General features: G+C 46.1%; 3 protein-coding genes across 3 annotated transcripts in view; 1 reads left to right on the top strand and 2 right to left on the bottom strand.

Annotated features, from left to right (window-relative positions):
* The window catches only part of LOC127308923 (uncharacterized), a 10,655-nt gene extending 5,061 nt beyond the window's left edge, over positions 1–5,594 (bottom strand). Inside the window, exons 1-3 of the mRNA XM_051339853.2 lie at positions 5,091–5,594; positions 4,823–4,990; positions 1–4,738 (exon numbers count right to left, since the gene is read on the bottom strand). The exon at positions 1–4,738 is cut by the window's left edge and continues 1,325 nt beyond it. Coding sequence (XP_051195813.2) covers positions 1–4,738; positions 4,823–4,990; positions 5,091–5,195 — 5,011 coding nt within the window. The 5' untranslated portion in view covers positions 5,196–5,594. The remainder of the gene's footprint in view (positions 4,739–4,822; positions 4,991–5,090) is intronic.
* Positions 5,595–7,155: 1,561 nt separating this feature from the next.
* Positions 7,156–8,526, top strand: LOC127308925 (uncharacterized). Its single transcript, XM_051339856.2, has 2 exons — positions 7,156–7,599; positions 7,695–8,526. Exons 1-2 carry the CDS (start codon positions 7,156–7,158, stop codon positions 8,328–8,330), a joined length of 1,080 nt encoding a protein of 359 aa, XP_051195816.2. The 3' UTR covers positions 8,331–8,526.
* Positions 8,527–44,470: 35,944 nt separating this feature from the next.
* On the bottom strand, positions 44,471–46,231 carry LOC139832091 (uncharacterized). Its single transcript, XM_071821576.1, has 3 exons — positions 45,757–46,231; positions 45,491–45,658; positions 44,471–45,409 (listed from the first exon to the last, which is right to left on the bottom strand). Exons 1-3 carry the CDS (start codon positions 45,862–45,864, stop codon positions 45,305–45,307), a joined length of 381 nt encoding a protein of 126 aa, XP_071677677.1. The 5' UTR covers positions 45,865–46,231; the 3' UTR covers positions 44,471–45,304.
* Positions 46,232–72,089: the final 25,858 nt, after the last annotated feature.

Raw genomic sequence — 72,089 nt, 5'->3', positions numbered from 1 at the left:
TGGCTTCCTCTAAATGAATTTCCTTCTCAGCAAAATTGCCTAGAGTTGACTCTGACAATAGTGTCTCATAGTGGTCTAGAACTTTTCTCAACAGTTCACCCAAGCACAGTACAGCACTACTGTCACCAGATGGAATTTCAGTATTACTGCCGTCCTGCAGCACGTTCCGAACCATATCCAGTAGTTTGAGTATCTCTGTTTCCAAATCATGAAAACGCTTGCACTCATTTGCTTTTTCAGCTAACTTCTCCTGCAGTTCAGCTAGATCTTTCCGCAAATTATCTCTGACAAACTCGTCTTGAACTGCTTTCTCAGAGAGTCCAAGGAACTCAAATCTCAGTTTCTCCAGGCTCTGTGAGAAGAATTCCTTTTCAGCCTTTACAGCAACAACCTCTGCACTGAGTTCAGAAATTCTTTTGTGTGATTCTTCTAGATCAGTGATTAGCATCTCGGAGGAATCCTCAAGGTGCTCAATCTTCAAATGTAACGCGTCTCTTTCCTGCTCGACCTCCAATAGTCTGTTTCCCAGCCAAGCTATCCTATCTTCTGGTTCCAACATTCTGAACTGTGGGGGAATGCTAACCTGACCCAGGACTTCTTCCCATTTCTGGACAATACTGTTCCGCTCCACTAGAGATTGTTCCAACATGTTGTTGTGCTCAGCCAGTTCATAGAATCTCCTATGCAACTCGTCATATTTGTTCTTCAATTCATCTGACCCTGGATTTGAATTTGTGATTTGCTCATCGCTTATGCTATCCATGGCCGCACCAGACTCAGAATGCCCATCCACAGAGGATCTCTTATCACCATCAGGCATGGTAAAAGAAGCACCAACAGCCATCTTCGACAACAGTTCTATTTTCTCAACTATGTCTCTAGAATGAAAACGATCTGGCAAATCTAGGTCTTCTAAGACTTCTTCAATTCTCTGAAGAACAGAGTCTTTTAGAATAAATGAGTCCCTTAAAGCAGTAGCTGAGTTCCGTATGTATGAGAGTTCTGACTCCAAAGCTTCAATTCGATCCGCTTCTGTGTAGGATTTGAGCTTGGCTTCCAACTCTTTCACTAATGCATCTTTCAATTGCAGCTCTTGTGAGAGCTTCTCAAGCTCACCAGATTTCTCTGAAAGAGACTGCTTAAGGCCGTCGCGTTGCACTATCAAACCCTTGCCTTTTGCAACAGCAATACCAAGTTTTTCCTTGACAGAAGAAAGTTTCTGCTCTGATTGTTCAAGTTCAGAAGACCTTTTCTGAAGTTCAGCACGTGAAATTTCAAGAGCTTCATCAAGCTTTTTCAAGCCATCCCTGAGGACTGGAGCTTCAGTTTCTAACTGAATGTTCAATGCACTCAGCTGGTCAATTTTGGCCTGCAAGTCACAAACCTTGGGCAAAATTTCTTCTTCGATCAACACAGGCAAGGGCAAAGACCACATATCAACTGAAATTTGGTAAAAAATATGGGCATTTTGCAAGCATATCTTTGATAAGTGTGTTTCTTCAACTGCATTTTCAAGCTTCTCATTGTATGAAGCCACACCCTCCTCAATACATGGCAGTAGTGTGTTAAGAATATGATGCTCCTTGCTCATCGTTTGAGCTTCACTACTAGATATCGAAAGAAGTACTGAGGTAGGACTTGCAGAGTGGTGAACCATTTTTTCAGCTATAGAGAGGCATCTACCATGCAGTTCATCCAGCGCCGCACTTTTACTTGAAGAAACTAACTTAAGCTCCTCATTCTGCAAGCAGATGTCATTCATATTTTCCATTAAAGAACTGCATCTCAAGCTGAGCTCTTCTAGTTCTTCACATTTGCTCAACAATCTTGACTCGAGGTTAACATTGTCTGATTGCAAAGAATGATGATCATGCAATAGATTCTTCAAATGCTCAATAGTTCCTCCGAGATGACTAAGTAAAGCTTCAATTGGCTCCTCAGTATTATACCCTGCGCCTGCTTCGTCCGAATATCCCAGTGAGCCACGTAGAAATTCCTGCAAGGAACCATACATGGTCTTAACCATTCTACAGGCATGTTCATTTCTCTCTTGAACATCAGAATGTGCTTTCATGATCTCCGACAGAGAAGTGTTGAGCTTAGCATTATCCGTTTGACCAGCCTCTAATCTGTCCTGAAGACTTTGGATTGATTTAGCAGCAAGATCCACAGAGTTCAATATACAAAAGCTGAGATCTTCACTTTCACCCAAATCATTAGGTGAAGTACCTCTCAAACAGCTGAGCTTATTGGTAACTTCACTGAGCAAATCTGATAGAGATGCCTTTTCCTTCTCAAGAATGGAAATCCTTTCTGTCATGTCGTTATGCAAAAGTTCTGCCTGATCAGTGAGCTTTCCAGAACGATTATCTGCATCTTGTTGTACGTTAGCAAGCTGAATGTCCAGTTGATCAATTGTTTTCTTGTAGTTGCTTAGCTTCTCAGCAAGCCCATCCATTTTTAGTTCAAAAGCTGCAGTACGTTGCCTTTCTGCTTCTTGCTCCACCTCAGACTTACTGGAAAGCTCTATTCTGTCACACAGTTCGGCAACATACTTTTCAGTCTTTGTAAGATCTGAAGTCATCAACTTGAACTTTTCCACAAGGCAGCTTATCATCTCCTGAGTTAACTTTTTTAAATCATCATGCTCCCCCTCGGACATTCCAGGTTCTTCCTGATTTCCTTTTACCTCAAAGGATTGGATGAGTTTTGATACGAGAACACGTCCATCGGACCTAGATGAAATCCTCTCAACTAATTTTTGAAGTTCATACAATTCACCTTTAGCAACCTCTAGATGGCCCTTCAGTGACCGCAAAGAAGCTGATTTACACGAGTCTTTCTCATTGAATAGAGGGTGTGAATGCTGATCGTTGCTATCACTAACAAACACTGGACTTGTAACTGCTCTTTCAACATTTTCAACTGTGATTTCTGACGAGTTCGGATGGTGTTCAATTTTTTGGCACACGGCTGTCTGGGCTTGGCCTAGGACCACACTGCACTTAGCATCCAGCTCTTTAATTACGGATTGGTATATATCGAAACTGTTTGTTGCATGCATGCTTTCCTCAATTAGTTGCTCTTTAAGCTGCTCCATGTGTGTCTCCGTATCTCTGACATGCGACTCAAGCTGCTTATGTTTGGCATATGAAACGTGCAGCCTGTCATTTAGTTCAGACAGATCTGACGAAAGCTTTTCCTTCTCGTTATGTAGACACGCATTATACTCCTTGAGTTTCTTGTTTTCTTCTGTTTCGATGGAAAATTTTGCAGATAACTCGAAATAATCTTTTTGAGACGTTTCCAATAAAGCCCTGCAGTTTGCTAACTCGGTCAATGTGTGTTCCATGTTCTCCTTGGAGGAACACAGCTCAACCTCCAAACTCTCACATCTGCTACTGCCAGCATTCATTACCTCTTTCACAGAAGCTAAGCTAAGTTCAAGGTCAGACAGCTTTGACAGAAGCTTCTTGTTTTCACCAGTCAGATGTTCTCCCTGCTCCTCAACCTCCTTTCTGGCCTCTTTCTCAAGAGCAAGGTTTGTGGTTAGTTCCATGTTCTCCTTTTGTAGAGCCTCCAACAGTGATTGGCAATCAGCTAATTCACCAAGGATTTGTTGCGCGTTCTCCTTGGAGGTCTGCAGCTCGATCTCCAGCTGTTCACATTTGCTGTTGCCGGTGCTGATTTCCTCTTTCTGATAAGCCACAATTAGTTCAAGTTCACCCTTCACCGTATTCATGTCAGAGAGCTCATGTCTACATTGCTGAATCTCATCACAAACTGCTACTTTACTTTCTTCAGATTCTTTCAGTAGTCCCTGGAGCTTGAGAATTTCATCAGAATCCAGGCGTGCAACCTCATCTAGCTGCAACCGAAGAAAATCCCTTGATATAGTTGCCGTGTACACATAACTCTGAATATACTCATGGTGATATGGCATGAAGCCTTGAGATAGAGCATCAGCAAATAATACTGGATCAACCTTTTCAACGGATAAATCCAACTCTGCAGTGACAGCTTCCTCTACTGCATTTGTTTTGCTTGTGCCTACATCTTCTTGAACAGGATCTTTGCCCATTCCATCAGCCTCCCCGTCAGTGTCTCCTCTTCCAGGAATCTCACACGAAGCCACGATGGCCAGCGCTTCTTCATGCCCAGCCTCCACGCCTATTTCAGCAGAAACAGTGGGTCCGGCATCTTCTTGTATACTGCCATCTGATGGCCTCCCAGAAACACCCACCTCCATTTCTCGAGCCCCTTCATCAATATCAGTATTACCAGCTCCTGAGTCTTGAGAAGGAATTTGCACCTCTCCAATTTCTCTGAAATCAGAACTACTTGCCGTCTCAACAGGATCCACCTGCACCTCCTGGTGCTCCCCTATTTCGTTGCTAGCATCCTCGGCTACGTCACCTTGAGAAGAAACCTGTGGTTCAGTGCTTTCCTTCGAAACGGAATCTGGAAGTTCCTCACCGTCCACCTCCCCCGGCTGAGCTCCTACAGGATCAGCACCGGAATCCGAACTGGTGGCCTGAACTGTTGAATCTTCGCCATCTCCTGGTCCAGGGCCTCCATGCTCCGCGTTCCCCTGCTCACTAACACTGCTGGTGTTCTCCACACTACCGCTACCAGCATCCTCCAGCACAGGCACGGCATCGGCATTCTCCGCAGCACTTGGCTCCACGGCAGCAGGCCCCTGGCCATTGCATTGCTCCTCCTGCGCCCTTGCTGCTTCCTGCATTGGCGAATGCGTGTTACATACACGGAGCAATATAGGTTAGTCAGACAAACGCACCATGCTCGGAAACAGAAGCCGCACCTCGAATGGCGCCTCCCCGGCTAGGAACTTCAGCCCGACCGGAGACTTGGGCTCCGGCGCGGGTTCCTCGCCGTTGGCGCCCGCTACCGACGACGCCCCCTCGTCTGCGTCAGGTTCTGCCTTCTTCCCGGGACCCTTCTTCTCCTTCTTCTTCCTGAACTGCTGCAGCTGCGTGCCAGGGACGCGAAACACGCGGTCAGAAATCCGGGAGCAAAATCGCAGGAACACGAAAAAAAAAATGGAAACCTCAAATTGTGGGAGTCGGTACCGTCTTGCGCCCGGCAGCGAGGAGATCGGTGCGGCTATTGTCCCCGCCCCCGCGGCCTCCCGCTCCGCCGCCGCCCCGGCCGCGGCCGCGGCCCTTCTGATCCATGCGGAGATCTCCACGGGAGCGGTCACGCGAGGCGGGGGCGCATCAATCCCGCCAAACCCTAGACCTCGCCGGCTCGCACCCGCGCGCGCGCACGGGAACGAACCCCAGGCACCGGCCTTCTTGGTCTCGAGCTTCGGGAATCTCCGTGCCAAGCAGCGCCAAGTGGGTTGCGGGGTGCTCGAGGGAGACGAGGGAGATCTGGGGAAGGGCTTGAAGGAACCCGGGGATTCCTCCAGGCCTGGTAATGGCGATGGAATCGTGGAGTTTGGATTTGGGGATGATTCGGGGAAGAGGAGGAGGAAGAAGAAGGAGGAATTGGTGACAAATCGTTTCGGGGATTTTGTCGTGTTTGTTACGTTAAACGTGATCTGGGCCCTGTGTAGGTAGGTGTGGAGGTGTCGGTTTTCGTTCGAGGGAAAGAGTACGAGAAAGAAGACAACCTTTTTCATTTTTGTTTTCATCTTATAGAAAAACATTTTCTTCTGTTTCTGAAAACTTCTCAGCATTTTCTTCCTTTTTGGAAGTACACCATTTCTTTTCTAGCATTGGGAATAGTGGAAAAAATACTCTACTAAATTTGAGATAAATAAGCATTTTATTATTGTACACTTCAAATAAAGGTAGACTATAACACGACGGAGAAAGAAATTTTGGCGATGCTTTTAGACATTTCCCAAAAATTATTACCAAAGCTGAAAACAAAAAAAATCTTTTGCTACCATGGCTAGCTTTAAAAGTCTAAGAGACCTTACAAGGCCTGGCAGGCCCAACACGTGTCTTACATCTAGATGCATCCGAACACATGCTAACAAACAGAAAACCCTCACCATTCTAAAAGACTATTGTTTATTAATAAGATGACAACTCTTTTTTATAAGTTGATCCATTTATAATTCGGTTCGACCAAAATCACTGGCAACATGCATCTTATATAGTAACCTAAAATCAATTGTGGTTGGCTAGGCAATAAAATTATGAACCACGTAATACGAAGTTGAATCACACCTTTGTATCTACCAAATGGTACCAAATTACAATGGGTATAAAAATTGAAAACTCATACACTAATTTATTATCTATATTGTACACTCAGAATTACCGTAGCCTACGACACGACAGGGGCTTTCAGACATTGCCCAAAAATTATTGCCAAAAACAATTTACGGGCATTCCATGTAAGCCACAACTCTTTTATCACCATGGTAAGCCTCCAAAGCCTAGAAGACCTTAGAGCAGGTCTAACAGACCCCGTAAAAGGGGCAAACCCGTATAATAACCGCCGATTTGAGGGTTTCGGCTCTACCCGGCCGTCTAGCACGCCCCGTAAAAACGGCCCCCGAATCGGTTTTTGCTGTTTTCGAGTACGGGGCGGGTCGTCGCCCCCTACTTGTGCGGGATGGGAGCGGGGATAGTGGGCGAAACCACTATCGCCCACTCCACTGCGCGGGAAGCATTTCGCTGAAGCCAACTGCCGCCGCCGCCGCCCGATCTCCTCCCCCGCGCCCTTCCCGGCCGGATCCGGCCGCCATGGACCGTCCGCAAGAGCGCCATCACGGGCGGTACACCTCCGTCGGGCGCGGTGGTTGATGTCCCCGTCGGAGGTCCGCCGGCCGCCGGCGTCGTGTCGGCCATGATCGCCTCCACCATCCCGTCGAAGAGGAAGAGGATCCCGAAGCAATTCTTCGAAGCACCTGCGGCGGCCGCCGATTCACCGGGCGAAGCGCCGCCGGCTGCCAAGAAGATGGGCCGGGTGAAGACCAAGGCGGCCGGGCCGAGGGGCGCGGCGCCGGCCAAGGTGCGGACAAAGGCAATCAGCCGCATCGGCCTCGCGCCTCCGCCGCCCTCCAAGGTCACGACCCCTCCTCCGTCCGTTCCGGCCGTTGCGCCGCCCGCGCCGCCGCCAACCACCATCGACGTAGACAAGGTGTTCGATGTTGAGTCCACAACATCCTACTTGGACATGCTCAACGATTCCGCGGTGAATTTGGACGCCGGTATCGGTGCATTCGATGGGGAGTGCAATGTTGAAGACTTTGATGACGAGGAGGAGGATGAGGGTGACGAAGAGGTGGTTGAGGTTGATCCGGCTGCCGCCGGTTCTTCGTCGACGTCGAAGCCACGCACGGCGAACTACAGCGAGATCGAGGACGCCATCTTGGTCCGTGCTTGGAGCAAGGTGGGGATGGATGCGTGCACCGGAGTGGACCAAGGCGGCAAGCGCTATTGGCAGCGCATTGAGGATCAGTACCACCAGCTGAAGCCTCGCACGAAGAGCATGGCGGACAGATCCTACCGCTCCCTTGAAGGCCGATGGAACATCATCAAGCCGGCTTGTTCTCGTTGGAGTGCTGCCATGGATCAAGTGGCCGACAACCCTCCTAGTGGATGCGTGCCGGAGGACTATGTAAGTTTTCCTTGTGTTGATGATGTGCAAACATCACAAGCTATCCATATTGTGTTGATGATGTGGAAACATCTCCTCATACTATTGTTGTGCAGCCCAAGTATGCTCAACAACGGTACAAGGACATGGCCGGCTCAAAGAACAAGGAATTTCAATTTCAACATTGCTTTTCCATCCTTCAACATCTTCCTAAATGGAAGTTGCGGGACAACGAGCCAAAGTGCAAGAAGGAGGCACTTCTCACCATGGATGATGAAGCGGAGGACATGAGTGGGAGAAACACCGGCAAGCCCGAGGGCAACAAGAAGGCCAAGGAGAGGGACAAGGTAGAACTTGAAGCAGCTAGCTTCCGGGAGAAGTTGGATCAACTCATGAAGTCCAAGGAGGCATTGACGATGAAGACGTTGGAGACCAAGCTCCTCATCACCGACAAGAAGAGTGAGGTGAAGCTTGCCAAGGTGCAAGCAAGGAGGGAAGATGCCAAATTGAAGGCCGAGCTTGACATGAAGATGATCAAAGCCAAAGAAGCCAAGGCCATGAAGGAGCTCTTGGCCGAGGAGAGGGAAATCATGATGATGCGCACCGACGGCATGGACGAGGATCAGCTGGCGTGGTGGAACGAGACCAAGGCGGACATCATTGCGAGGAAGAAGGCTGCGCGTCAAGCTCGTGCTCAAGGTGAGTCTCCGGCGAGCGGTGGCGCCGGTGGAGATGGATCCCTTGATGGTTGATCACATTTGGGAACTTCCGTGGCTTGAACATTGCCTATGATCGCGTTGTGATGTTAAAACTATGAATTATGCATCATATATTTTGGATGTGCTATGTTTGATGTGAAATTGTTGTGCAAATTGCTGTCTAAAACCCTGTTTTGAGGGGCCGAAAACTCGGACGAGCTAGCAGAACCCGTATCCCCACCCCGTAAAACAGAATATTCTGCTAGCTCGTCCGAGTTTTCGGCCGGTGAAATCCGGATACAGGGCCCTCTACTCGGGTTTTATGGGGCGAAAAAATACGGGGCCTATTAGACATGCTCTTACACGATATGCGAGTCTCAGGCCTAGCTCCAAGCGCGTCTAGAGGCAACCTTAGAAGTGGAAATCTCTCTATCTTAAAGGTCTTGCCTATTAAGAAGATGGTTGCCCTTCTCTATAAGTTGGTTGTAGCCTCCACCATAACTGGCAGGACTAAAGTAGCCTAACATCAATTGAGGTTGGTTAGACAATAAAACCATGAACATGCACATAAAACGAAGTTGAATCACACCTTTGCACCTACCAAATGGTACCAAATCCCAATGAGTATAAAAATTGAACACTCAAGATGACACTATGAAAATGTAAGCATGCCCATCTTTATCTATCGCTGAAACTTCAAGCATAGAGAAGTGGCGCTAGCTTGGTTTCCTAGGATTATGATGTGTGTTAGGTATAGGAAGCATTGGGAACATAACTCTGAGTCGAGAACAAATACTTGGTACGGAGAGTTCCTGGAAAACTTTTTTCTGATACATGCACGGTGATTATATTTCCTTGCAATCCTCATATGTGCCATCATATCACTGCCCATTTCCACGTGTACAGGTGATTGAGCAATGCAGGATTTATGTGTGCTCTCACCAATACGTACACACAGGTCAATCAATGCACATCCACCCATGATACGTCAAGACTCAATAAAGTTGATTGTGGTAGTGGTGATCAATACACATCCACCCATGAAACAATACCTAAGCACCAAGTGTTTCTTCCTCTGAGGAGGATTAAGTTGTAGTCAAATAGTTACATGTCGGCTGTAGCAAAGGATATCAGATCACTCACTTGCAAGATCGTGCTTCTTTTGGGGCACCTTCTTGTAAAAATTCAATGCAATATGGCAAAGCATTTATTTTAGAAAACAAAATTGCATTGCTTGTTTATTTCTTCGGGCCAGTGAATCCCTTCCATGAGAACATACCCATCATTTCACAACAAGATACAATTATTTTCTCCGCCTATATATGTTAGACATAAATCAACAATGCTTAATATTCATAACTTGTCATTTGCGCAAATAAATCCAAATTTCTATGTTGCATGTCCTATATTTCATCATTTAAGAGAAGCAAACTCGAAGCATGTCTTATATTTCACTCCAGTAAGTGAAATATCAGCTGGAGTGAGCAACAGTGGTATTATGTCCATTCGTCTTTTCTCTAACCTTCAACATTTTTTTATGTTTTTCATCTTTAAAAAAAAATCTTATGTTTCTGAAAGCTTCTCCGCATTTTCTTCTTTTTTGGAAGTACACCATTTCTTTTCTAGCGGCGGTCCTTCGGGCGGCGCCACCGCGCAAAGTTGGTGTTGCAAAGTTGGTAATGGAATTTTTCTCAGCTCGAGTGCAGCAAGAAAATCAGGGGAAGGAGATACAAACAAGAGAGAGGAAGGGCCGGTGTCAAAGGGGTCAACAAACTTGGAAAAGGTGGGATGAAAAAGCGACATGCGATTCGGTGCGATCCAACAGGTTAATCATACGGTTGTCCACCCGGAGGCTCGATGCGCGGGATTCTCCGGAGGATTATCAGTGTTGTCCATTTTATTAGCTAGTAACCGTTGGAATTACCTTAGCCTATGAAATCCAAATTTAACGATTCTTTTAGACATTACCCAAAAAATATTACCAAAGCCGGAGATAAATCAATTTCCAAGCATTTAAGCCACAATTTTTTGTCACCATGGCAAGCCTCTGAACCATGGGAGGACTTATAAGGCATGCAAGTCCCCTCATATGTCTTAAGTTTAGACGCATCCCAACACTAGCTTACACACGAAAAGCTCTCTCCACTATAAAAGAGTTGTGTATTAAGAAAATGAATGCTCTATTTATAAGTTGGTCCACCTATAATATGGGTGGGACTAAAGTCACGGGCAATGTCCACCTTATATAGTAGCGTGACATCAAATGTGGCTGGCTAGGCAATAAAATCATGAACACCTACATAATATGAAGTTGAATCACACCTTTGCACCTACCAAATGGTACCAAATCCCAAAGGGTATAAAAACTGAACGCTCTAAATGACACTATGAAAATGTAAGGTTGTCCATCTTTTTCTATCGCTGGAACTTCGAGCATACATAAGTGGCGCTAGCTTGGCCTCCTAGGGTTATGATGTGTGTTAGGCATAGGAAGCAATGGGAACATGATTCTGAGTCGAGAACACTTGATCAAGCTGATCCAACAAGCAGTTGTTACGATGCATTCCCGTGGGACTTTTTCTGCTACATGCACGGCGACTGTATTTCTGTGCATTCCTCCTTAGTGCTTGCATATCACTGCTTATTTTCACGTGTACAAGTGATTGAGCAATGCAGGGCTCTCACCAATACATACACACAGGTCAATCAATAGACATCCACCCATGACATGGCAAGACTCAATAAGGTTGACTGTGATAGTGGTGATCAATACACATCCACCCATGAAACAATATCGTAAGCACCATGTGTTTCTTCCTCTTGAGGAGGATTAAGCTGAGTGTCGGTTGGAGCAGAGGACATCAGATCACTCACTTGCAAGATATTGCTTCTTTTGGGGGCACCTTCTTGTAAAAATTTAATACAGTATGTATAAGCATTTGTTTCAGAAAACTGAATTGCATTGCTTATTTTTTTCTTCAGACCGGCGAATTCCTTAACGTTTAATCCATGAGAATATTACCCTCATTTCACAATCAGGTACAACGATTTTTTGCGCCTATATGTTTAGACGTAAACCGCATTGCTAATATTCATAACTTGTTATTTGCGCAAATAAACCTAAATTGCAATTTTTCATGTCCTATATTTCATCATCTAACAGAAGGAAACTCGAAGCTTGTTTTATATTTCACTCCAGTAGGTGAAAGATCAGCCGGAGTGAGCAACTGTGCTATTATGTTTAGTATATATGAAACATTTCTAAGTTTTAATAATGGAAATCACCCAAATATCTCGTAACCGAACCACAAGTATGCTTGTGCATTGTGACAACTGATGCTCTGGTAGCAAGGCACTATGAACGAATACATAGGAGGTTCCACAAACCCTAGAGTTGTTGTGCATGTAACCGACTCCTGGACATTGCCCGCTCGTCCGTATTATGATGAAACTCGTATTAGCACAACACCCTGAAGCAAATGTATCCACATATATAAGACATGGAGGTCTCTTTGCATTCTCTGGCATTGCAAGAAAAAAGATGATTATGTATTATTCCAAATGGAATTATCAGCCAAGCATTTGAAGCTTTTCAGTAAAAACTAGCAAAGGGTGTACAACAATGAACAATCACACAATCAATTAACTAGCTGACAAAAGAACTCTGAGCAGAAAGAGAAGCTATTACTTAACATGGTAAAACAATCAACGATCTGCAAGTATAGTAAGAATCTAATACATTATACATGATGCTCTACCTAGTATTTACTTTTTTCGTGAATGTTCCAAGTAATCGGTTAGACTACCCATGGTGTGGGCGTAACATGGGTGGTAATATCTCTGTTAACTAGGCAAAAAAGATGATGCCGCAGATAATTATGAGGAGAGACACAACTAGAGTACTCCTATGAAAAGTAAGTCTATAATATAATAAATAACTTCATCTATGTTACAACACATATGACATTACCATTATGAAGGTGTTAAAATAGATGAGTAATACATGCAAGGTGACAAATATTTTATCTCTAAATAACAATCCCCACTACATGATTTTCGTGCCTTGTGGTGATGCCACGTCGTCCTTTTTTCTCTCCACCTTCGGTCATGCACAGCGTCGCACGTGTTCTTCCGCATTGATTCGCCTCGCTTCGGTCCAACATGGGCTGGAAGAAATAGGTCCTTTCATTGGCTCGATGGCCCAATAGTTCGCTGGACTCGATCCATTGCCCGACTCGAGTTCGTACTAAAAAAAAGGGAAACAACTGCTGACCGCTGATACTCTCTTCCTCTTCCTCTGCCGCTGCCAACATTCGTCCTCCTCCCACGAAGACTTAATAATGCTCATCAAAATAGCTAATAAATCTGACAATTGAACCAGTGGAAACTGCTCGAAGCTCATACGCCACCACCATTACATCAAGCTTAAAAATCAGTCCCTGCTGCAATCCCCATCCACAACAAGCACGTACAAGAGCATGTTTGCGCCGCCACCGTGCCCACCAGCTTAGGGCATCTCCAGCGGTGCGACGCATTTCGGACGCCCAAAAGTGGTTGCGAGCGTCCGTTTGCGTCGCTCCGCGGACATATTTTGTCCGCTCGTCCGTTTGCGTCTGGGTGTGCTTCCACCGGGGCGGCTCATTTTTTGAATTGCAACATATAGTACAAACATTGAAAGTAGTACATAAAAATGGAGCGCTGGGTTGCTCTCGTAATCACTGATCGACTTGTGTGGCCAGGGTGAATGCAGGAGCAATTAATGAGCCTGTATTTCTATTGTTGGAAATGGAGTAAAGACTGCATTACCGGTATCTGTCTACGAATTCTATACTAATTTAGTAAATATGGCTGGCTGGTAGTACGTGTTTGAGGCAGTCCGACCTGTACCGGTTACTTGAATATTATATTTGGCACATCATGGTCCGCGGTTTAGAGTGAGGGGCATGTGATTAGATTTAGGAGATTTATTTGATTTAAGAGGCAGCCCATCATGTGCCATGGTGTACAGTGCTTCGTCCAACAACGGTAAGTGGTAGCAGGAAAAAAAATGTAAATCTTTGTACTCTTGTGCCTTTAAATTCAAGAAAAAAGATTGTCTAGCAGTGAGCAGAATACATACCATGATACCAACTCGCTGATAAAACTTATCAAGTGCTCTAAATAAATTGAAGTTTGCATATACCACTACTGGATTTAGAGAAAAAATACATTGTTAAGGGACCTAGACAGCGATTGCATAATTGGCCTAATCATGCATGGGAAGTTCATCGATGTATGTGATCTCCGGCCAAACTGTATGTGTTCCCTTGCAGCAGCATTACTTGGTGTTGTATCATCTGATATGTTGCAACTAATTAGTTTGGTGGTCCACAGCAAAACGATTAGGATACTTTTTTTTTGGAAAACAAGGGCAAATTTTATTTTGTCTCATTAAAAAATTTGCCCATGTTTCCAAGAATTTTTTTTTTTAAAAAAAAGCATAACACAACTGGCATACTCTGCCAGCATGATTTCAATCAAGTTTTTAGCGCCCGACATTATCCAAAACTGTTTTTAGCTCTATTAAAGGCCACAATTAGGCCATCCATGTTTCACCAAGCGGTCGGCCGTCCAAACTATATCGAATTGCAAGCCAAGCAAATAATTTAATTTCGTTTGCCAATTTTTTTTGAAACTATCTTTCTCATTGTGGTGGATGTGGCGCCCAAGGTTTTTAAATCCTTGGTGATAGTTTTTTACTGGGGGACACCGAAAAATACGGTTACCACGAAAACTTGAAAATCTCAGGAACTTTTCGTTCGAGATTACTCAAACAAAATTTAAAATTCAAAATATTCTAGCATGTTATTAAATTATCTGTACAGCCTATGCAACGCAACCGTAAGATTCTTCCGTCGAAGACCAGCCGGCCGCGACCTCAAATCATAGTCCTAGCACCTTTCTCATTTTTTGATGCAAACCACAAAAAAAAGACAAAACCTTGTGACCTTTCGGAAACTCCTCCGCACCAAGTCACCACGCCGCACCAAGTTTTCTGTAAAATACATCACAGATTATCTATTTGTCCAAAAACTAGAGTTTAATGCAAATATAGCCAAAAATTGATTGGTATTGATAATTCTCGCGGGGTAACAAAAACCGAGGAGGATCCAAGGAGGAAGGCGGGCTTCCTCGACGACCGGGACTTCTCGTTTGAGCGGCCCCTAGGGCATGTTGCGCGCCCGCCTCCTCATTTAACACGGCAGCCGGCGGCTTCTCTTTCGCCCCTCCACCACCGGTGTTCAACCCGTGGGATGCTCCACCTCCACCACCGGCGGCACCGGCGTATGTTCCGCCGGTTGCCAACTAGTCGTGACAGATGCAGGAATTCGTCGTGCTCGACGACGACAACGATGAGGAGTAGGCTAGGGTAGCAAGCGGTACATGCGCCTTTTAGTATTATATTTTTTATTTTCCTTTATTTATTGTGTAAATTATGTTTATGTTGAAAGAATGCAAAACTAAAAAAATGTCGATTTTAACCATTTCAGTCGACGCAAACGCATTGAAGGTGACCTTCTTATGATAGGAAAACGGTTTAACCTGTTGAATTTACCAACTGGCGAGTGTGAGAAGATATGTCAGGAGGCTCGTACATCATCGAGCAACCAAACCGTGTCCACCTCATCTTGTTACAGCGTCGCACTGTAGCCTTTTGGGTTTGCTTGGGCTACGATGCAAATGACTGAGGTGGTTGGCTTCTCCATACTCTGTATTGGCCCATTGAATTACATGAACTTATACAATGGAGGATATGACGTCAGTTAGAGCGACGGATGGTTCGATGTGCAATGGATAAAAGGAGCGCACTAGCTCGGGCGTACTTCAGAGTTTTCGATAAAAATGCATAAAAACTATACAAAGTAGATCTATAGGCCTAGACTACTTGCTTCCTGACGGGCCGGCACCGTCGTTGCGTCGCTCCGTCGCCTGCTTCTCCGTCGCCTCCCGCGCGGCCGCTATGGCTCGGTGCGCCGCCGCATCCTCTTGCAGGCACTGCTCCAGCCTCGCGTTGGCGGCCTCGTCCTTGAGCGTCTCGAAAGACTCGACGAGGGCCCGCTGCTCCGCCGCCCTCTCCTCCGGCGTCGGCGCATCAGGGTCATCGGATGACCAAGATATCTCCGAGTCGGAGTCCTCGGCTGCAGCGGCAACCGCGAGCCTGCGCTGTTCCAGCTCGGCGTCGAACGCCGCGTGGCCCGCCAGCTCCTCCTATGCTTCCTGCGCCGCGAGTGCCAGGGCCGCGGCGTCCCTGACCGGGTCGAGGAGGTCGCCCGTGCTGTCGTCAGAGTCGAACTCCTCGGAGGAGCTCGACGCCGGAGGAGGTGGAGTGGGAGGTGAAGGTGGAGGTGGAGGCGCGGCAGCCTGGCCGCGTCTGGCGCTGCTCATGGTGGATCTGCTTGATAGGAAGCGGCGCTACGGCAGCGGCGGCTAGGATTTGTGGGGAGGAGGTGCTCATGGTGACCCCTGTATATATAGCGCGGAGGCAGGGTGACAAGGGATTAACTTGTCAATGCCTACGGGTTGTAGACTAGGGTTTTAGTTAGAAGTAAAGGGCAAGTAGATCTCGAAGGTTTCAGCCGAAAATTACTCGACGATATGAAAACTAGGGTTTGTGAAACAATGAATCGATGCTTTCTTTGTCCCTCGACTCCCCCTTATATAGGAGGTGGAGCCGAGGGATTCGTGATGTACAAGTTACAGAGTCCGGGAAGGTTTCTAACTCCTCCCGTAATATTACAAGTGTTCTCTCCTAATACAACTCTAGCTTTCCTTAACTAGCAAGTTGGGCTTCTGAATTCTTCTTATCCTTCGGGTCGTGGGCCTTCAGTAAACCCCGGGTACCATCTTTGGCAGGCCCATTGGGGATGCCTATGTCAGTAGCCCCCGAGATTTTGCTTGAATCGTAGAGTCAGGGAAAATCTCCACCTTTATATTTATTCGATAATTCTGAAATTTATCATATATTTTTATATACAAATGTCTATATTGTACAGGGATAATGGTAGTTAGGGCTAGTTCATCTGACGGATCAGGTACTAGTTAACTGCTCTAGTGGCAATCCGCAAAAACCTACTTCAAGATCACGTCCCTGGACATGATCTCGGGATACTGGTGTAAACTTCGACAGGTGCCGCTTAAGGTCTTACCATTCTGTCGAGTCCCAGTCATATTTATCGGGTACCTAACGCGTTCGTTAGGATTTTTCTTCGTATCTGTTGATACGGAAAAAAAAAAAGTAGCAAACCGACGTCAGAGACGGCGCCACGCCACACAGAACGGATCTGGGGTCTTACCTTCGCAAAGTTTTGCGGCATTCAGAAATTGTTCGCAACTTTGGCGTTCTGAGAATATATTGTCGAGTGCTTATTCGGCTGTTGGAATAGCACATTTTATCGAGTCAACGGATGACTTATATTGCTCTCCCGATGGGAGTATATGTAGAGTTATTTATATAACTCGAAATATACTCTTTTGTTCTTCTTTCTTTTTTATAATTTCATCGGGCACGCGAACAGTGTTCCCGATGGGAGTAGCCCCCGAGGCTACAGCCAAGGACATGTGCTTGGGTGTAGGCTCCACGCCTTATGTTATATTTTTCTTCTCTCTCGAAGTTTTCAAATCTCTCGGGTGCGCGAACAGCGCTCCCGATGGGAGTAACCCCCGAGGCTATGGACAAATACTTGTATTTGATCATAGGCTCTCGCCATTTCTATTTTGTCTTTCTCGAATTTTTCATTTTTCCAAAGTAGCCCCCAAGCATTTGATCAAAAACTTGTATTTGATCAAAGGCTCTATAATCCTCTGCTCTCGCCGTTTTTTATGCAACTGCTGAGTCGAAATTTTCTCTTGCTAAGGTGACATCACTGCTGACGATAGCCACGACCGCTGTTCCTGGAAAATGCGAGAAGTTCTCTCTCGCTGCCTTGCGGGCCCAAATTACTCACCGTATTGACACGTCGCGCAAGTGGGGGACACACGTCCTCCGCTTTTTCTGGCGCACGTACTGTAGCTCCTGTGCTTTCTCGTCTGTATGAAATTACTTTTTACCCCTTGTCCACATGTACACCATCTGTTCCGCAATCTCTCAATCCAACGGTGCGTCGGTTCACCGCACCTCTATATAAAGGTATCATCTTCCTCCTCTAGTCTTTTCGCACGCGCCGCATCTCTGCTTCTCCTCTGCCAAATCCTCCATTGCTCCCGTTGCTTCAAGCGCGCAACCACACTCACACTCTTCGCCGCCAAGTTCATTGATGTCGCCTCGCGTCCGTTTGACAAGGCACAACACTCCGGAGTCAAGAATGGCGACGACGGATCTGGGAAGCGCGGAGTGGGAAAGATCCAAGATCTCTGCCCAAGACATCAACCTGCTGAAGAAGATGGGGTTCAGCAAGAAGGAGAACTCGCTCCGCTTCCCCAAGGAGGAGAGCTATCCCAAGCCTCCAATCGAGTACCGGGTCAGTTTTGTTGACCACCTCATCTGAGGTCTTTCTCCCCCAATCCACGAGTTTCTTAGGGGTCTTCTGTTTGTTTATGGGCTTCAACTGCATCAGTTGACGCCCAATTCTATCCTCCACGTGTCGATCTTTATCACATTGTGTGAGTGTTTCCTCAGGGTCCAACCTAATTGGGCTCTGTGGAAGCGTATCTTCTGCCTCCGCCGTAATGGCTCCCACAATGTCGCCTACAACATTAGCAGCGTTGTTATCTGTGTTCGTTCTGACGTCGAATATTTCGACGTCAAATTCCCCGACTCTGTCCAAGGTTGGCGAAAGAAGTGGCTTTATATCCACGAAGAAAGCTCCAATCCAGTGGAGGACAACATCGCCCCTTTTGACGGAGAAGCCAAAATCCTTCGCCGCCGTTCCTGGGATGCTGAAGCTACCGAAGCTAAAAAGTTGGCGACAGAAGCGCTGATGACTCGCATCCACGAGCTACAAAACACCCGCGGCAAGGAACTTTTGGGCATTGAGATTACTGCATATTTCCTTAGGATTAGAGTGCAGCCTCTCCAGGCTCGCAAAAATCCCCTCTGGAAGTATGCTGGTGAAGAAGATGTCGACAGGCTCTCAAAAGACCTTCCTTTGAAGGATTTTGAAAAGCTTATCCGCAAAATCTCATCGCTCAACAAGAAGGATCCAATTCCATCCTCTTGCCGCATTACGCCATATAGTGGCGCCAATCCCCTTCCCGAGGTAACTTTTCCTCTTAGTTGCTATATTGTCTCCGCGAGTTGTACTATTTTATCGACTATTGTCTTGCTAGCTTTTTTTGTTGCACAACTTCTTTTTTATCGACACTCTTTCTTTTTCTCAGAACCACCCTGTTCTCGCTTCTCTTCCTCCTCTTCCTGAGGGTGGAGAAGTTGAAGACCGTACCGTTATCGACGATGACAACCAAGGTACCTCGCGCCCTGAAAGTGAAGTCGCGGGTTCTCACAAATCCGCGGCTTCTTCTGAAAAAGATGCTGAATCTGAGGCCACCGCCTCGACACACTCCCTTCCTCCTGCTGTTTCTCCAAGGAACAAGAGGAAGAGGGATGAAGTCAAAGATTCCGGCACCTCCAAAGCCGAAGAAGCTGGTCCTTTAGATAAGAAGGCAGCTTTCAATCCATATGATGATGCCCGCGTCAGCTCGTAAGTCCTCCATTGCTTCTTACTGTTTTGCTTTCGATGTTTTTGTCTATCTTGCTTCTTATGTTGTCGCTATTTTACTGCAGTGGTGACGAGGAAGAAGCGCAAGCTATTGATGCGACTGCTCGAACGAGTACGTCGCGTACTTTAGTTGTTTCTGAAGTGCAAGTTGAAGGAGAAGAATCTTCGCCTCCTCAACAAAACACCGAACAGCCTACTCCTCCTGCAAGCCCCCGTGTCCCTTCGCCAAAAAGGGCAAGGGTTGAATCAGTCACGGAGCCTGCCTTACAATTGGGTGGCTCCACGACTCCTCTTTTGGATGATGTAAGTCCCCTCTCTTTTTTTTGTGCCAAGTATTTTCCAATGCTATCGACTTTTTTCATTGTTTGCTTCTTTTTTGCTTTATGATGTCAAGCTTTTTTATGTTGACGCTTTCCTCTCTATCTTTCTTCGTCAACCTTTAATTAAGGAATTCATCCGCTTTGGTGCCCAATTCGTCGGGTACCGTGATCATGCTAACGGAGCTGAAGGTAATTTTCTGCTGCTTCTCCTGGCCCATGACTGCTTACTCCTTTGTTGTCGTTATTTTGACTGATTTTGACTATTTTGGCAGAAAATCTTGCGGAAGCCAACAAGCGTGCTGATGCACTTGCTCAAGAAATGGAGCAAAGTGAGAAGGCTCGTAAGAAGGCTGAATCAGATGCTAAGAAGGCCAACGCAGATGCTGAAAAGGCCAAGGAAGATGCTGCTGGTGTTGAAGATCTTCGGAAGAGGCTTCACGACGCAGAAACTGCTTTGAGCGACAAAATAACTGAGCAAGCTGCTCGAGAAGAAAGTATCCTCAGTCGCTTGCAAGCGCAGAGTCGACGTTTTGTTAGTAAGTGCTTGCATCCTTGTGCCTTTCTTCGTGTTACGTTTCGTTTTTTCGAGCATTTTTATTGACGAGCTTCCCGTTGCTTGTTTTCAGGGAGAACGCATCAAGAATACGAAGTGGATGGTCCTGAAGGCGACGAGCTTCTCGACGCGCTGACCCTTCTTGAAATCCATGGGGATGAAGCACGAGAAGGCCTTGCTGATGCTGAGGCAGGACTGTCGAAGCTTTTCCCCTACTTCTTCCCGAAGAAAGAGGAGCCCAACACTTTTGTTGCTCTTGCCAAAAGCTTCAACGTGCCAGAAGATCTTGGGCTCAAACTTCGCCAAGAGGGCCTGAAGATTGGTGTTGAAGGCACCATAGCGTTGATTGCTGATAGCCAACAAAGCGTCGACTGGACCAAGGTTGGCGACATAGGGGAGATGGAGACGAAGAAATGGCAATCTCTAATTAGAGCTACCAAGCCTCCCTCAAAACCAATCCTTTCCTTCCTTGGTGTTAAACCAACTCCTGCTCCAAGCGCATCCAAGCCGGAGGTCAAGTAGACCACCCTTTCTTTCTTATTTCTTTTCTCTTTTGATGCTGCCGCCAAAGTAGCTTTGGCGACACTTACCCCACTAGTTTGTTAGGGCAATCTCTATTGTAATATCTTGTAAATATTCTGAAAATCAATGGAATTCTATTTTGCTTGATGATTGATGTCGAAATTTTTCTTTCAGTTGACGTTCGATAACTATACTCCAACTCCTGCTCCTTCCGATGTTTTTCCCACTTCCTCTTGCTCGAAGAAAACGCCTATCGATAAAGAATTTGGTGGAGATTCCTTGAGTAAAGGTTTAGCACAGGACTTGGAAGAACTTCGCCAACAGCTTCAGTATACGAAGAAGCAAACACTTGTGATGATGGAGCAATCTCGAAAGGCAGCCGAGAAAGAGAAGGTTGCACTACAACAAGCTCAAGAAGCCATAGCTGCCAAAGAAGCCGCGGTGTCTGAAGCTGAAGAAGCGACCACTCGAGAGAATTTAATGCTCGAGTTGATGAATGCAGCCAGTGTAGATATGACAGGTATGCTTTTGCAAACCAAAGCTTCTTCTTTTTCCCTGCTGTTTCCTTTTTTGAAATTCTTGTACTGTTACCAAATAGGTTCTTTCCGTGACGCTGCTGCTGAAGACGAAAGGGTAGATACAAGGACAAATCTCTTGGTCAACCTCTCCCTTGATCATGGTTCTTTGTTCTGGGCCACTCCAGAACGCACCCGACAGATTGTCAGGTTTCAAGACCGCGTCTGTCAGGTTCGTGAATTCCTTGATTTCTGCACAAGAACCTTGTCCCTGGTTTACAATACAATGTTTCCTCGGAACGAAACACCCGACACTCTTCTTGGTCTGATGGAAAAATTTCGGGATGCTCCTCGTATCCATAAATTTGTGCAAGCTCAGTTGTCTGCTGGAGCAAGATTCGCCATGATTATGATACAGATCTGCTATCGAAAATTAGACCTGACGACTGTTGTCTCAAAGTGCCTGGCCAAACAGTCGAAGCAAAAAAGTAATATTGACAAGATCAATGACATTGTGACTCCTGTCGCCGAAGAAATGATGGACAAACTTCTTCGGATGGACTCTGAATTCTTTGTCAAAGGGAGCTATGCTGATCATACGACGACTGCTGTAAATAACAAAGGTCTATCCATAGATAGTATATTAGGCATTGAATGAGTTGTACTATATTGCGAGAAATCATGTCTATATTTTTTGTTGAATTCATTGTGTTAATGAAGTTGTCTATATTTTGAAGTGTAATCTATATTGCGAAGCCCCCGAGCGTTTGGCCGGAGCTTATACTATTTTTTCGTCTCGATGAATTTACTATTTTGCGAGAGTATATATTTTTTGCTGTCGTGGGTTATGAGCCCCCGAGCCTGTCAACAAAAAAGATGTATATCACCAATATCTTTTAGTATATTGCAGAACCGCGAGCCCGCCTCATTAAAAACCTTTCCAGCCCCACTCGGTGCCCTGAAAAGGAAAAGAGTGCGTCTAAAAACTCGCGGGCGTTTCAGTACATTGTATTTTTACAAAGGAGGACTATATTTTGACTCTAAGCGTAGAACCGCCTGAGTTGCGCCACATTCTAGGGATTTTTCTCGGGAACCCCTGTCTTCTTGTCCTTGATCCTGTATGCTCCTCCTTCAATTACTTCTGTGACGATGTAAGGGCCAAGCCATGGCGACTCGAGTTTTTCAGTACTCTGTTGATTGAGCCGTAGGACTAAATCCCCGACCTGAAAAGACCTTGGCCGTAGTCATCTACTGTGGTAGTTTTTCAAGTCTTGCTGGTACTTGGTGACCCGTGATAATACTTCGTCTCGGGCTTCATCGAGTGCATCTACATCATCCTCTAATGCTCTTCTGGGAGTTTCTTCATCATATTCTGTGACTCTTGGGGAGTCATGCTCTATTTCGATCGGTAACACTGCCTCAGCTCCATGGACCAGAAAGAACGGAGTTTCCTGTGTCGCCGTATTTGGCGTTGTTCGAATACTCCATAAAACACTTGGCAACTCTTCTGGCCAAGTATGTCGAGCCTTTTCAAGCGGTCCTAGCAGGTGCTTCTTGATGCCGTTGCAGATGATACCATTGGCTTTCTCGACTTGACCGTTGGTTTGCGGGTGCCCAACTGACGCAAAGTGCAATTTGATGCCTACTTCTGCGCAGTATGCCTTGAATTCCTTGGATGTGAAGTTACTGCCATTATCCGTGACGATGCTATGAGGTACTCCAAATCGAAAAACAATGCTCTTCACGAATTTTATTGCTGACGCTGCGTCTGGTGAATTTATCGGCTTTGCTTCTATCCACTTGGTGAATTTATCGACAGCGACAAGCATATACTCGTATCCTCCTGGCGAGGCCTTGTGTAATTTTCCCACCATATCGAGACCCCATTGGGCAAAGGGCCAAGACAATGGTTGTAACATCCCCAGGTTTCAACAACAATAAACAAGAGAGAGTTTCTCCAAACCCAAAATTTGCAATTAACAAAAACTTTTTCTATGCATATAGTACCACATATAGTTATATGCATTTGAGTGATATTCTTTTGTGCAATTGCCATGATGAGTGTTAGTATGATTAAATATTGTTATATGAACACTAACCAAGATCACCAAACCCTAAATTGAGGAGAATTAGAGAAAATGGGAAAAACCCATTTCTCACTCAAATACACTTTATGTAAATTAACAAATCCTCAACCAAGGCCAAGATTGCTTGCCCCATTGCTTCTAAAATGCTTCAATGTGATAAACTAACACTTTTGCATCCTTGGATCAAGAATCAAATAGCAAGAAATCAAGATTTCATCTTACATATGATAATGGTCACTTAACCCAAAATTATTTTCTTCACCACTTTACCCCTCTGTATTTCTCAAATCTTAAACTAAGCAAGGTCAACTAAAGCCAGGTCATCCAAGAACATGTCAAAGTGAGTAACTTTGATGTTGACCACCCTCCCTAAAGTTGACTAGGTTGACCAGAATAAGAGGGCAAAGAGGGAACCCGAGAAAGAGAAGAAGATCACCTCAAATTTGAAATGTTGCAAATCACTTCCAAATTGAGTGCCACCACCACCAATACATCACAATAATTATATAAATGAGATTCACCAAAGAGATTTTCAAAATTCAAAAGAAAGTTTCATGCGGGCATTATGTCGAACAGGTGGCAGGCAGCATCTGGAATTTGTGTTTCATGCTATTGTCCAGCAGATTTGAGCCTAAACCACTTTTGCAATGTGATCATCAGCCTCCCCTACACCCCCTGCCTCTAGCCCAGTACTTGCATGGTTGATTAAAGTCGAGGAGAAACCCTAAAACATGCCAAACAATGCCATGTCGGCCACCTTTGGCACCCATCTCCCTGGCCTCTCCCTCGTCGTTTCTTCATGTCCTCGAGCATCCCTGCAACACAAGGACGCCAACGGTACGCAGCCCCAGCTCACCAAGGCTTGGCATTGGCCAGCAGCAGCGCGTCCAAAACGTGCCAGCCGGCGTGGTGATCACGCCCTGGACGCGCCAGGACGCCATGCACTCGACCGCTACCGTCCTCGCCCTGCATCCCTACGCCTGGAACGAGAACCGCCTCTACGCCCTCTACACGCTAGACGTGCTCAAGCATTGCACAGAGGCCTTGTCACCGTCGTCCTCGCCGGCGACGTACCGCGGGTACCGCCATGATCACTGCAAGAAATCGAGCGTTTCCGTAGCCCTATCACTGCGCCCTCTACACCCAGAGCATCTCCAGGGCAACGCCTACACGCTGCCATCCTTCGCTTGCCCTTTCGCTCGCCGGAAACGCCACGCCATGGCCACGCCCTTGCAGCACCCCGCGGCACCCCTCGACACTATAAATAGAGGCCCTCCCAGCAAGCTCTCCTCACACCAATCGACTCCCCTCTCACCACTGATCTTCCCCACCACCATAGCTCGTTCGATTGCTGCCGGAGAAGAAGCAATTTCAAGATCGGAGCCGCCGGGGGACGCAGCTCACCGTCGACGATTGGCGCCACCCCGAGCGCCGCCGCTGCTCCCAAGCTCTTCCCCATCTACTACACCTTCACCGCGCATCTTGCTCGAGACCTGCATCGGCCTGGTAGGCTCTCCGACCCCCTACTGCCGCCGTGACCTCGTCGGAATCCCGTCGGTGACGACGACGCTCACCCGCCGTCGATCCTCTTTCTAATCCTACGGTCGAGATAGAAAATACCGCTTCGGCGTTTAAAGAGGCGCCGACAGGTGGCCCCCACCCTGTCAGCGCGGCCCGAGCGCGCCAGACGCGTGTTGGGCTGCGAAGTGCTGTCTAAATTCGTTTCGGCCCAATAACTCTTCCCGCCTAAGCCCACAAATTCAAATCCAGTTTATTCTTTATTCAACTTGCTCTGCTGAATGTTTAGTAAAATTTGAATAATTTGAATTCTACCAAACCAAATCTAGCAAACTTTATACCGTTGGAAAGCCCAGGAATTTATCTATCCAATGCCACTGGCCCCACCTCTATTTTCTTTGTAGATTTAATTTGACAAAAAAGACAAGACAGGGACTTTTGAACATTCAAACTTTATTTAAAATTCAACCAGAATAGATTTTTAAGTAATTCCAATTCTAATAAATCACAAATGATGTCCTCTAATTGATTATGCAATAACATAGCCCTGTTGTTTGTATGATCATGGACTAGATCAAATAAAATGGCTATGTAGTCATTTCTAGAGCATTTTAAAGTGGAATTCAAACTCAACCCTAATATGAGAATTACCTCTCATTTAAATTTTGATCCTAAGTACTAATAACCAGGGGGAATGACTTAGGCTAATAAACCCTTGAGAATTATTACTTAGGGATTTTAATTCATTTAAATGTTAAGTTTTAAAACTATGTGAAGTATAGCACTTCAATTAAATTGAACTCACATATAATAGATATGAAATGTTGACTTTGGGTCAACCTATATTTCATACCTTATTATTATATGAAGAGATTAAATCTTAATAAGAGGTAGTGAAAAGAAATGATTTCTTTTAAAGATCTACCTACCAAATTTTAACTTTAGGAATAATGAGAGGAAATTATTTTCTTTCTAATAAAGACAAATCCAATAATCCACCATGCCATGTTTGATTGATACTAGGACTAGTGTGTGAACCCCTTTTTTTGTGTTTCTAGTATAATATGTGAGCTTGGTTTAGTATTTATACCTTGTATTCGTATATAGACGCTAGTAACGAGGAATACCAAGAGGAGGAGGGCTACTCCCAGGAAGAAGAAGAGAACTTCGATAACTACCCAGCTCAAGGCAAGCTAACCCTTGCTGAAAACAAGTGCTTAGCTCTACAAGAGCAAAGGCATCTTCACACTTTACCTTTATGTATTACCCATCCCATGTTTTTACTTACTTTTGCTTTTGCTTATTTATCTCAAGGTACTTTTTGATTTATGATTCACTTGTCTAGAATAGAACAAGAGCATCAAAGTTAGCCTAAGCAAATAAAGCTAGATAGCACCCCCTCATGACTAGTTGCTATTGCTAATAACTAAAATTGACTACTCTAGATGGGAACATTTGTGAATTGAACTGAGGTGAAAGTTTTTGAAGGTGAATATGACCTTGAGGAGATGGTGATTTTTTGATAAAATAGATGATTGAGTTTGAATGCGATACCCTTCCAATTATACAAGTACCCCCACAATACCTGATTATGGGTAGGGCTTAACTAGAAACTTGTGTATTTTAGTATGGGTTCCCTCTGAACAAACATCATAGGGGTTACGCCGCGGCTGCCTCCGTTACTTGTGGATTGATGTTGAAATGAGGTGAATGTACGGCCCAAGCCCTGTGCAGTTCCCGGGTTGACTGCGGTTTTCACCGGGAGGCCAAGCTCATGGGGAGAGGTGCTCATACTAGCATATATAAGTGAAAGGTTTCGGTTGATGATCCGCGTACTGTGTTACGATGATTCGAGGTTACCCTCGACGGATGTAATCAAAAGTTGTGGCACAAGAGTACAACCTCTGCAGAGTGTTAAACCTATTCGAATAGCCGTGTCCACGGTTACGGACGATTGGAAAGGCCATACTATCTCCGTTATCATTAAAATGTTTTGATTCTAGAAATGAATGGTGGTTTGAAAGGTGACATTATGGTGATCCATAATGAGTTGTGGGAATGACACTAATGTTCCCACTTGAGTTAGTCTAGCACATGATAAGGCTTTACCAAAGATTTATGAAACTAAAACTTGGCTTTATGCAAATAAACCTAGAGCTTAGCACCCCCCTACACTTATTGAGTATTTATCTTAGAGTTAGTTTGCGAGTACTTTAAAAGTACTCATGGCTTTGCCCTGGCTATTCAAATGCCAGACTTTGAAGGAGAGCAACAGTATCAGGATGACGGACAACAGGACGTCTACGATAACTAGGATCGTCTTCTAACGTCAAGCGTTGCCTGTGAAATAGATAGTCCACTACTACTTCGCTTCCGCTACTATTTGTGATGTTGAACAATATATTCGTGTAATATTGGATCATGTGATCTATGGTTGTAAGACAATATGTGTTGTAATAAATGATGACTCTATGCTACTTACTATTATGTCTCGCAAAAACATTATTCCTGGGATTGCGATGTATGGCATAATAGGCATCTGGACTTAAAAATCCGGGTGTTGACAAGTTGGTATCAGAGCCATTGTTTGACCTTAGGAGACCCTAGTTAGAATGGACGCTCAAAAACTTAGTTTCAAATTCCATGAATTGACTAGTTATGAAAATCTTATTCACCTCCTTACCTTGAAGAGTCTTTTACAAACTTTAAATTCATGCCCTTCTTCTAAGAGAATTAAAACTTGGAACACTTGCACTTATCTAACTTAATCATCTCATCTCTCTACAGATGGATCACGTCGTGGACGCGCAGCCCTTTCTCCAGACTGAGTTCTATCAGTTGGGGAACGGTGGAGAGATCATCTTCGAGAGGGACCTCTTCTCCCTCTCCGAGTTCCTCGGGCGCCCACCACCGGAAGTCTTTGGCGGAATGCTGAATGACCAACCCGGTGGTCAACTTCAGTGGGTGATCATGGTGGACCTTCGTGGAAGGTTCACGCTCCCAATGAGCGCAAGGATCCAGTTCTCCTTCAGGAAGAACAACTGGGCGGATGGTCTCGCAAGGGGACTTCAGGAAGGACTCACACGTCTGTGCGGGCAAAACTTCATGGACTTCACCGACAGTCGCTTTGTGCACTATGCAAGGCACAACTCACTCGGAGTGCCAATGAACCTGCCGTCACACCCGCAGCTTCGCCACCATGTTGATCATCTTGACTTCATGCTGAGCGAGACCCGCATCGACCTCGACAACTCCCGCGAATACGCCAACCACACTCACATCCAGTTGGCGCAGCAGGCGGAGACCATCAAGGTCATCGCCGGAGAACGCAGGGCACTCCGCCGTGCCAACCAGAAGAAGGATCACGCCATCAACCGCCTGAAGGCCAGGATCGCCACTCTGAAGGCGACCATCGCTGCACAAGCTGAGCAGATCCAGGAGCTGGAAGGCGAAGGTGAAGGGGAGAACATCCAGGGGGACGGCTACTCCTACGTCAGCAACGACAACGACTACGAGGAGGAGGAAGACGACGACCTGGAGTTCCACCCTTACGAGGATGGCCACGAGCACCTCGATGCCGGGGTAGACAATGTCTATCCTATCAACGTCGATGGCGAGTAGTCCCGTCTGAGCACTTGCGCCCCGTGTTATGTATTGGTCCTTTGTACCCGCCCCATGTATCGTAGATTGTTGAAAGGGTTCTTAAAACCCTCCTGAACATTTGGCTTGTAATATGTGCTACCTCCATGACTATGTTTGTGTGTGTGTAATATTATTATATTTATGAATCAAGTTTAAGTTGTATTTTATCCCAAAATGAGCCATAGACATTTCCCTCTTATCTCATGATCCCTATCACTGTTCAGATGGCACCCCCAACTCGCAACATGACTCAGGAGGCAATGATGCAGATGTTGCAACAGATGTTGGCTGATAGAGAAGTTGAGAGAGCTGAACGGCAAGCCAACCTAGCTGCACTTCAACAGCTTGCTCAGGGCAATCAAGGCCACGGAAACCACGACCACCCAGGATCAAAGCTGAAAAACTTCCAGAACACTAACCCACCTGTGTTCAACAAGACAGAGGAACCCCTCGATGCTGATGATTGGCTCCAGACTATGGAGAACAATCTCGAGGTTGCCGGAGTGGAGGACAACGAGAAGGTGTTGTTCGCCACCCACTATCTGGCTGGACCTGCACGTGCCTGGTGGACAAGTACCCGCGCCTTACATGCGGGGAACCTGATGACTTGGGAAGACTTCAAACTCAAGTTTAGCAAGTATCATGTGCCCCGGGTTTGATTAAGAAGATGAGGGATGAGTTCGAGGAACCGAAGCAAGGCGTAATGACCGTGGTAGAATACCGCGACAAGTTTCTTACCTTGTCAAGGTACGCCGGATGAGACGGACACCGTCGAAAAAAGGAAGGAGAGGTTTCTGAATGGACTGCATGATGAGATGCAGACCGTGGCTGATCAACATCCCCTTTTGACTTAGAAGCACTCGTTGACTCCGCCATTCGGATGGAGGGGAAGATACACCAAGCCAATGAGAACCGCAAGCGCCGTATGATGAACCAGTGGGCCCGGCAACACTCACAAGTATCGCCCCAACTCAGGTGGAGGGTTCGCCCCAAGAAACAACAAGCCCCCGATGCAGAATCCACATCCGAGTTATCGAACCGGAGTGGAGGAAACCCAGTCGGGAGGACACAACAACTACAACAACAACAACAAAGAACTTCAACCGCGCCCCACCTCGCGCCCCCAACAATAACTCCAACACTGCTCCAAGGACTGGGAGCAACGCTGTTCCCATCACCCCCCAGGACAAGTCCACCTACAAGCGCTACGAGTGCGGAGTAGCTGGGCACTTTTCCTATGAGTGCCCCAAGAAGCTCGCCAAGATCGCCGCCAACACCTCGGGCCACTGCGCAGCAGCGTCGTGTCACCACCAACAAGAAGTTCGCCCCCAACAACCCGAACAACCGCAACGGCCGCCTCTACCACATGAATGCCGAAGAAGCTCAGGAAGCCCCAGGACGTTGTCTTGGGTATGTTCTCTGTTAACTCAATACCCGCAAGAGTGCTTTGTTTGATTACGGAGCATCGCATTCATTCATTACCGAAGATTTTGCATGCACTAGTAAGATTCAACCCATCAGTTTGAAGCATGTCATGATAGTTCAAATACCTGGATCAACAACTAAAGCTAGAAAAATTTGCAAAGATGTGCCAATCAGAATACATGAAATAGATTTCTATGCAAATTTGATTGTTCTGGGAGCCAAAGGTTTGGAAGTAGTCCTGGGAATGGACTGGATGGCGAAACATCATGGACTGATTGATTGTGCCAAGAAGGCCATCACCATGACTAGTAGCACCGGAATAGTAGTCGAACACATATCTGAAAAGATGCCCCGAAAGTTCACTTGTAACCAAAGCCTAGCCAAACCCACCTTGGATCAGATCAGGGTCGTTTGTCGATATCCTGATGTGTTCCCGGATGATTTACCCGGTATGCCCCCAGATCGGGATATCGAGTTTATCATCGAGTTAATCCCTGGAACCGGACCTATAGCCCAGAGAGCCTACAGCATGAACCCGACAGAGTTAGTAGAACTGAAGAAGCAACTGGATGATATGCTATTCAAAGGTCTGATTCAACCAAGTGCGTCACCTTGGAGATCGCCAGTTTTGTTCGTGGATAAAAAGGACGGTGCCACTCGTTTGGTTACGGACTATCGTAAGCTTAACGATGTCACCATTAAGAACAAGTATCCATTGCCCAAGATAGAAGATCTGTTTGACCAGCTAACCGGAGCCCGAGTATTCTCAAAGATTGATCTGCGAACAGGATACCATCAGTTGAAGATTCGTGCCACCGATATCCCCAAAACTGCCTTTACCACCAGATATGGATTGTATGAGTACAATGTCATGTCATTTGGATTGACCAATGCCCCCGCTTACTTCATGAATCTCATGAATAAGATCTTTATGAACTTCCTGGACAAGTTTGTGGTTGTCTTCATCGACGACATCCTCATATACTCCAAGTCCGAGGAAGAACATGAGCAACATTTAGAAGTGGTCCTAGATACCCTTCGGGAACATCAGTTGTATGCCAAGTTCAGCAAGTGTGAGTTCTGGTTGAAAGAAGTAGGATTCTTGGGTCACATCTTGTCAGCCGGAGGAATTGCCGTTGACCCCGCAAAAATCAAGACTGTTGAAGAATGGAAAGCCCCAACCACTCAGACCGAGGTCCGTGCATTTCTCGGATTGGCGGGATATTACCGCCGATTCGTTGAAGGATTCTCGAGTATAGCAAGACCGATGACCCAATTGTTGAAGAAGGACCGGAAGTTCGAATGGACCGACAAGTGTGAAGAGAGCTTTCAACAGCTCAAGTTAAGATTGACAACAGCCCCAATACTGGTTATGCCGGACATTACCAAGCCCTTTGATGTGTACTGCGACGCCTCCAAGATTGGTCTTGGATGTGTGCTGATGCAAGAAGGCAAAGTGATATCTTACCTATCAAGACAGCTGAAGCCGCATGAACAGAACTACCCAACCCATGACTTAGAGCTAGCAGCGGTGGTGTTAGCGCTGAAAGTATGGCGTCATTACCTCATGGGTAATCGATGCGAGGTTTACTCGGATCACAAGAGCCTGAAGTATATCTTCACGCAGAAGGAGCTGAATATGAGACAGCGCAGATGGATAGAGCTAATCAAGGATTACGACATGGAAATCCACTATCACCCCGGCAAGGCCAATGTGGTAGCGGATGCTTTGAGTAGACTGCCGTGTCAGTTGAACTCCATGTTAGCAATTGAGCAACCCAGCCTGTTTGAAGAGTTTGAACAGTTTAGACTTGAACTGGTTAGCGAAGGATACCTCGCCAGCATTGAACTCCAACCCACCCTGATTAGTCAGATCAAAGAAGCTCATAAAGGAAATGCTAGCATTGACGGAATCAAGAACCAAATAGCCGCCGGAAAAGCACCAGGATTCACCGTAGATGAAGAAGGAGTGCTATGGTATAACAAGCGCCTTTGCGTACCGTCAGACTCAGAATTGAAGCAAGTTATCCTGAAAGAAGCTCACGACACCCTATACTCCATTCACCCCGGAGGAACCAAGATGTACCAGGATTTGAAGGAACAATTCTGGTGGCATGGAATGAAGAGAGAAATTGGAAGCTACATCGCCAAGTGTGACATCTGTCAAAGAGTCAAAGCAGAACACCAACGCCCCGCAGGACTGTTGCAACCCCTACAGATTCCCGAATGGAAGTGGGATTCCGTAGGAATGGACTTCATCACCGGACTGCCCAAGTCTAGTAAAGGAAATGATTCCATCTGGGTAGTGGTCGACAGACTGACCAAAGTCGCCCACTTCATCCCCGTCAAGACCACCTATCAAGGACCGAGACTCGCAGAGCTATATATCTCAAGGATAGTCAGCCTGCACGGAACCCCGAAGTCGATAGTATCCGACAGAGGATCCCAATTCACCTCCCGATTACGCGAAAGTACATGAAGGACTCGGAACTCGTCTGAATTTCAGCACTGACCTATCACCCGCAGACAGATGGACAGACTGAAAGAGTCAACCAAATATTAGAAGATATGTTGAGAGCATGTGTGCTAGAGTATGGATCTAAGTGGGAAGACTGCTTGCCGTACGCAGAATTCTCGTACAACAACAGCTACCAAGCCAGCTTGCAGATGGCCCCCTTAGAAGCACTGTACGGAAGGAAGTGCCGTACCCCTCTGAATTGGTCAGAAGTAGGAGAGAGTCAAATCTTTGGACCAGATATTCTCCGAGAAGCCGAAGAGAAGGTTCACAAAATCCGCGAGTATCTCAGGACAGCCCAATCAAGACAAAAGAGCTACGCCGACAAGAGACGCCGAGAGATGACCTTCGAAATCGGAGATTTCGTATATCTCAAAGTGTCCCCTCTTAAGGGAATGCAGAGATTTCAACTTCGAGGAAAGCTCGCACCCCGATATGTCGGACCTTTCAAGGTCCTGAGTCGCCGAGGAGAAGTATCCTATCAGCTGGAGTTACCGGAAGAAATGTCAGCGGTGCACAATGTGTTTCACATCTCGCTACTCCGGAAGTGTTTAGAAGTGCCTGAGAAGACCGAAGTTTTCAAGAACATCGACCATCGAGCTGTCGATATCAACTCAGATCTGACATACCGCGAAGTACCTATTCGCATCTTGGAAGAAGCTTTCAGAACCACCCGTACTCGAAGTATCAAGTTTCTGAAGATCCAATGGAGTAACCACACCGAAGAAGAAGCCACTTGGGAGAGAGAAGACTTTATGAGGACTGAGTACCCAGATCTCTTTAGTACCTAGTTTTCTCAGATCTCGGGACGAGATCTTTTGTAAGGGGGAAGGGTTTGTAACATCCCCAGGTTTCAACAACAATAAACAAGAGAGAGTTTCTCCAAACCCAAAATTTGCAATTAACAAAAACTTTTTCTATGCATATAGTACCACATATAGTTATATGCATTTGAGTGATATTCTTTTGTGCAATTGCCATGATGAGTGTTAGTATGATTAAATATTGTTATATGAACACTAACCAAGATCACCAAACCCTAAATTGAGGAGAATTAGAGAAAATGGGAAAAACCCATTTCTCACTCACATACACTTTATGTAAATTAACAAATCCTCAACCAAGGCCAAGATTGCTTGCCCCATTGCTTCTAAAATGCTTCAATGTGATAAACTAACACTTTTGCATCCTTGGATCAAGAATCAAATAGCAAGAAATCAAGATTTCATCTTACATATGATAATGGTCACTTAACCCAAAATTATTTTCTTCACCACTTTACCCCTCTGTATTTCTCAAATCTTAAACTAAGCAAGGTCAACTAAAGCCAGGTCATCCAAGAACATGTCAAAGTGAGTAACTTTGATGTTGACCACCCTCCCTAAAGTTGACTAGGTTGACCAGAATAAGAGGGCAAAGAGGGAACCCGAGAAAGAGAAGAAGATCACCTCAAATTTGAAATGTTGCAAATCACTTCCAAATTGAGTGCCACCACCACCAATACATCACAATAATTATATAAATGAGATTCACCAAAGAGATTTTCAAAATTCAAAAGAAAGTTTCATGCGGGCATTATGTCGAGCAATGGCGAGGCAGCATCTGGAATTTGTGTTTCATGCTATTGTCCAGCAGATTTGAGCCTAAACCACTTTTGCAATGTGATCATCAGCCTCCCCTACACCCCCTGCCTCTAGCCCAGTACTTGCATGGTTGATTAAAGTCGAGGAGAAACCCTAAAACATGCCAAACAATGCCATGCCGGCCACCTTTGGCACCCATCTCCCTGGCCTCTCCCTCGTCGTTTCTTCATGTCCTCGAGCATCCCTGCAACACAAGGACGCCAACGGTACGCAGCCCCAGCTCGCCAAGGCTTGGCATTGGCCAGCAGCAGCGCGTCCAAAACGTGCCAGCCGGCGTGGTGATCACGCCCTGGACGCGCCAGGACGCCACGCACTCGACCGCTACCGTCCTCGCCCTGCATCCCTACGCCTGGAACGAGAACCGCCTCTACGCCCTCTACACGCTAGACGTGCTCAAGCATTGCGTAGAGGCCTTGTCACCGTCGTCCTCGCCGGCGATGTACCGCGGGTACCACCATGATCGCTGCAAGAAATCGAGCGTTTCCGTAGCCCTATCACTGCGCCCTCTACACCTAGAGCATCTCCAGGGCAACGCCTACACGCTGCCGTCCTTCGCTTGCCCTTTCGCTCGCCGGAAACGCCACGCCATGGCCGCGCCCTTGCAGCACCCCGCGGCACCCCTCGACACTATAAATAGAGGCCCTCCCAGCAAGCTCTCCTCACACCAATCGACTCCCCTCTCACCACTGATCTTCCCCACCACCATAGCTCGTTCGATTGCTGCCGGAGAAGAAGCAATTTCAAGATCGGAGCCGCCGGGGGACGCAGCTCACCGTCGACGATTGGCGCCACCCCGAGCGCCGCCGCTGCTCCCAAGCTCTTCCCCATCTACTACACCTTCACCGCGCATACTGCCTGAGACCTGCATCGGCCTGGTAGGCTCTCCGACCCCCTACTGCCGCCGTGACCTCGTCGGAATCCCGTCGGTGACGACGACGCTCACCCGCCGTCGATCCTCTTTCTAATCCTACGGTCGAGATAGAAAATACCGCTTCGGCGTTTAAAGAGGCGCCGACAGGTGGCCCCCACCCTGTCAGCGCGGCCCGAGCGCGCCAGACGCGTGTTGGGCTGCGAAGTGCTGTCTAAATTCGTTTCGGCCCAATAACTCTTCCCGCCTAAGCCCACAAATTCAAATCCAGTTTATTCTTTATTCAAATTGCTCTGCTGAATGTTTAGTAAAATTTGAATAATTTGAATTCTACCAAACCAAATCTAGCAAACTTTATACCGTTGGAAAGCCCAGGTATTTATCTATCCAATGCCACTGGCCCCACCTCTATTTTCTTTGTAGATTTAATTTGACAAAAAAGACAAGACAGGGACTTTTGAACATTCAAACTTTATTTAAAATTCAACCAGAATAGATTTTTAAGTAATTCCAATTCTAATAAATCACAAATGATGTCCTCTAATTGATTATGCAATAACATAGCCCTGTTGTTTGTATGATCATGGACTAGATCAAATAAAATGGCTATGTAGTCATTTCTAGAGCATTTTAAAGTGGAATTCAAACTCAACCCTAATATGAGAATTACCTCTCATTTAAATTTTGATCCTAAGTACTAATAACCAGGGGGAATGACTTAGGCTAATAAACCCTTGAGAATTATTACTTAGAGATTTTAATTCATTTAAATGTTACGTTTTAAAACTATGTGAAGTATAGCACTTCAATTAAATTGAACTCACATATAATAGATATGAAATGTTGACTTTGGGTCAACCTATATTTCATACCTTATTATTATATGAAGAGATTAAATCTTAATAAGAGGTAGTGAAAAGAAATGATTTCTTTTAAAGACCTACCTACCAAATTTTAACTTTAGGAATAATGAGAGGAAATTATTTTCTTTCTAATAAAGACAAATCCAATAATCCACCATGCCATGTTTGATTGATACTAGGACTAGTGTGTGAACCCCTTTTTTTGTGTTTCTAGTATAATATGTTAGCTTGGTTTAGTATTTATACCTTGTATTCGTATATAGACGCTAGTAACGAGGAATACCAAGAGGAGGAGGGCTACTCCCAGGAAGAAGAAGAGAACTTCGATAACTACCCAGCTCAAGGCAAGCTAACCCTTGCTGAAAACAAGTGCTTAGCTCTACAAGAGCAAAGGCATCTTCACACTTTACCTTTATGTATTACCCATCCCATGTTTTTACTTACTTTTGCTTTTGCTTATTTATCTCAAGGTACTTTTTGATTTATGATCCACTTGTCTAGAATAGAACAAGAGCATCAAAGTTAGCCTAAGCAAATAAAGCTAGATAGCACCCCCTCATGACTAGTTGCTATTGCTAAGAACTAAAATTGACTACTCTAGATGGGAACATTTGTGAATTGAACTGAGGTGAAAGTTTTTGAAGGTGAATATGACCTTGAGGAGATGGTGATTTTTGATAAAATAGATGATTGAGTTTGAATGCGATACCCTTCCAATTATACAAGTACCCCCACAATACCTGATTATGGGTAGGGCTTAACTAGAAACTTGTGTATTTTAGTATGGGTTCCCTCTGAACAAACATCATAGGGGTTACGCCGCGGCTGCCTCCGTTACTTGTGGATTGATGTTGAAATGAGGTGAATGTACGGCCCAAGCCCTGTGCAGTTCCCGGGTTGACTGCGGTTTTCACCGGGAGGCCAAGCTCATGGGGAGAGGTGCTCATACTAGCATTAAGTGAAAGGTTTCGGTTGATGATCCGCGTACTGTGTTACGATGATTCGAGGTTACCCTCGACGGATGTAATCAAAAGTTGTGGCACAAGAGTACAACCTCTGCAGAGTGTTAAACCTATTCGAATAGTCGTGTCCACGGTTACGGACGATTGGAAAGGCCATACTATCTCCGTTATCATTAAAATGTTTTGATTCTAGAAATGAATGGTGGTTTGAAAGGTGACATTATGGTGATCCATAATGAGTTGTGGGAATGACACTAATGTTCCCACTTGAGTTAGTCTAGCACATGATAAGGCTTTACCAAAGATTTATGAAACTAAAACTTGGCTTTATGCAAATAAACCTAGAGCTTAGCACCCCCCTACACTTATTGAGTATTTATCTTAGAGTTAGTTTGCGAGTACTTTAAAAGTACTCATGGCTTTGCCCTGGCTATTCAAATGCCAGACTTTGAAGGAGAGCAACAGTATCAGGATGACGGACAACAGGACGTCTACGATAACTAGGATCGTCTTCTAACGTCAAGCGTTGCCTGTGAAATAGATAGTCCACTACTACTTCGCTTCCGCTACTATTTGTGATGTTGAACAATATATTCGTGTAATATTGGATCATGTGATCTATGGTTGTAAGACAATATGTGTTGTAATAAATGATGACTCTATGCTACTTACTATTATGTCTCGCAAAAACATTATTCCTGGGATTGCGATGTATGGCATAATAGGCATCTGGACTTAAAAATCCGGGTGTTGACAATGGTATTGGCATCAGTTCTGCTGCCGGAGAGTGAGGTTTGGCGGCAAATCTCTGGCACGCGTCACAAGTTCGTACTATTTCCTTCGCGTCCTCGATTGCTGTCAACCAGTAAAATCCAGCCCGAAAAACCTTGGCCACAATAGCTCGACTGCTCGCGTGATGACCACATATTCCCTCGTGTACATCCTTTAAGATTATCCTTCCTTCTTCGGGTGTGACGCACCTTTGTAGCACGCCCGAAATACTGCGCTTGTACAACTCCCCTTTGACCACTGTAAAGGCTTTGGATCGTCGGATAACTCGCCTTGCTTCAACTGGGTCGTCTGGTATTTCTTTCCTTAATATATATGATATGTACGCTTGCATCCATGGGACCTGCACCATCATCACCAGCTCTTGGTCCTCTTCTTCCTCTGGTGCTTCCTTGGGAGCCGTCGGAGTTTTCTCCTCCTTATCCTTCTTCTGCGCCTTCTTTGGTTTTGTGGATCTCTCTGTTATCTCTTCCCAAAACACTCCTGGCGGAATTGTGAGGCACTGCGACCCGATGTTTGCAAGAACATCGGCTTCATCATTGCTCAGCCTGCTGATGTGATTTACTTCGCATCCATCAAATAACTTCTCGAGCTCGTTGTACACTTCCTTGTATGCCACCATGCTGTTATTGACTGCATCACATTGGTTCATGACTTGCTGAGCCACCAACTGTGAGTCGCCAAAGATTTCTAATCGGGTTGCACCACAAGCTTTCGCCATCTTCATCCCGTGTATGAGAGCTTCATATTCTGTTTCGTTGTTAGATGCGTTTGGGAACGTCATCCGTAGGACATACTTCAGTTTGTCGCCTTCAGGTGATATAAGTATCACACCTGCACCAGCTCCTTCTACCCTCTTGGACCCGTCAAAGTTCATAGTCCAAGTTCTCGATAAATCTGGGGGTCCTATATTTTGCAGCTCCATCCACTCTGCGATGAAATCTGGCAGAATTTGCGACTTTATTGCTTTTCTTTTTTCATAGGCGATGTCCCGAGGGGAAAGTTCTATTCCCCAAAGGGAGACACGACCTGTAGCTTCTGGATTGTTTGGGATATTTGATAGAGGTGCTTCATTGACCACTATTATCGAGTGTGCCGAAAAATAGTGGCGCAATTTCCTTGCGGTTGTGAACACTCCATATGCTAACTTCTGGTACTGCGGGTACCGCTGTTTTGAAGGCGATAAAACTTCACTAATGAAATATACCGGCCTTTGCACTCCATAGAGTTTTCCTTCTTCTTCTCTTTCGACAACTAGCGCCGTGCTGACCACCTGAGGTGTGGCTGCAATGTATAACAATAGGGGTTCCTTCTCTTTCGGCGCCACCAAGATTGGTGGTGTCGAAATTGTGCGTTTAAGATCCTCAAAGGCTCTATCTGCCTCTTCATTCCACTGGAATTTCTCGCCTTGCTTGATTAACGCGTAGAACGGTAACGCCTTTTCTCCTAGCCTGGCGACGAATCTGCTTAAAGCTGCGACTCGCCCAGTTAGCTGTTGTATTTCTTTCAACTTTGTTGGCTTCCTCATTGTTACGATAGCTTGGATTTTTTCGGGATTAGCTTCAATCCCTCTTGCTGAGACTAGGAACCCGAGAAGTTCTCCTGTAGGGACGCCGAAAGAACACTTCGTTGGGTTCAGCTTGAGGCAAAACTTGTCGAGGTTGTCGAAAGTTTCCTTCAGGTCCTCAATTAGCGTTGTCCCCTTTTTTGATGTTATGATGACATCATCAATGTACACTTGTACGTTTTTCTCAATCTGTGTTGCTAGGCATTTCTGCATCATCCTCTGGTACGTTGCTCCCGCGTTTTTCAGACCAAAAGGCATTGTTCTATAGCAAAACACGCCATAAGGTGTGATGAACGCTGTTTTCACCTCGTCTTCTTCTTTCAATCTGATCTGGTTATAACCAGAATATGCATCCAGGAAGGAAAGACATTCGCATCCTGCCATGGAGTCGATAATTTGATCGATCCTCGGGAGGGGAAAGTGATCCTCTGGACAATGTTTGTTGGGACACGTAAAGTCGACACACATGCGAAAGACTTTAGTGTTTTTCTTCGGGACCAACACTGGGTTTGCGACCCAGGTGGCCTCTGTATGCAGCTCTTTGATGAAACCAGCTTCTCTTAGTCGATCAATCTCTGATAGCATAGCTTTGCGGTTTGGCTCCAAAAAACGCCGCAAAGGTTGTTTTATTGGTCTCGCTAATGGATCCAAGTTTAGGTGGTGCTTGGCAAGTTCCCTGGGTACTCCTGGCATGTCAGCTGGACACCATGCGAAGATTTTCCAGTGCTCACGGAGGAACTCGACGAGCACGCTTTCCTATGCGAGGTCCATGTCTGTCGCGATGGACGTCATTTTTTTTGGATCTGTCGGGTGAATCTGCACCTCTTTAGAATTTTTCGCAGTATTAAAGGTTGATTCTTTGTTAGGCCTTCCTACATATGGCAGCACATCATAATCAGTCGTGAGCCTTGACGCCATGTACTCTGCTTGCATCCCGAAGGTTTCTGATAGTCGATGAAAATCCTTGTCTCATTTATCGGCTAGCGCGAAGCTTCCTTTGATTGTAATTGGTCCCTTAGGTCCAGGCATCCTCCACAACAGGTATGTGTAATGTTGTACCGCCATAAACCTGGCATATGCTGGTCGTCCCAACAAAGCGTGGTACTGTGATGGGAAATCCACGACTTCAAACTCTAGCCTCTCTATTCTGTAGTTTTCTCGGGTCCCAAACTGAACGTCGAGATTGATCTTCCCCAACGGATAACTTGGCTTCTCCGGTGTGATGCCATGAAAACGTGTGTCGGTTGGTTTCAGATTTGCTAGAGATATGTTCATCTTCCTTAGTGTATCTGCGTACATAAGGTTTAAACTGCTGCCTCCATCTATAAATACTCGAGATACATCGAATCTTGCAATTACTGCTGGTAAGATAAGTGCTGACTGCCCTGGTCGAGGAACTTGCTGTGGATGATCCGCTATTGTGAAGCCAATGTCTTGCCCTGACCAATTGAGGTACTCAACCGTTGGTGGAGGCATCTTCTCTGCCATGAACACCTGTCGCGAGATTACTTTCTGAGCTCTATTGGATGGCCTGCCTTTCTGAATCATCGAGACCGCTCCGTTGGAATTGGGATCAACGTAAGGTGGAGGTGCGGGTGCTGCCGCTATTCTGAGCTGGTGTCGATTTTCGTCTGTAATTGCGGGAGGAGGTGGCAAGTGGATCTCACTCCTGGGCCCTTGAGGGTTTCTATGTGTCGCCTGAGCATTGGCGTGCCCTGCCCACCTTAACATTGCCTGAAAATTTCGGCAATCCTTTTGCAAGTGTCCTGACTGTCTCTTTCCGTTGTTATCGAGATAAAAATGCATCTGACACGGCCCGTTCATCATCTCCTCGGGGGACACGAAATGTCTCTGGAACCTTGGCCCATTATTTTGCCTGTTGTTTCGGGAGTCATCTCTATTGTCGCCTCGCTGCTCGTTGCTCCTTTGATAGTCATCTCTATTGTTTCCTCCAGCGCTTGCCCGAAAGCCAGCCGAAATTTGTCCAGGAGCATCATAGCTCGAGTACTACCGAGGAAATCGTCGCCTATTTTGATAATTTTGACCGCGGTCCTCCTCTGGTGACCTATGCCGTTTGTTGTGAACAGCATCTTCTCCATCTGCCCATCTATTTGCTATTTCCATCAATGCGGATATTGTCTTTGGGTTAGTTCTTCCCAAGTCTTCGACAAAATCTCCTCGCCTGATTCCTGCGACAAACGCATCTATCGCTCTCTCGTCAGATATATTCTCTGCCGAGTTTTTGATGATATTCCACCTTTGGATGTACTTTCTCATTGATTCGTCTGGCTTTTGTCGACACACCCTTAGTTCCCCTAGTGATGCAGGTTTTTTGCAAGTGGAACGGAAATTTTTTACGAACACATCTTCGAAGTGATACGTCTCCGACATATTGATAATTTCTTATGTTCCATGCCACATTATTGATGATATCTACATGTTTTATGCATACTTTATGTCATATTTATGCATTTTCCGGCACTAACCTATTAACGAGATGCCGAAGAGCCGATTCTTTGTTTTCTGCTGTTTTTGGTTTCAGAAATCCTAGTAAGGAAATATTCTCGGAATTGGACGAAATCAACGCCCAGGGGCCTATTTTCACACGAAGCTTCCAGAAGACCGAAGGAGTCACGAAGTGGGGCCACGAGGTGGCCAGACACCAGGGCGGCGCGGCCTGGCCCTTGGCCGCACCGGCCTGTCGTGTGGGGCCCTCGTGTGGCCCCCTGACCTATCTCCTCTGCCTACTTAAAGCCTTCGTCGCGAAACCCCCAGTACCGAGAGCCACGATACGGAAAACCTTCCAGAGACGCCGCCGCCAATCCCATCTCGGGGGATTCAGGAGATCGCCTCCGGCACCCTGCCGGAGAGGGGAATCATCTCCCGGAGGACTCTTCACCGCCATGGTCGCCTCCGAAGTGATGAGTGAGTAGTTCACCCCTGGACTATGGGTCCATAGTAGTAGCTAGATGGTCGTCTTCTCCTAATTGTGCTTCATTGTCGGGTCTTGTGAGCTGCCTAACATGATCAAGATCATCTATCTGTAATGCTATATGTTGTGTTTGTTGGGATCCGATGGATAGAGAATACTATGTTATGTTGATTATCAATTATTATCTATGTGTTGTTTATGATCTTGCATGCTCTCCGTTATTAGTAGGGGCTCTGGCCAAGTTTTTGCTAGTAACTCCAAGAGGGAGTATTTATGCTCGATAGTGGGTTCATGCCTCCATTAAATCTGGGACAGTGACAGAAAGTTCTAAGGTTGTGGATGTGCTGTTGCCACTAGGGATAAAACATCGATGGTACGTCTAAGGATGTAGTTGTTGATTACATTACGCACCATACTTAATGCAATTGTCTGTTGTTTGCAACTTAATACTGGAAGGAGTTCGGATGATAACCTGAAGGTGGACTTTTTAGGCATAGATGCATGTTGGATAGCGGTCTATGTACTTTGTCGTAATGCCCAATTAAATCTCACTATACTCATCATATCATGTATGTGCATGGTCATGCCCTCTTTATTTGTCAATTGCCCAACTGTAATTTGTTCACCCAACATGCTTATTCTTATCGGAGAGACGCCTCTAGTGAACTGTGGACCCCGGTCCATTCTTTTAATCGAATACAATCTACTGCAATACCTGTTCTACAGTTTTCTGCAAACAATCATCTTCCACACTATACATCTAATCATTTGTTACAGCAAGCCGGTGAGATTGACAACCTCACTGTTTCGTTGGGGCAAATTACTTTGGTTGTGTTGTGCAGGTTCCACGTTGGCGCCGGAATCCCTGGTGTTGCGCCGCACTACATCTCGCCGCCATCAACCTTCAACGTGCTTCTTGGCTCCTACTGGTTCGATAAACCTTGGTTTCTTACTGAGGGAAAACTTGCCGCTGTACGCATCACACCTTCCTCTTGGGGTTCCCAACGGACGCGTGCTGTACGCGTATCACGAAGCTATCCCAGTTGTCGATAGATCCTGGAGGAAGCTTCTTTATCCAAGATCGCGCAACTCCACTCAAATGTACCTGGATGCTCTGCATAGTTGTTGCTCTAGTTCCTCCTGTCAGCTTCACTGTCTCGAGATAATCGACTAGCCAATCCTCTGGATCTTGCAGGCCGTCAATTTTTTTGAAGTTATCGGGTAATTTGAACCCCGAAGGAACTCGAGTTTTTCGGACCCTCCTTGTGAAGCACGGCAGCCCGCACATATCCTCGTCATCTAGCTCTGGGGAGTGCCGATGTTCCCTTCTATTTTGTCGTGCTCTGTCCACCCTTGCTTGTGTTGCTGTATCTCTTGCTCCGCTTGTTCGCTCGGGAACTGGTGCTGCTGCCGCAGGTCTTGGACTATTTTGCCTTGCAGTTCCTTCGGGAGGCGTTGCTGCAAATGCCGTTCCCATGGCCCCAACACCTGCCATGGCCATATTGTACAATGTCTCTCTTGGATCTTCGGGAGGTGGCCTGGATGCAAGGATAAAGGCTTGTGTCGCCATATACCCAGCTTCCGGTGTTTTAGGGATAATGTTCCCTCTCGTGTCTATCGACATAAAAGACATGTCGAGGTTTTGAACCAAGTGCTTTCTTTCTGCCTCAGGTATGTTTTGCAGCCTTGACCTTGCTCTGTTCCGAGCTTCCCTGTGGCTATCTCCCGAAGTTCCTGAATGTCGACTTAACTCCACCCTTTGCCTCCTTGATGCAGAGGCTGCTTCTTGCCTTCTATCCAACTCGATTTTCTGCTTCTCGAGCTCCCGCCTGGTACGTGCAAGCCTATACTGGTATGCTTGTAACTCCTCAGGTGTCGCCGTTACAGTCATTGGCTCTGTACCGTTAATAGCTCTTGCGACTCGATCCCACACTTCTTGTGGGAATCGCACCATGTCTCGTGTCCCTGGTCCAATATATTTTGTTCCTAGACCTCTCGTGAGATCTGCAGGATCGACATATGGATTCCCTGCCTCGTCGAAGTTCTCTGATGTCTCCTCCTGTGGGCGACTCGGATCTCCGATTGCATAGATCTGATGATATTTTGGATACTGAACCATGTTGGGTTTGGTGACACCATCATAGAGATTGGTGAAGACCCTGCCAACGGTAGTGGATCTGTCGATGAAGTTGAAGCTGTCGAAGCTATCCGAGTCATCGCTTATATCTGAGTCCGCAGATGACTCGAAGGACATGTCGCTGAAGATCTTGGCGAGCTTTTCGCTTGCCCTGGTGCTGATGAAGCGTGGCGATGAAGTCTCCTCTTCGCCTGGCTCGATTGACGATGTTGAGTTCGAAAAATCGGAATCGATCGCCGATAATCCCGACGAGATCGGAATTTCGAGACGATACGCTCCCTCCTTCTCGACGCGAAAGTGGAACCTTCCGAACGTCATCTCCATAGGCTCCTCCAGATACGCATATGCATCCAAACGGGAGGGCGGGCGAGGAACAAAATCGACAGGACAGTTGCGATCTGTTTACCTCGATCCATCGCGTTGATTGTTGTTGACGAAATCGACGATCTTGAACGTGCCATCGAGATCAGATCCTTGACGCCTCTAATTCCCACAGACGGCGCCAATTGACAAGGGATTAACTTATCAATGCCTACGGGTTGTAGACTAGGGTTTTAGTTAGAAGTAGAGGGCAAGTAGATCTCGAAGGTTTCAGCCGAAAAGTACTCGACGATATGAAAACTAGGGTTTGTGAAACAATGAATCGATGCTTTCTTTGTCCCTCGACTCCCCCTTATATAGGAGGTGGAGCTGACGGATTCGCAATGTACAAGTTACAGAGTCCCGGAAGGTTTCTAACTCCTCCCGTAATATTACAAGTGTTCTCTCCTAATACAACTCTAGCTTTCCTTAACTAGCATGTTCGGCTTCCGAATTCTTCTTATCCTTCGGGTCGTGGGCCTTCAGTAAACCCCGGGTACCATCTTTGGCAGGCCCATTGGGGATGCCTATGTCACAGGGTGACGGCCGCGCCACGCGTGGCATCGCCATTACTACGTGCGCAGAGGTAGGCGACGGCCGCGAGCCACGCGAGGCATCGCCATTAACGCGGCCGCAGACTGCCGAAGCAACGCATCGGCGCCAGTACTGGCGGAGAAGACGCATCGACGCTGCGCACGCTCGCGGAAGCCGAGGCACTTCATTAACGCGGCCCTGCAAAGGCTGCAGCGCACCGCCCGGAAGTAATGCCGCGGAAGACGAAGCAGTTGTGCCGCTGCCAGGCGGGCCCGTGCGAGGACCGAGCGTACATTTTCCGCGACCGCCGAGTGTCCGCAGAGACGCAAACCTGGCGCATATTTGGGCCAGGTTTGCGTCTCCGCGGACGGCCCGGTCACTTTGCGTCGCCCCGCTGGAGGTGGAGCCAGACGCATTTCCGGTCACGGCGGACACAAACAGTCGCTCAGCGTCCGTTTGCGTCGCGCCGCTGGAGATGCCCTTACACACTCGTACCTAGCCGCTCCCCATCCTAATTCCTCTTTCATTTTTTTTCAGAATCCATCCAATATAGCTTCACAATCTGGCAGGTTCATCACGATTTCATTGGATCCAGTCCGCTGCTACCTCAGCATTCTCTGCAGCACTTGGCTCCACAGTAGCAGGCCCTTCTCCATTGCATTGCTCCTCCTGCACCCTTGTTGCTTCCTCCATTGCCAGGATGGGTGTTACAGGGAGCAATATAAGTTAGTCAGACCCACGCACCATGCTCAGAAACAGAAGCCTCACCTCGAATGGCGCCTCCCGGGCTAGGAACTTCAGCCCGACCGGAGACTTGGGCTCTGGCGCGGGTTCCTCGCCGTTGGCACCCACTACCGACGACGCGCCCTCGTCTGCGTCGGCTTTTGCCTTCTTCCCGGGGCCCTTCTTCTCCTTCTTCTTCCTGAACTGCTGCAGCTGCGTGCCACGAAACGCGAAACACGCGGTCAGAAATCCGGGAGCAAAATCGCAGGAACACGAAAAAAATGGAAACCTCAAATTGTGGGAGTCAGTACCTTCTTGCGCCCGGCAGCGAGGAGATTGGTGAGGCTATTGTCCCCGCCCCCGCGACCTCCCGCTCCGCCGCCGCCGCCCCGGCCGCGGCCACGGCCCTTCTGATCCATGGGGAGATCTCCCGAGGAGCGGTCACGCGAGGCGAGGAGGCATCAATCCCGCCAAACCCTAGACCGAATCAGAGCTGAGCCGGCTCGCACCCGCGCGCGCACGGGAACGAACCCCAGGCACCGGCCTTCTTGGTCTCGAGCTTCGGGAATCTCCGTGCCAAGCAGCGCCAAGTGGGTTTCGGGGTGCTCGAGGGAGACGAGGGAGATCTGGGGAAGGGCTTGAAGGAACCCGGGGATTCCTCCAGGCCTGGTAATGGCGATGGAATCGTGGAGTTTGGATTTGGGGATGATTCAGGGAAGAGGAGGAGGAAGAAGAAGAAGGAATTGGTGACAAATCGTTTGGGGGATTTTGTCGTGTTTGTTATGTTAAACGGTGATCTGGGCCCTTTGTAGGTAGGTGTGGAGCTGTCGGTTTTCGTTTGAGGGAACGAGTACGAGAAAGAAGACGACCTTTTAATTCATTTTCATGTTATAAAAAAGCAATAAAAAATCTTATAAAAGAACATTTTCTTCTGTTTCTGAAAGCTTCTCAGCATTTTCTTCTTTTTTGGAAGTACACCATTTCTTTTCTAGCGTGGGGAATAGTGGAAAAAATACTCTACTAATAAATTTAAGATATAATATGCCGATGATACAATTCTGTTTATGGATCATGATCTTGAAAAAGCTCAAAATCTGAAATTAATTTTGGCGGCTTTCGAGCAATTGTCAGTATTGAAAATCAATTTCCATAAAATCGAATTGTTCTATTTCGGTGATGCCCAAAATGATATGACTCTGTATACAGAGTTGTTTGGTTGCGGGCAAGGCCAATTTCCGATTCGTTATTTGGGTATTTCGATTCATTATCGGAGACTTACAATCGCGGAATGGAAATTAGTGGAAGAAAGACTACAAAAACGCCTTAGTAGTTGGAAAGGTAAATTGTTGTCCCTGGGAGGAAGATTGGTACTCATTAATTCGGTACTCACAAATATGGTACTGTATATGTTATCATTTTTCATCCTACCGAAAGGAATTCTGCATAAACTCGATTACTATCGATCCAGATTCTTTTGGCAAGGGGACAACGAGAAAAAGAAATATCGACTGGTTACGTGGAGTATAGTTTGTAGTCCCAAAGACCAAGGAGGGCTTGGAGTTCATGACTTGGAGGTCAAGAATTCAGCTCTACTGGGTAAATGGCTGTTTAAGCTCCTCACTGAGGATGGGACTTGGCAAACTATTCTTCGGAGAAAGTATATCGGTTCGAAAACATTATCCCAAGTGGTTTGGAAACCAGGGGATTCTCACTTCTGGACTGGGCTAATGGCGACAAAAAATGAATTTTTTCGCCATGGCACTTTCTCTATCAGGAATGGAGCACAGATACGGTTCTGGGAAGATGCTTGGCTAGACAATGCACCCTTATGTGAACAGTATCCTGCTCTTTATAGGATTACTCGTCGTCAAGGTGATACCATTGGTACTGTAATGGCTACCTCACCTCCGAATGTGACGTTCAGACGGGTTTTACTTGGACAAAGACTTGTGGCATGGAATACCTTAATTCAACGGCTCGGAGATATTCAATTATCGCATGAACCAGACGAATTTAGATGGAACCTTCATGTAGATGGTACTTTCTCCGTAAAATCTTTCTACAACGCGATCATTCTTTCTGATTTACCAGTTGATAACAAGAAGAAGATTTGGAAGATGAAGATACCATTAAAAATTAAAAATTTTGGATGGTATCTTCGTCGTGGGGTTATTCTCACCAAAGACAATCTTGTTAAGCGTAATTGGCATGGGAGTACATGGTGCGTTTTTTGTCATCAGGACGAAACAATCAAACACTTATTCTTCCAGTGCCAGTTCGCGAGATCTATATGGTCAGTCATCCAAGTAGCGTCTACCATGTATCCTCCAACTAGTGTTGCCAATGTCTTTGGCAATTGACTTCATGGTATCGATTCAAGGTTTAAGTTGCTTTTTAGGGTGGGGGCGCTAGCAATTAGCTGGGCGCTTTGGCTATGTAGAAATGACAAGATCTTTAATGATATAAATTGCTCTTTGTTGCAGGTCATCTACAGATGTACAAGTATTCTCCGTTCGTGGTTACCTCTTCAGCGAGTGGAGAACCGAGACCTATTTACGGAGGTCTGTACACGGTTGGAGGCTACGGCGAGGGATACTTTTTCCCTACATGGGTGGCAGCATAGTCTACGGATAGATGTCCCACCTACTCCTTAGGCGTTATACGATTCATCGTTCTGATATGTATCTCGCCTAGTTTTTATTTTTTTCTTTTTGGACTTGAGACAACAATACGGCTGTGTGTATCCTGGTTATACAGAGGCTAGATGTAATTGCTTCCAAAAGTAATAAAGCATCCTTTATCGAAAAAAAAAATTAAGATAAGTAAGAGCATCTCCACTGACGCCCCCCAAATAGTCGTCGGCAGGGACGTCGGCACTGTGGCGCCCTTGCTGTATGGGGTGCGCCGGCAGCACATCCTCTATTTGGAGACGCAGTTCCCACACCGACGCCTCCCATACGGCGGTCCTCAAAACTTTTTTCCTTTTTACAATATTTTAAAACTACATATCAATCATATTTTATTCATACTATATTCAATAATTCATACAATCACACAAATAGTACTTAAATTATTCATATAATAAAATAATTGGAAATTATATTCATACATTCAAATAGAAATAAAATCATGCATTGTTGGCGGCTCCTCTCCTCGCCCACAAATGCGCAGCTAGATCCGCTCGAAGTTGTGCATGGACACATGCATCTCGAATTTCTTGGGGTACATGCTCTACCTCAGCAAGTGGCCCTTGATAATTAAATGGTCAATCATCATGCACACATTCGTCACACTGTCTCTCAATGATCATGTTGTGCATGATCACACAGGCGTTCATCACCTCCCACATCTCAAACTCAGACCAAGTGAGAGCAGGGTACCTAACAACGACAAAACGCTGGTAAGCACCCCAAAAGCACGCTCAACATCCTTGTGTGCTACTTCCTGGTATGTTGCAAAATAAGCGTCCATCTCGTTTGCTGGAGACGGAATTGTCTTCACAAATGTAGCATATGCCGGGTAGATACCATCAGCTAGATAGTACCCTTTATTGTATGTGTGGCCGTTTACCTCAAAATTCACTGCAGGAGCTTGTCCCTCATCTAGCCTCGCAAACACGGGATGCCAAAAAATGCATGTCAAATCCAAAGGTCATGGTTTGTCACCACCTCAAAAATGACATTGCACTCACCAGCATGCCCATTGTAGTTCCCCCGCCAAGCAAAAGGGCAATTCCTCCAGCCCCAATGCATACATTCAATGCTTCCGAGCATTCCAGGAAACCCTCTTGCTGCATTTTTTGCAGGATTCGAGCTGTATCATCTGCACTTTGTGCTCTCAAATAGTCTTTAGCAAACACCGCTATGACGACTCGGCAAAACTTGTAGAGAGTCTCTGTACATGTCGACTCTATCATTCGTAGGTAGTCATTGGTTGTATCTGGAGGAGCTCTGTATGCAAGATAGCGCATTGCAACAATGCATTTTTGAATTAAGGTGAAGCCCCACAAACCTGTGCAATCTTGCTTGGCCATGAAGTAGTCGTCGTACTCCCTAGCGTTGTAGACAATCTTCAAGTACAGCTCCTTGTTCATCCTAAATCTGCGCCGACTTGACGATGTTGGTTGATGTTCCTCCTCTTGCCTGGCTTTGAGTCGCCGCGTCGAGGCACGATGAAGAAAGGTTGACGAACGCGCAGCATGCTCATCAAAATTAGCTGATGCTGTTGCCGCCGGACAGCCTCAGCGTTTTGCTCCTCTGTGAACAGCTGCACCATCATCTCATCGTCGATGTCCATCGCGGCAATCGGACGAACACATTGCATGCGGGGTGGTTGTGTCGCGCTGGCGGCGAGCTCTGTTCCGAGTGAAACAACGACCGTTGTTTGAGGGGGTGGCGGCCATGTCGATGGACGGTGGTTCCTTCACAGGCGGTGGTGTATATTGCAAGCAGGGGGCGCGGCGGCGACGGTGGCGATCTAGAGGGGTGGGAGTCGGCTCGGGCGTGGGTAGGAGGTGGGGAAGCAGGTGCGTCTGGCTACTAGGCGGAGCCCACGCTTGTTTTCTGACATGCCGCGAGGTGCCGGCGTGCCCGATTCGCGCCCTACGTGAAGGGGCCGGCACGGGGGTGCCAGCGATTCTATTGGGCTCGAAAACTACCCGGCGTCTTTGGGGGCGCACCGGTGCGAGCCCAAAAAGCACGCCGGCCCGCAAACCGCTATCGAGGCCGCTATGGGGCGTGTCGTTGGAGATGCCCTAAGCATTTTATTATATGGTGTACACTACAAATAACGGTAGCCTATGACACGATAGAGAAAGAAATTTTGCCGATGCTTTTTGACATTTCCCAAAAGTTATTACCAAAGCTGAAAATAAAAAATATTTTGCTGCCATGGCTAGCTTTAAGGGCATTTCCAACGGGCGACGCATTTCGGACGCCTAAAATGTCCGCGCGCGTTCGTTTGTGTCGGCCCAAATGGTCGAAATTGACCGCGCGTCCGTTTCCGCCAGGGGTGCCACCAGCATCACGACGCATTTTTTTGGGTTTTGCCTTTTTTCAACATAAAACATAATTTACATAGTGAAGAAAGGGAAATAAAAATATATAAACTAGCACTAAGCCTACTCCTCGTCGTCGTTGAGCACGACGAAATCCAGTATCTGCCACGGCCAGTTGGTAACCGGCGGAACATGCGTCGGTGCCACCGGCGGTGGAGGTGGAGCAGCCCACAAATTGAACGCTGGTGGTGGAGGTGGAGCAGCCCACAGATTGAACGTCGGCGGTGGAGGTGGAGGCGGCGGTTGCGGGACCGAGTTCTGGAGCGCTTGTTGTAGGTCCTCTTCCTCCGTGAGGTCCGACGGCATGATGTCGGTGGCGTACCGGGGCAGTGGCGGCTGCACCGGTTGATCCACCTTTGACACGAGGACGCCGACCTTCGCTATCTCATTGTCGGTCATAGCCGGAGCGAGGTCGAACTCGCGGCCCTCCGCCTTGGCCGCCTGCCATTCGTAGAAGACGTAGGCCACAAATTCGTCGAAGTCGTCCTTGGCCTACTGATGGCTCCCAAGTGTAGGAGATCAATTGTATTACTTTTAAATAAGAAAGGTTGTCAGCCCATGAGGAGCTGAAGGTATTGGTTAACAAAATTGACAAGAAAGCAGTAATAATAAAGTAGCATTTTTTGTGTTTTTGGGTGTATAGTTTGCAGTAAAAAATATAATGCATAAAGTAAATAACAAATAATAAGAAGCTCTCGATGAGAGAAAAGACCAATCCTCTATGCAACAAGAGGACAAGCTCAATTGTGTGTGCTTATATGCGACTAAAGTTTCCCAAGGCAACATGGATTTACTAGGCTCTGAATTCTAAATAACATGGTAAATATTTTGTCAAGCTTTATTCAATTAGGGGCGGAGCCTAAGTTGGGTGCAGTCATAGATATGTGCAAACATACCCCTTATGATGGGTCCTACATTCGTTTTCATGTGCAAGTATAGGAATCATTTAAACATAAATGTCTCATCATAGCCATAAGATTTAGGGTCCCCGACGTAAACCCTTCTAATGCAACTCATACTGTTGGAAGACAGTTTCTGTCATTCCGACCCCTCCAACACTAATGCATTACATCAAAGTGCAGCCCTATGAACCCATATAGGTGAAGTAATATGTAGTCAACGTTCGCATAAAAACATCATAGAACAACATAAAAAATAGAAAACTTGACCAAATACTCATTGCACATCATATAGAATCATAGCTAGATCATCCTATGCCCTCAGAAAGTGGGGAACTACTTACAAGTGTCAAACATCATATGGACTACAGGCATAATGATTACAACACAATCTGAATCTGAATATATAATATCCCCACCAAATAATAACAAAGCACCAATCACAAATATGCAATAGCACTAGAAACAATATTCATGGTTTAGTTCAACACAAATTATGAGGGGGATGACGTCGATCTTGTAGATGGAGATTGTGGTTATGATGGTGTTGATGGAGATGTCTCCTCCCAAACCAAGGAGGAGTGGGGATGTCGATGGAGTTGATTTCCTCTTCACCGGAGGCAGTGGTGCAACAGGATCTGACTTCTCCTGCAGTAGGTGAGGACTTTTGCCTCCGCCGCCGCCTCGATAAATCTCGGGAAAATATGGCTTAGGTTTTTAGGAGAAACAGAGCTTCTGGTATAAAAGGCGGCCGAGACGATGCCCAAGGCGCAAACGACCTCAGGTGGCGCGCCCAAACAGGTAGGGCGCGACACCTGGGTCCGTTTGGCCGTGACTCCCCCAGATGACGTTGGGACTCTAAGTGGAGAGTGTTGCGTCAGCAAAGTATTTTTTCCACAAGGGTGACTCGAGGGTTTATATCGAACTCTCGGGGAACTGGATGGAAAAGTATTCTCTTCTCTCTTCTTCTAGCAATTCTGCAAGTAAAATAAATGCCTTGTGCCCCCAGCTTCAACGTGTGATTTTCAAGCACAAGGTTTCGCCTAAGTAAATAACACAAGTAGTAATAAACAAGTAGAAACTAAACTAGATGAAATAATTAAGTCAAAACTGTAAAGAGGTTGATTGTTTTTGGTGTTTTGGATGCAAATAAGAAAATTAAATATTTTTTTATTTTTAGAATAAAATAGTGCAGCCAATAGAAAACAATCTTTACTATTATATTGCAGTCCGTATGTCATCAAAAATGTTTGATGTCAAGGATCAGGATCATCTTGGCCGTTTAATCGTATTAAACACCTTCCGCTTGATATCTAACCGTTGTGCTCTACTAGCATCAAAATCTCCTAAGCGTCAGTCGATTTCCAAAAATCGTCATGCCAGATAAGGAAGTATACTTGGCCTATCTCCTAAGCACCATTCAATTTCAAAAAATCCCCATGCCAGATAAGAAAGTATACTTGGCCTATTAATCATGAAATCCCTACAATCCCTACAATTGAGTAAATGAGAAGTATTATTAGCGAAATAGTGCAATAGCTACTCCAAACAAGAGATGGCCGAATCCAATCAACCATGAGAGAACAAATCGGTAACATATGAAAAGCAATCAAGATATGGTTACCACGCATGGACCTGCCACCAATTCTCTCGATCACAATCAATAAATTCTATGTTGTATGAAAATATGTGTGGTCAATCTCGATACGTCCCTAAAACAAAGATTGCCATTGTCACCTCCTAGGCAGTTGTTGTGCTTCGCTTCTCAAGCCGGAATTAGCGGGGTGGAGCAAAAAAAATCGTCTCCCATTTTTCTTTCCCTGATCTGATTTCCTTTTCCCCAGCACCCATGTGCTCGCCTCTGATGTGCTCCCTCCCCACGACCGCCACCTCGAGGTCGCCATTGATGCGCCCGCCTCCGCCAAGGTGCTCCCTGGCCACAGCCGTCGCCTCGACATCCCCAATGTTGAGTCCGCACAATCGTGCCCCATCCACCATCCCTGCTCCCACGAACGCGGGTGCCTCAGTTGCCATGGCATCGCCTTGAAGGACCAGGCCACCTCCCCCATGACCACAGACTCTCCAGTACGTCAATGACGAGCCAACAATCTTTCTCCACTGGCGCATGCTGCTACTTCCTCATCACCAGCCTATACGAGATCCTCACTTGGCAGCCTCCAGGATCTCTATCCTCAAGATGTGGGAGTTCAAGTTCAAGGAGGAATTGGCACTTCTGATCCATAAAGCTAAGAGGAAATCTTATTCTGGCCTTAAGGCCTGGGTAACGAATTTTCTGTGATTACTTTGTATCATAGTGTAATTTAAATTTAGATTTTTTTGTTTCTTTAGTGCTATTCTCTAGCACTTTGTATTCTTTCTTTATACCCAAAATCAATAAAAATATAAGCAGTGAGGAAACTCACTGTACAGCTTCAAAAAAAATGTGGGTGCAGCAGATCAGCCAGCGGCACGATAGGTGCAGCCAACCCCATGGTAGCACCAACACCTCCAAGAACTGCATCAAGGCCGCATCCTCTAAGGCTATAACAAGGTAGGTAGGCCTCCTTTACATTTTTTTCATTCTTAAATGATTTTATTTACTAATTAATGATTTTTTACATCAAGTTGTTTTACGAAGAACTGATTGGTGGTGATTCTTTCGTGGTGGTCTTCCGTGCTGGATTGATGAAATCGATGGAATGCTCATTTCCTCCATCAACCTGGGAGATGATTTTTTATCGGCTACTTGGTAACACAATCTATATGAATCTCGAAACTGCATTCATTGAAGATACAATGACAGTGCCACAGGTGATGGTGATGCCAACTGCCTGCAGCAAAGCAGGACGTGGTAGAGCAGACATGAGCTAAGAAATAGCGTCAATGGAGGGAAGGGGAATAAAGAATGGGAGAACATGATTTGGTTGGGGAAAAAGGCATCGGGGTGTGCATTCAGTAAGTCTATCGAGAACAATGATCCAATCATATTCTTTCAGTTTCAGTTATGTTCGTATATGTATTCATATTCTTTCAGAAGAAATATTAATATTTTGCAAAGTGGAAGTTATGTGTCGGCTTCTTATATTTTTACAGTTGTGTTCATTGAGATTGCATACTAAGCTGAGTGCTGCCACCCTGGCATTCGGGCTCCGCCTCACGCAACAACTAGAGGATCTTCCCCATCAACTTTGGCAATGGCGCCCACGGCCACCGGGGTAAGGCCAATTGCAGCAGTGGCGGGGGAAGCTAAGTTGGACCCAAGTCACTAGAGGAGGTGGCACATGGGATCGAAGTAGTAGGATGGACATATCAGATAGGCAAAAGATCATGTTACTTATGGGATGCGTTTTAATACCTAATCGACATCTTAAGGATTCATTATAGCTTCATTCAGTTCATCATTGCTGAATCATATCATCTATGTAGCATGATCGAGTGTGACTCATACAATCACTACCTAATGAATGTTTTCTCTAACTAACTTTGCGTTATAATGAGATATGCTCAATACTGTTTACATGGCAACATAAAACATTTGATTTCCGTGTTTGAGATGAAGCTATTGTTCATCTCCCCGTTTGATATCTTGCATAAATAATAGAGCTTATTTTAAACATGGTATATTATGGTGTTTTAAACATGAGTTATCCATGTGAGTAATTGTTGTTGCATTTCCTTATTCTGTATAGTTTTGTGTTTCTAAACACTAAGCTTTCTCTGGAGCTAACTTGAGCTCGAGCTACATCATCTTCGTTGGTTTTTTTCTTGATATCTTGTGTGGTGCTTAAAATGGACTTATGTTGGCATTCCCCATATAAAGAAGAACATCATGATAAATACTGGCAGTCCTAAATGGCATAAAGGCAGGGATCCGTCAGACAAAGCTGAGTTCCGCTATGAGTGTTGAGGACAAGTGTGGAACATACAATTTTCTCAATATTTTCTTCTCGAAATGCGGCTTCGCTAACTTCATCAATGTAATTTTTAATCAGATTTTAGATCTCTTTCAAAATATATTTGAATTTATTATGTATTCTTATAAATTTGTGTTGAAGAGGTATTGGGCCTGGCTGTGTGACTTACCTACTTGGCCCATGTGGCCCATGTTAGAGAGTGTTCTGAAGATGCTTTATAAGGGACTCGTTCCCTTCATCCTGACCTAACCGCCACAGCTCTTAGAGCATTCAGGTTAGACACTATCTCTTTGTACAACATGGTATCAGAGCAAGGGGCGATGGAGGTGGCGATGGTGACTGCAGCAGTGGCCTAAGGTGGAGCTGGGAGGACTGCGCAGGTGGTGGTGCTGATTCAGGAGGTGGCGTGGGTTCTGGTGGTGCTGTGCTGAGAGGAAGTGGATTGGAGGAGTGTCTGCTGGTGCTGTGCAAGATGGGGGACGAGCTCACAACAGCTCTTGAGAAGCTGGCCCAGCTTCTCGTGGCCAAGAATGCTGAGAGCACTTCTGCTGAAGGGGGTGTTGCTCATGTTTCACAAGCAGAGATGGTGCAGAAGGTGGAGCTCATGCCAAATGAGGTAAAGTTAGAAGGGATGAGCAACTACCTGAGTTGGTCAAGGAGAGCATTGCTCATTCTGAGGACAAAAGGCCTGGGTGGGCATTGATGACGCGTCAAGCACACGCCCGTTGGGAACCCCAAGAGGAAGGTGTGATGCGTACAGCAACAAGTTTTCCCTCAGTAAGAAACAAAGGTTATCGAACAAGTAGGAGTCAAGGAGCACGTGAAGGTTGTTGGTGGCGGAGTGTAGTGCGGCGCAACACCAGGGATTCCGGCGCCAACGTGGAACCTGCACAACACAATCCAAATACTTTGCCCCAACTTAACAGTGAGGTTGTCAATCTCACCGGCTTGCTGTAAACAAAGGATTAAATGTATGGTGTGGAAAATGATGTTTGTTTGCGAAGAACAGTAAAGAACAATGTTTGCAGTAGATTGTATTTCAGATGTAAAAGAATGGACCGGGGTCCACAGTTCACTAGTGGTGTCTCTCCAATAAGAAATAGCATGTTGGGTGACAAATTACAGTTGGGCAATTGACAAATAAAGAGGGCATAACAATGCACATACATATCATGATGACTACTATGAGATTTAATCAGGGCATTACGACAAAGTACATAGACCGCTATCCAGCATGCATCTATGCCTAAAAAACCACCTTCGGGTTAGCATCCGCACCCCTTCCAGTATTAAGTTGCAAACAACAGACAATTGCATTAAGTATGGTGCGTAATGTAATCAACACAAATATCCTTAGACAAAGCATTGATGTTTTATCCCTAGTGGCAACAAAGACATCCACAACCTTAGAACTTTCTCTCACACGTCCTGCATTCAATGGAGGCATGAACCCACTATCGAGCATAAATATTCCCTCTTGGAGTTACAAGTATCAACTTGGCCAGAGCCTCTACTAGCAACGGAGAGCATGCAAGAACATAAACAACACATATACGATAGATTGATAATCAACTTGACATAGTATTCCATATTCATCGGATCCCAACAAACACAACATGTAGCATTACAAATAGATGATCTTGATCATGATAGGCAGCTCACAAGATCTAACATGATAGCGCAATGAGGAGAAGACAACCATCTAGCTACTGCTATGGACCCATAGTCCAATGAGGAACTACTCACACATCAATCCGGAGGCGATCATGGTGATGAAGAGTCCTCCGGGAGATGATTCCCCTCTCCGGCAGGGTGCTGGAGGCGATCTCCTGAATCCCCCGAGATGGGATTGGCGGCGGCGGCGTCTCTGGAAGGTTTTCCGTATCGTGGCTCTCGGTACTGGGGTTTTCGCGACGAAGGCTATAAGTAGGCGGAAGGGCAGGGTTGGAGGTGGCGCGAGGGGCCCACCCCATAGGGCGGCGCGAGCCCCCCTTAGGCCGCGCGGCCCTATGGTGGCGGCGCCTCATCGCCCCACATCGTATCCCCTTCGGTCTTCTGGAAGCTTCGTGGAAAAATAAGACCCTGGGCGTTGATTTCGTCCAATTCCGAGAATATTTCCTTTGTAGGATTTCTGAAACCAAAAACAGCTGATGTGGGCATTACCCTTCGGGTAACCAGTATTGCCCTATCCGGTATTGACAAATTGGAGGCCCATGAAGATACCTGAAGGCGAGATGGGCCACTAGGTCGGCACACCAGAAGATTCCTTGACGGGCAAGACAAGGAAGCGAACAAACAAGGAAAGATTGGATCTAAACTACTGTAAACCTAGTCGTACTCGGTTAGGACCCTTGAGACCTGGCCTCCTATATAAAGGCCAGGAGGGGGGCTGCCGAGGGACACGAACAATCTTAGCAATCTTAGCCCGGAAAAGCTTAGAGCTAGGTAACCCTAGCAATAGCAATCTCGACTAGATCTCAGTCGAAGTATTCGGCACCCCATTGTAACCCATTGTCATCATAATCAAAGGACAGACAGGCAGGACGTAAGGGTTTTACCTCATCGAGGGCCCCGAACCTGGGTAAATCGCTCTCCCCGCTTGTCTGTGAACCGATGTCTCGTGTCAGCCTACAGGATTCCATCAACCCTAAGCCCCTATCGGAGGGCATTGGCGAGGAGTACCCTCGACAATTGGCGCCGTCTGTGGGAAATCTGTCGGCACAGGGCAGGTCATCGGCAGCACCAGTTACGTCCGCGGCGTTCTTACTCGAGTCACCGACGCCAGCAAAGTCAAGAGATCCGATCCGCTGCGGATCCTTCAAATTTGTGCCGCGCCGCGAAGAGCTTCACCCGAATTCTATGGCATCGTCTCGCAACACGGAAGCTGTTTTCGGTGGCGTCCACTTCGTCGTCGACTCCGGGGGTTTTCTTCGCCTCCCCGGGGCCGGCGCGTCCCACTCAAAGGCCGTGCCTCAGGAGAGTGACCCTTCGGCAGCAACCCTAAAAGCTTCGCCCAGAAGCATGAGAGAGAGCAACCGGGAAAATCTCGACGCCGCAGCTGGGCAAAGAAAGAGACGAAGAAGTTCGCACCGTGAAGAGGAAGGCAGAACAGTAGTCCACTCTCGATGCTATGACATGTCATCAATCAGAGGACGCACCCGTTCTCCACAGCTCTCAGCTACAGAGCAACTTGAGGCGCCATGTTATCTCCACTCTTATTTCGATCCTAAGGATGGTCGGGAGAAGTCCAGCCATCTGTTACGGAACTGCCAACACTTCTTAGAGATTCGGCAGTTCTGCGACGATCTTAGAGCTGAAGCCACATCAAGAGTTCGCATAATGGAAGAGAAAGCAAGGTCCTATGGTCGTCAGCCAGAGCCACATGTACCAGAACCATACGAGCCAATGGAAAAAGACGAATATGAACCAGTCGAGGCATTCCCAGCACTGCGTGGACAGATCAACATGATCCACAAAACCAGCTTTTCGAAAAGAGAAATCAAAAAGTTCTCCCGAGAAGTAAAATACGCGGAAGTTGCCATGGTTGATACGCCGGATTTTATCGATTGGTCAGATCAGAGCATCACCTTCAGCAGGGCGGATCACCCGAAAGCCGTCCCAAGGCCCGGTCACGCGGCCCTTGTCCTGGAAGCACAGATTGGAGGATACAATATGGGCAAAGTATTTATGGACGGTGGAAGCGGTTTGAACCTGTTATTCGCCAGCACAATGAGGCCAATGGGTTTAACAGTCGACATGCTAAAAGAATCAGACACAGGGTTCCACGGCATTATACCGACTCGACCCGCCTACTCGTTGGGAAAAACATCGTTGGACGTAGTCTTCGGCACGCCCAGTAATTTCAGGAAAGAAAGGGTTGAGTTCGAGGTAGTCGACTGGGAATCTCAGTACCACGCCATCCTCGGCAGACCTGCTTTTTCCAAATTCATGGCCGTGCCTCATTATGCATACCTAAAACTAAAGATGCCAGGCAACAACGGGACCCCAATAACCGTTCACGGCAGCTTCGCTTGGTCAGACAACTGCGACAGGGAGTTTCAGAAGATCGCCTCGAAGTTTGGAGCCAAGGAAGAACTCAACGCGATCGACGCCATAACAGATCACACACAGCCGCCAGCCGACAATCGAAACGCAAGATCCGATGAGTTCGATACTGCGAAGGAAACCAAGAAACTGCAGGTGCACCCTACTGATCCGAAGAAAACGGTGTCGCATAGGAAAGCGCGCTCATCGAGTTCCTCCGTGAGCGCTGGGAGATATTTGCATGGGAGCCATCCGACATGCCAGGTATCCCCAGGGAACTCGCTGAGCACACCCTAAATGTTGACCCGACGGCCAAGCCAGTACAGCAGTCGATGCGGCGATTCTCCGAACCTAAAAGAAGAGCAATCGGCGAAGAAGTTAATCGACTCCGCAAGGCGGGATTTATCCGAGAGCTTAAGGAATCTGAGTGGGTGGCTAATCCAGTCATGGTGCCAAAAAAGGACACAACCGCCCTCCGCATGTGCATCGATTACACTAGCCTCAACAAGCACTGCCCAAAAGATCATTTCCCACTGCCTCGAATAGATCAGATAGTCGATTCTACAGCCGGGTGCGATCGTCTCTCTTTCCTTGATGCGTACTCCGGGTACAACCAGATCAAACTGAAGAAGGAGGACCAGGAGCTAACCGCATTCATCACTCCACACGGCGTTTTCTGTTACAATGTCATGACCTTCGGGTTAAAAAATGCGGGAGCTACCTACCAACGCTGCATGCAAGCCTGCCCCGCGGAGCAGATTGGAAGGAACATCGAAGTCTACATCGACGATATCGTGGTGAAAACAAGGCACGCAGCCACACTCATCGATGACTTGCGGGAGACCTTTGACAATCTGGACAGATACAAAATTAACCTAAATCCCAAGAAGTGTTTCTTTGGAGTGCCAGGAGGGCAAGTACTCGGGTACTTCATATCAGCCAGAGGGATCGAGGCTAATCCCTTGAAGATCAAAGCCATTCTCGACATGGAGCCGCCAAAGAATCTGCACCAAGTGCAGCAGTTGGCAGGCCAATTGGCAGCACTTAGCAGGTTTATCGCAAAACTAGGGGAGAAAGCTTTGCCCTTCTACAACCTGATGAAAAAGTCAGAAAAGTTCGAGTGGACAAAGGAGGCACAAGATTCCTTCGACAACTTGAAGAAAATCCTATCGACCTCCCCGGTGCTCGTGACCCCGCGCGAAAAGGAGACACTGCTGATGTACATAGCCGCCACAGCACAAGTCTTCAGCAGCGTTTTGGTTGTCGAGCGAGAAGAAGCAGGGAGAGTTCATGGCGTGCAGAGGCCCGTTTACTACCTCAGTGAGGTACTCACCCCCGCAAGGTAGAGGTATCCTCATCACCAGAAGTTGGCATATGCAGTGTGGAGGTCGGCTCGCAAGCTGAGGCACTACTTCACGGAGCACCCGATTAAAGTTGTGAGCGAAGCACCCCTGAAGAGCATAATGACCAATCCGGAAGCCACGGGTCGAGTGTCTCAATGGGCCATCGAGTTAGCACCACACGACATAACTTATGTCAACCGAACGGCAGTAAAATCCCAAATTCTCCCAGATTTTGTGGCAGATTGGATCCAGTCACAAACACCAGCAACACCCGACATGTCGGGGTCATGGGTGATGTACTTTGATGGGTCAAAACGGAGTACAGGCGCGGGGGCAGGAGTGGTACTGATATCACCACAGGGAGACAAGATGAGGTATATACTACGCATGAATTTCCCCCTGCCGACAAACAACGAAGCAGAATACGAAGCACTGCTACACGGGATGAAAATGGCGAAGGCGTGTGGTGCTACGCGCCTAGAGATCTACGGAGACTCAAACCTGGTGGTCCAGCAGTCGATGAACCTGTGCGATGCAGTCAGTGACAACATGGTTGCTTATCGGCAGCTGTATCAGAATATGGAGGCTAAATTCGAAGGATGTGAGCTTAAGCATATCGGCAGAGCTAGTAACGAGGAAGCCGACACTCTGGCAAACATCGGGTCCACATGCTCCCCTATTCCAGATGGAGTTTTTTACGAAGTGATCGCTCAAAGATCAATCAAAGAAAAGCCGTCTGCAAAACCATCGGTTGAAGAGTTGGAGAAAAGCTCATTACAAAAACCTTCGACTGAAGAATCTACAAGCCTCCCTGCCGAACAAGTTCTCCTCCTCGAGCCACTATGGACCAAACCATTCCTAGCCTACCTGTCGAAGCAAGAGCTACCAGAAGACCCTGTGGAAGCTAAACAAATCGTCAGACGATCAAAGGCTTTTACGGTGATAAATGGCGAGCTTTACAAGCGTAGCATCTCAGGGATCTTCCAAAGGTGCATCACCATTGACGATGGAAAAGCATTGTTACGCGAGATACACGAAGGAACCTGTGGGCATCATGCAGGAAGCAGAGCCCTTGTGGCGAAAGCCTTTAGGGCAGGATTTTACTGGCCAACGGCAGCATCGGATGCCAGGGATCTAGTCATGAAGTGCGATGTGTGCCAACGTTTCTCGTCGAAACCACACGCTCCAGCAACGGATCTAATGACAATACCTTTGGCATGGCCGTTCGCTCAATGGGGACTCGATCAAGTTGGACCGCTGCCAAGATCGTCACCCGGAGGACACACGTACTTATTGGTTGCAGTCGACAAATTCACTAAGTGGATCGAGGCAGTACCAGTGCGAAACCAAAAAGCTGAAACGGCGGTTCAATTCTTCAAAGGAATAACCTGTCGATTTGGTATGCCCCACAGCATCGTCACAGACAACGGTTCCAATTTTGATTCCGAGGAGTTCAGGAAATTTTGTGACGATGGGGGAATCAAATTGAAATTCGCATCAGTCTCTCACCCACAGACCAACGGCCAGGTGGAAAGGATCAATGGTTTAATAGGGGATGGTTTAAAGAAACGCCTTAAAGGTGCAGCCGGAGCCTGGGTTGAAGAATTACCATCTGTGCTATGGAGTTTACGTACCACCCCCAACAGGTCGACTCAATACACTCCATTCTTCTTGGTGTACGGAGCCGAAGCAGTTCTACCAGCCGACGTCCGATTTGAAGCGCCTCGAGTAACGGCGTATACAGAGTCCTCCTCCAACATCGCGCTACAAGATGCTGTCGATCTCCTTGACGAAGCACGAGATATCGCCTTGGCAAGAACAACGGTCTACCAACAAACACTGAGAAATTATCACAGTCGACGGATACGCAGTCGAAATTTCAGTGTTGGAGATATGGTACTTCGGTTGAAGCAAAAAAGACCTTTGAAGCTAGAATCTCCATGGGAAGGACCATACATCATCACCGAAGTGATACCAGGAGGAGCTTATCGACTCAAAAATCCAGCCTCAGGAAAAGATGTCGAGAATCCATGGAACATCGCGCAATTGCGACGGTTTTATACATAGGATACGATTGTTTTCATTTAACGGCCTATAAGGTTGCCTTACATTATGAATAAAGATCTAATCAGATTTCTGTTAACCTTTTTCTTGCATCAGGCTTTGGCACCCGAACGTAACGTTCGGAAACCTTTTTCCATCGGCTCTAACTCCCATCGGAAGCACTGGCCCACACGATGACATTAATCAAATACTCTCAGCGAGAGCTAAGATTAATGACACATAAAAACAACCAATCCAAGCCTCGAAAAATACGCGAGTGCTGCAGTCGATGGTTACATTAAGATAAGGTTCAAACCGGTGCACCGTGTGACGAAGCCGAACTTTTGCATAAATTACATATCGACTTCGCAATAACATTGCATAAAATACAACGAAGTCGTCGAGTAAGCAGGTTGAACTGATCACTCAGCCGCACTCGACAACAAAATATCAATCAAAATAACATAAGCGTACAGCGTACGCAGTAAACAATCTTATGCGAATACAAGGTTATTCCATTTATAATCGGGATCCCCGGTCCCAATGGGCCTTCGGTTCCTTTTCAAGGCATGATTCCATCCGAGAAACAATGGTGTGAGCAGGACCTCGGGCAACATCATAATATTGGCCTAAATCCCTTTCAGTGTTTGCCACGGCTCTTAAATCCAAAGATGGATGACATGCCAATATTGAAGCAAAGGCAAGCTCAGCACCAGCTAGAAGCTCTTTCCGCACCAGCAGCCGAATCCTCTCGAGAGACTTGAATCGGGTGAATAAACCAGACAAGGTTTCAGGTGCCTGATCCAGAGAAAACAAGGTGTGCCAAACCATCGTAAGAAGGGCATAATATTTATCAAAATAGTAATGCGCCTTCATCACCCGGTACTTAAACTTCGCCATGATGACGGACTTCGGACGATGCAGCCATAAGCCATGCGTTGGGTGCGCAACGTTGGTCATCGCCTCAACCTCTTCATGAATCTTCCTGTCCTCTTCAGCTGCATCCGAAGCTACGACTGGAAAAGGAACGAATGTTAGAACATTCAAGCTATACCCGGAATTAGAAGATAGACTAAACACTCACAGCCTAGGCTTTCGGAAGCAACATGAAGACCATCGAGAGCGTATTGTTCGATGGCAGTCGCTATTTCTCCCTTCTTCTTCACCAAGGCAGCCATTGCACGAAGGGAAGTAATGTCTTTATTCAGACTAGACACCTGGTCACGTAACTGACGAACAAGGCCTGACTCGTCATTTCCCGAAGAATTCGAAAAAAGCTCGGCACGGGAAGAAGATGAAGGAATCTGCAGTACGTCCTCAGTTCAGACCAAGCATTAATATAAAAACTCCCATCGGGAGTATTGAGTGCACATCATACAGGCAAAAGGATGTTTGGCAACAGAGCCGAGTTTAAAAAGAGTTGCGGTAATCTTATGTACAACAAAGCAAATAATGGTTCAAGGATTCGCCGATGTTGAACCAGGGGCTGACTCAGGGATAGGCTCGGCTTGTGCTTCATCCACCAACTTCAGAAGCCGGTTGGCGCAAGTTATTGCTGATCTCTTGTAAGGCTCAAGGTTGACTAGATGATTTTCATCATCAGTAGGCAGCGCCTTAGAGAACTCTTCCAATTCCGACCCCATCCCGTGGCCCATAAGCAACTGGAAAGTAAGAACTGCACCCATCAAGCGGCTGCGACGTTTCAGTACCTCTACAGGCTCGGAAGGATCAACAAGGAAAGCTTCCGCCATTTCGTCGAGAGTCTTGTCCAGCTTCGCCTTTGGGAAGATCATCGAGTATAACTTCGACAGAGCTCCCTTGAACTTCTGCAGTAATCTGAGAATCTGGACGTTCGACTCAGCAGCAAGTGACAAAGCGTCGGCTGTGGAATCCTCCCGAAGCTGATGGCGTCGGCTGACAGTTAAATTGGCGGCCTCTGGAAAAGAGATGTATCAGTAATCAATGGAGAAAGCTTCAAGAAAGGAGCGGAACATGATACGTCTCCAACGTATCTATAATTTCCGATGTTCCATGCTTGTTTTATGACAATACCAACATGTTTTGTTCACACTTTATATCATTTTCATGCATTTTCCGGAACTAACCTATTAACAAGATGCCACAGTGCCAGTTCCTGTTTTCTGCTGTTTTTGGTTCCAGAAAGGCTGTTCGGGCAATATTCTCGGAATTGGACGAAATCAACGCCAAACCTCCTATTTTTCCCGGAAGCGTCCAGAACACCGAAGAAGAGTCGGAGAGGGGCCAGGGGGCCACCACACCACATGGCGGCGCGGGCCAGGCCTAGGCCGCGCCGGCCTAGGGTGTGGCGCCCCAGTGCCCCTGCGCCGCCTCTTCGCCTATAAAAGCCCTTTCGACCTAAAAACGCAGTACCAATTGACGAAACTCCGTAAAGACTCAGGGGCGCCGCCACCGTCGCGAAACTCCAATTCGGGGGACAGAACTCTCTGTTCCGGCACCCTGCCGGACGGGGAATTGCCCCCGGAGCCATCTCCACCGCCGTCTTCACCGCCATCTTCACCGCCATCGCTGCCTCCATGATGAGGAGGGAGTAATTCACCCCCGAGGCTGAGGGCTCCGCTGTAGCTATGTGGTTCATCTCTCCTATGTACCTCAATACAATAATCTCATGAGCTGCTTTACATGATTGAGATTCATATGAGTTTGTATCACAATTTATCTATGTGCTACTCTAGCAAAGTTATTAAAGTAGTTCTATTCCTCCTGCACGTGTGTAAAGGTGACAGTGTGTGCACCGTGTTAGTACTTGGTTTATGCTATGATCATGATCTCTTGTAGATTGCGAAGTTAACTATTGCTATGATAATATTGATGTGATCTATTCCTCCTACATATGCATGAAGGTGACAGTGTGCATGCTATGTTAGTACTTGGTTTAGTCTATTGATCTATCTTACACTATAAGGTTACTTAAATATGAACAAATTGTGGAGCTTGTTAACTCCGGCATTGAGGGTTCGTGTAATCCTACGCAATGCGTTCATCATCCAACAAAAGTGTAGAGTATGCATTTATCTATTCTGTTATGTGATCAATGTTGAGAGTGTCCACTAGTGAAAGTGTAATCCCTAGGCCTTGTTCCTAAATACTGCTGAGTTACTACTGCTTGTTTACTGTTTTACTGTGTTACTACTGCTGCAATACTACCACCATCAACTACACGCCAGCAAGCTATTTTCTGGCACCGTTGCTACTGCTCATATATATTCATACCACCTGTATTTCACTATCTCTTCGCCGAACTAGTGCACCTATTAGGTGTGTTGGGGACACAAGAGACTTCTTGCTTTGTGGTTGCAGGGTTGCATGAGAGGGATATCTTTGACCTCTTCCTCCCTGAGTTCGATAAACCTTGGGTATCCACTTAAGGGAAAACTTGCTGCTGTTCTACAAACCTCTGCTCTTGGAGGCCCAACACTGTCTACAGGAAAGGAGGGGGAACGTAGACATCAAGCACTTTTCTGGCGCCGTTGCCGGGGAGGAAAGGTAAAAGGTACTCACACTCCGGATCTCGGCTACTAAGCTATTTCCCGGCGCTGTAAGTACTCGAAGCTATTTCCTTTAGATCCTGCAATTGCAACTTTTTGTTTCTTGTTTACACTAGTTTGGCATAATGGACAACAATGAGCTTTTTATTCTATTTCCTGAGTTAAGACATGGATGGTTTGATCCGAAAATTAAAAAACCCATGGAACATGTTAGCATGAATACTTTGAACACCATTGTTGCTAATAATATGGAAAATTCTAAGCTTGGGGAAGCTGGTTTGCATGATATTTTTAGTCCCCCAAGCATTGAGGAGAAAATTTTCTTTGATAATACTTTGCCTCCTATTTATGATGATTATAATGATATTGGTCTTTTGGTGCCACCTACTATGGAGAGTAATTTTTATGATGATAATACTATGCCTCCTACACTTGATGAGAATAATAATGATAGCTACTTTGTTGAATTTGCTCCCACTAGTACTAATAAAATTGATTATGCTTATGTGGAGAGTAATTATTTTATGCATGAGACTCATGATAATAATGCTTTATGTGATAGTTATATTGTTGAGTTTGCTCATGATGCTACTGAAAGTTATTATGAGAGAGGAAAATATGGTTGTAGAAATTTTCATGTTACTAAAACACCTCTCTATGTGCTGAAATTTTTCAAGCTATACTTGTTTTATCTTCCTATGCTTGTTACTTTGCTCTTCATGAACTTGTTTATTTACAAGATTCCTATGCATAGGAAGCATGTTAGACTTAAATGTGTTTTGAATTTGCCTCTTGATGCTCTCTTTTGCTCCAAATACTATTTCTTGCGAGTGCATCATTAAAACTGCTGAGCCCATCTTAATGGCTATAAAGAAAAGAACTTCTTGGGAGATAACCCATGTGTTATTTTGCTACAGTACTTTGTTTTTATATTTGTGTCTTGGAAGTTGTTTACTACTGTAGCAACCTCTCCTTATCTTAGTTTTGTGTTTTGTTGTGCCAAGTAAAGCCGTTGATAGAAAAGTAAGTACTAGATTTGGATTACTGCGCAGTTCCAGATTTCTTTGCTGTCACGAATCTGGGTCCACCTCCCTGTAGGTAGCTCAGAAAATTAAGCCAATTTACGTGCATGATCCTCAGATATGTACGCAACTTTCATTCAATTTGAGCATTTTCATTTGAGCAAGTCTGGTGCCATTTTAAAATTCGTCAATACGAACTGTTCTGTTTTGACAGATTCTGCCTTTTATTTCGCATTGCCTCTTTTGCTATGTTGGATGAATTTCTTTGATCCACTAATGTCCAGTAGCATTATGCAATGTCCAGAAGTGTTAAGAATGATTGTGTCACCTCTGAATATGTTAATTTTTATTGTGCACTAACCCTCTAATGAGTTGTTTCGAGTTTGGTGTGGAGGAAGTTTTCAAGGGTCAAGAAAGGAGGATGATATACTATGATCAAGAAGAGTGAAAGCTCTAAGCTTGGGGATGCCCCGGTGGTTCATCCCGGCATATTTCAAGAAGACTCAAGCGTCTAAGCTTGGGGATGCCCAAGGCATCCCCTTCTTCATCGACAAATTATCAGGTTCCTTCTCTTGAAACTATATTTTTATTCGGTCACATCTTATGTGCTTTACTTGGAGCGTCTGTATGCTTTTGTTTTTGTTTGTGTTTGAATAAATGCTTGTGTGGGAGAGAGACACGCTCCGCTGGTTCGTATGAACACATGTGTTCTTAGCTCATAATATTCATGGCGAAGATTGAAACTGCTTCGTTAAATTATTATATGGTTGGAATTGGAAAATGCTACATGTAGAAATTGGTGTGATGTCTTGAATAATGTGATACTTGGCAATTGTTGTGCTCTTGTTTAAGCTCTTGCATCATATACCTTGCACCCATTAGTGAGGAAATACATAGAGCTTGTTAAAATTTGGGTTTGCATGAGTGGTTTCTCTAGAGTCTAGATATTTTCTAGTAAGATGTTTGAACAACAAGGAAGACGATGTATAGTTTTATAATGCTTGTAATATGTCTTTTATGTGAGTTTTGCTGTACTAGTTCGTGCTTGTGTTTGCTTCAAACAACCTTGCTAGCCTAAACCTTGTATCGAGAGGGAATACTTCTCATGCATCCAAATCCTTGAGCCAAACAACACTATGCCATTTGTGTCCACCATACCTACCTACTACATGGTATTTTCCGCCATTCCAAAGTAAATTGCTTGAGTGCTACCTTTAAAATTCCATCATTCACCTTTGCAATATATAGCTCATGGGACAAATAGCTTAAAAACTATTGTGGTATTGAATATGTAATTATGCACTTTATCTCTTATTAAGTTGCTTGTTGTGCGATAACCATGTTCACTGGGGACGCCATCAACTATTCATTGTTGAATTTCATGTGAGTTGCTATGCATGTCCGTCTTGTCTGAAGTAAGAGAGATCTACCACCCTATGGTTAAGCATGCATATTGTTAGAGAAGAACATTGGGCCGCTAACTAAAGCCATGATCCATGGTGGAAGTTTCAGTTTTGGACATATATCCTCAATCTCATATGAGAAAATTATTAATTGTTGTTACATGCTTATGCATAAAAGAGGAGTCCATTATCTGTTGTCTATGTTGTCCCGGTATGGATGTCTAAGTTGAGAATAATCAATAGCGAGAAATCCAATGCGAGCTTTCTCCTTAGACCTTTGTACGAGCGGCATAGAGGTACCCCTTTGTGACACTTGGTTAAAACATGTGCATTGTGATGATCCGGTAGTCCAAGCTAATTAGGACAAGGTGCGGGCACTATTAGTATACTATGCATGAGGCTTGCAACTTGTAAGATATAATTTACATGATACATATGCTTTATTACTACCGTTGACAAAATTATTTCATGTTTTCAAAATAAAAGCTCTAGCACAAATATAGCAATCGATGCTTTCCTCTTTGAAGGACCATTCTTTTACTTTTATTGTTGAGTCAGTTCACCTATCTTTCTCCACCTCAAGAAGCAAACATTTGTGTGAACTGTGCATTGATTCTTATATACTTGCTTATTGCATTTGTTATATCGCTTTGCATTGACAACTATCCATGAGATATACATGTTACAAGTTGAAAGCAACCGCTGAAACTTAATCTTCCATTGTGTTGCTTCAATGTCTCTACTATGAATTTATTGCTTTATGAGTAACTCTTATGCAAGACTTATTGATGCTTGTCTCGAAAGTACTATTCATGAAAAGTCTTTGCTATATGATTCACTTGTTTACTCATTGCATTTACATTGTTTCGAATCGCTGCATTCATCTCATATGCTTTACAATGGTATGATTAAGATTATGTTGGTAGCATGTCACCTCAGAAATTATCTTTTATCGTTTACCTACTCGAGGACGAGTAGGAACTAAGCTTGGGGATGCTGATACGTCTCCAACGTATCTATAATTTCCGATGTTCCATGCTTGTTTTATGACAATACCAACATGTTTTGTTCACACTTTATATCATTTTCATGCATTTTCCGGAACTAACCTATTAACAAGATGCCACAGTGCCAGTTCCTGTTTTCTGCTGTTTTTGGTTCCAGAAAGGCTGTTCGGGCAATATTCTCGGAATTGGACGAAATCAACGCCAAACCTCCTATTTTTCCCGGAAGCGTCCAGAACACCGAAGAAGAGTCGGAGAGGGGCCAGGGGGCCACCACACCACATGGCGGCGCGGGCCAGGCCTAGGCCGCGCCGGCCTAGGGTGTGGCGCCCCAGTGCCCCCTGCGCCGCCTCTTCGCCTATAAAAGCCCTTTTCGACCTAAAAACGCAGTACCAATTGACGAAACTCCAGAAAGACTCCAGGGGCGCCGCCACCGTCGCGAAACTCCAATTCGGGGGACAGAACTCTGTTCCGGCACCCTGCCGGACGGGGAATTGCCCCCGGAGCCATCTCCACCGCCGTCTTCACCGCCATCTTCACCGCCATCGCTGCCTCCATGATGAGGAGGGAGTAATTCACCCCCGAGGCTGAGGGCTCCGCTGTAGCTATGTGGTTCATCTCTCCTATGTACCTCAATACAATAATCTCATGAGCTGCTTTACATGATTGAGATTCATATGAGTTTGTATCACAATTTATCTATGTGCTACTCTAGCAAAGTTATTAAAGTAGTTCTATTCCTCCTGCACGTGTGTAAAGGTGACAGTGTGTGCACCGTGTTAGTACTTGGTTTATGCTATGATCATGATCTCTTGTAGATTGCGAAGTTAACTATTGCTATGATAATATTGATGTGATCTATTCCTCCTACATATGCATGAAGGTGACAGTGTGCATGCTATGTTAGTACTTGGTTTAGTCTATTGATCTATCTTACACTATAAGGTTACTTAAATATGAACAAATTGTGGAGCTTGTTAACTCCGGCATTGAGGGTTCGTGTAATCCTACGCAATGCGTTCATCATCCAACAAAAGTGTAGAGTATGCATTTATCTATTCTGTTATGTGATCAATGTTGAGAGTGTCCACTAGTGAAAGTGTAATCCCTAGGCCTTGTTCCTAAATACTGCTGAGTTACTACTGCTTGTTTACTGTTTTACTGTGTTACTACTGCTGCAATACTACCACCATCAACTACACGCCAGCAAGCTATTTTCTGGCACCGTTGCTACTGCTCATATATATTCATACCACCTGTATTTCACTATCTCTTCGCCGAACTAGTGCACCTATTAGGTGTGTTGGGGACACAAGAGACTTCTTGCTTTGTGGTTGCAGGGTTGCATGAGAGGGATATCTTTGACCTCTTCCTCCCTGAGTTCGATAAACCTTGGGTATCCACTTAAGGGAAAACTTGCTGCTGTTCTACAAACCTCTGCTCTTGGAGGCCCAACACTGTCTACAGGAAAGGAGGGGGAACGTAGACATCAGAACACCATAAGAATTTTTACCCAATAAATCCTTGATGGATTCGCGGAGGACACCTTCCTTCTCGTCAATTACAGCCGCTGCCGCACGCCTGGCATCCTGATCATCCTTCATCTGACGCTTCAGCCTCTTTACCTCCTCCTTCAACAAGGCGTTTTCACTCTTGGCATCGGCAGCGATCCTGTTAGCTTCGACTGCTTGATCAGCCGAAGACTTGACGGCCTTCTGAAGTTGGGCATTTTTGGCTTCTAGGCGAGTAAATTGTTCAGCAAAATCCGCCACAGCATCGACTGTAGCGTAAATTGGCTGTAGCCAGGAAAAATCAAGAGGAGTCAGGTGATGGAAATTCAGCAAAGCCGGACAGATTAAGTACTTACGTGATCGCGGCCAGCCGGCGGGGTGGGAGCATCATCAGGAGGAATAACTCTCGATAATGAGACCTTCTCTACACCCGTTCGGGATGGAGGTGTCGACTTGGCAGGAGAAGGGTTCGATTGCTTAGCCGATGCTGCTCTCTCAGAAGCTAGTTTAGCCCTCTTTGCGAGAGGAACATCGTCATCGTCATCGGCAGAGCTGTTTAAGTACAACGTGCAGTTAGCATACAAGGTGACAGGAAATAAAAGTAACAAGAGTATAAATGCTCACAGGTCCAGATCATCTTCGTCCACGAAGAAACTCGTTGAACCCTTCTTAGCATGAGGAGGCGAAGCAGCTTCGTCGGCATCATTATCTCCTCCTTTAGGACTTGATTCAGCCGAAGTGATAAGATCATCATGTACCTGCTTGCGATGTCTGCTCATGAGAAAGGCATCATCTTCAGCAGTTTCCTCCTCTTGGACATCGCTGTCCTCAAGGGCGTGCTGAGCATCCTCGGTTCCCTCAGAATCGTCATCGTCATC

The sequence above is a fragment of the Lolium perenne genome, chromosome 6 (genome assembly GCF_019359855.2).
Source record: "Lolium perenne isolate Kyuss_39 chromosome 6, Kyuss_2.0, whole genome shotgun sequence".
NCBI lineage: Eukaryota > Viridiplantae > Streptophyta > Magnoliopsida > Poales > Poaceae > Lolium > Lolium perenne.
Note: the sequence above shows the minus strand (reverse complement) of the source record. Positions and strands in the feature narration are given on the sequence as shown.

What these genes read in the sequence shown, in the direction of transcription:
- LOC139832091 (XM_071821576.1), bottom strand. Translation starts at nt 45,864, where the DNA reads ATGGATCAGAAGGGCCGTGGCCGCGGCCGGGGCGGCGGCGGCGGAGCG. An exon ending in TCGCTGCCGGGCGCAAGAAG is followed by an intron (nt 45,659 to 45,756) that starts GTACTGACTCCC and finishes CGTGGCACGCAG; the next exon opens with CTGCAGCAGTTCAGGAAGAA. An exon ending in CCCGGGAGGCGCCATTCGAG is followed by an intron (nt 45,410 to 45,490) that starts GTGAGGCTTCTG and finishes CTGGCAATGGAG; the next exon opens with GAAGCAACAAGGGTGCAGGA.
- LOC127308925 (XM_051339856.2), top strand. Translation starts at nt 7,156, where the DNA reads ATGCTCAACGATTCCGCGGTGAATTTGGACGCCGGTATCGGTGCATTC. An exon ending in GATGCGTGCCGGAGGACTAT is followed by an intron (nt 7,600 to 7,694) that starts GTAAGTTTTCCT and finishes ATTGTTGTGCAG; the next exon opens with CCCAAGTATGCTCAACAACG.